Below are 72,089 nucleotides of genomic sequence, written 5' to 3'. Positions count from 1 at the left end.
CATGTTGGCCACACGCTGATTTAATATTTTGTTTCTTCCCTTATTAAGATGTCTTTCACTCGAATATAAATTTATCTTTTTCAAGACCTCCACGAGATCGAGTTTAGAGAGCTCAGAGCTGTTATAGTATTTTTGAGTTAGAAATAAAGGGTATAAGCTTGATGATATTTTTGAGTTGTATTAAGTTTTTATGTTTTATGTTTTAAGTCTTATGAGTTGTGAATACTGGATGTTGGAGATATGTATATATATATATATATATATATATATATATATATATATGTAGATGCAGGTTGATGGATGGATTATCTTGGATGTTATAGTTAGAAACTCTGTTATTTTATTGTTGGAAGATTATATTTATGTTTTCTGCTACTTAAATGATAATAGAATGTCAGGTATCAAGTAAATCAATGGATGACGTGGCACTCGAGTCCCACCAGGTGAGTTCAAGGCGCCACGAAGCACGGTTTATTCAAGTATAACGCACCAGACCAAGTTCATATTCAGATGAGACACATCTCAATAGGGGAAGAAACAATATATTAAAATAGTGTGCGGCCAACATGAGGTTTGTATATAACATATTATTTATCATTTGCAAATCATTAACATAATTTCTGAAATCATTTACTGATCCTATTCAAACACATGCAAGGTATTTTACCAACAAGATTACCTAACGATAGAGGTAATTACCCGCCCATACAAGTAGCATCCCTCTGCTCTGATATAATAGGCAATCCAAAGGTCACAACTGAAGCATACCAGGGCACTCACCTTACTGAATAAGCCCTCAAGTGATAGATTAATATCGTACTCACACAGTTCATACAAAAGTTTACCAGTGAAGGCCCCTGAGAATAGGGAAATCTACCCCCCCATACAAATAGTTTCCCTTTACCCTAGTACGTTATGCAGCCAACTACTACATCTGATACTTACCAGGGTATTTGACTTTCTCAGCAAGCCCTCAGACGAAGATTCTGCCCCGCCCAAACGTAACATATTCTACTAGTATAAATACTGATAATACCATAGTACATTATTATATCTGTCATTTCTCTGTAATTATCATCTGTTCGTGTTCTTAGCTTTGTCATTTCGTAGCGTTTCACTTTATGTGGCTTTTTCCCATTTTACGTTATTCACATTTCATATTTCATTTCTATTTCATTCATTTCCATTTTCATTTCATTTCATAACATACCCAACATCTTTCAGCTGTTTTACCCAACATCTTTTAACTGTTTTACCCAACATCTTTCAGCTGTTCTATATGGTTGCATTAATACTCACATGCAGCATATTTAATATAACATTTTCATACTGAGTTCATTTCCTGTATATCCTGCATCTCATACATATAACATATTTCCACACAAAATTCCTATTTACTCATGCCACACTATTTAGCAGTAGAATTCATATATATATATATATATATATATATATATATAAATTCTACTGCTAAATATATATATATATATATATATATATTATTTTAAAGCTTTTTAGGTATGCTCCCATTAAATCAACCCTAAATAAAATACTATTTTAATATTTCCTAGGCCCATAAATTCCAAATAAATAATTATACCCTCAAATATAACCAATTTACTTAATTCCCAAAATCTTACTCTCACTTTGGAGTGATGCCTAGGAAACCCAAATTGAAAATTTATTCCGACCAAAACATCGATGATCGTGACTAAGACCCCGTGGTGGTGCCCAATCGTCGATTTAACTGAAGATTTAAGGAGAAATTGAGTAAAAAGTGAGGGTTTACCTTTCCCCAGGAGTAGTACCTACGTCGCCCCCACGACAAATCCGTTCCGGTAGAAATGTCGGTGGCGAAGATAGAAACCTAACGGTATCTTCAATTTTACAATCGGCCAAGAACCTTCTAGGAGAGGCGCAGAGGAGCCTCTGATTTTTTTTTTTTTTTTTCATTTGGAAAGCTTTTTAGGTACGCTTGCTTAACTTCCTTTATCTTTTTTTTTTCTTTTACTTTATTCATTAATATAATATCATATTATATTATATACTTATATATATATATATATATATATATATATATATATAACCACCATTTTACTTAACTTAATTAATTCAATTTAATAATGTTTAATTAATTAATTAATTACTAATAAATAATTTTAATTTAATTTAATTTTTTTACTATCCCTTTTATTTGTTTAATTAATTAATTAATTTAATAATATCTAATTAATTAATTGATGAATAACATATATATATATTATATTCTTTTTTTTTTTTTTTTGGGTTACTACATTAAAATGTTGGGTAAAACAACTAAAAGATGTTGAGACTAACACAAAAACAGCTGAAAGATGTTAGGTAGCAGACTAGCGCATTTCTATGTGGACTAGCACAAAAACAACTAAAAGATGTTAGGTATGAAATGAAATGAAAATGAGAATGAAATGTGCAATGTAGATAATGTAAAATGGGAAAAGCCACGTAAAGTGAAACGAAGTGAAATGTAAAAGATGAAAACATGAACAATTGATAAATGCAGAATGATGACAGATAAAATGATGTATTATGGTGGTATCATTATTTATGCTAGTAGAACATGTTACGTTTTGGCAGGGCAAACTCTTCGCCTGAGGGATTGCTAAGAAAGGCGAGTGCCCTGGTTTTATTAGGTGTAGTAATAGGTTGCACAACGTGCTAGGGCAGAGAGAAACTACTTATATGAGCAGGTAGATTTCCCTATTCTTGGAAGCCTTCGCCGGTAAACTTTTGTATGAACTGTGTGAGTACGATATTACTTCTTCACCCGAGGGCTTACTGAGTAAAGTAAGTGCCTTGGTATGCTTAAACTGTGACCTTCGAGTTGCCTAAAGTATAAGAGCAGAGGGCTGCTATTTGTATGGACAGGTAATCACCCCTATCCTTAAGTTTTTCTCGTAGGTAAAATATCTTACATGTGATTGATTAGATTCAGAAAATGATTTAAAAAATTTTGTTAAATATCTGCAAATGTTGAATATTATATTGACTATAATCTTATGTTGGTCACACACTAATTTAATATATTGTTTATTCCCTTACTGAGATGTCTCTCACCCGAATATAAATCTATCTTTTTCAGGACCTCCACGAGATCGATCTTAGAGAGCTCGGAGCTGTTATAATATTTTTGAGTTAGAAATAAAGGGTATAAGCTTGATGATATTTTTGAGTTGTATTAAGTTTTTCTGTTTTATGTTTTAAGTCTTATGAGTTGTGAATACTGGATGTTGGAGATATGTATATATATGTAGATGCAGGTTGAGGGATGGATTATCTAGGATGTTATAGTTAGAAACTCTGGTATTTTGTTGTTGGAGGATTATATTTATGTTTTCCGCTGCGTAAGTGATAATAGAATGTGAGGTATCAGGTAAATGAATGGATAATGTGGCACCCGAGTCCCACCAAGCCGATTCGGGCTGCCATAAAGCATGGTTTATTCATGTATAACGCATCAGACCAGAGACAAACTAAGAGAGATGGAGAGAACCCTCTAGGAGAGGTGCAGAGGAGCCTCTGAATTTTTTTTCATCTAGAAAGCTTCTCAGGTAAGCTTTCTTAACTTCCTTTATCTTTTTTTTTTATTTTACTTTATTCATTAACATAATATCATATTATACTTATATATATATAACCGTCATTTTACTTAACTTAATTAATTCAATTTAATAATGTTTTACTTAACTTAATTAATTCAATTTAATAATGTTTAATTAATTACTAATAAATAATTTTAATTTAATTTTTTTACTATTCCTTTTATTTGTTTATTTAATCATTTTATTTATTATTTTTCCTAATTATTTTAATCATTTTAATTTTTCGGGTCTTTATAGATAGTGCGTGGATTCCGTCTACCATGCCTATGGAGGGGTTATAGTCTCCTCAGATTCCTAGGTTGAGGAGGCCGATTTGACGAGGTAGATACTAGTATTGTGCCTTTGGAGAGATTGCAGTAAATGTCAGACTGAGGATTGGTAGAGTATTTAGGTGACTTATCTTGGTAGGCCAACCAGAGTTAAGTCCAATTATCATGAGAGGTTAAATCATGACATACATATTTTCAAGGATATTACTCAGTTATATATATATATATATATATATATGTATATTTACAAAATAACAACAGATATATATCGTATTCTTAGCAATTTGAATAAATAGAAAACTTAGATAACCCAGTTGTATTTTAAGTCATGTAGGTGTGAGTTACATAGTATTTACATGATATCTCAGTTCAGTTATTTATCGGTAAATTATTTATGTAAACTCAGTTTCCACACACTAGTAATAGCATATTTCTTCTTACTAAGCGTTGTCTTATCCCAAATAAATTAACATTTTTCAGGAGATCCAACTAGACGACCAGATCAGGCTCGCAGGAAGAGAGGTCGTTTACACTAACCTGTCTGTAGGGTAAGTGTTATCAGGGGATTGTATTTTTAAGTAGTATTCAAGAGTGTTTGGGTAGAAGATGTTGAGATGATGTATAATTATGTATGTATGTATGTATGTTTTGGGATAATACTGGATTCTGGTATTGTAAATATGGATATATGACTTTATGTTTTCCGCTGCATAGGTATGTTACTCTATGAACAGGAATTTCCTCAGTGCCCACCTGGGGCCTAAGATGTTATGACAGATATAATCAGGGGTATCAGAGTATTTTATTTTGTAGTATATTTATGAAAAAAAATGGTATGAAATTTCAGGTTGTTACATAATCGATTAGGCACCATGATTAAAATCCATGGTAGGGACACATATTAATCAGATCTTTAAATCGCTCCCAACTTTCATGAAATGTCTAGTCAGCTCTTTGCTTGAATTAACTGATCTGTACCTACAAAATTTGAGTTCTCTGCGAGAGAGAAAATTTATGAAGAAATTCATGTTCCATATCATTCCAATTAGAGACAAAATGAGGTATCAAAGAATTAAACAACATCTTCACTTTATCCTTCAAAGAAGAAGTAAATAAACAAAGTCTAGTAAATTCATCAGTCAGGTTGTAACCCCCCGAACCCTTAAACTCAAGTCTGATGCATTACACCTGATAATCGATAAGTCAACATATACGTAGCAAAAAACATAAACATAATCTACATACAACATAATCCTATAATATCATAATTTCGTAATACCAGAGTTTACTAACCCTATCTAAATTTCACAATATCCATCCAACACTTGCATTTCCATAAATACACAAATCTCCAAAACATTTCAGTATGTTCACAACCATTTCATTCTCAACAGACTTAAAACATAAAGGCATAAAACATAAATATTTACATTCCCCCAAAGTATATAAAAATATACCCTTTCTCTTTATACAATCCTCAAAAGGCTAAAAACCCTCGAGCTCTCTAAGCCCGATCTCGAGGATGTCCTGAAAAAGAAATAATCATATTTGGGTGAGACACATCTCAGTAAGGGAAGAAACAATATATTAAAACAGCGTGTGGCCAACATGAAGTAAATAGATATCATTTTTATTTCATTTGCAAATCATCATATAACATTGAAATCGTTTTCTGAACCTTAACAATCACATGCAAACATTTAACCCACGAGATTACCCAAGGATAGGGGTGATTACCCACCCATACAAGTAGCACCCCTCTACTCTAATACTTAGGTAACTTTAAGGTCACAATTAAAACATACCAGAACACTCACCTTACTCGGTAAGCCCTCAAGTGTTAGATTAATCTTGTACTCACACAGTTCAACAATAGTTTATCGGCAAAGGCCCTAAGGATAAGGAAATCTACCTGCCCATACAAGTAGGTTCCCTCTGCCCTAGTGCGTTATGCGGCTATTGCCACATCAGTAGCTACTAGTGCACTCGCCTTACTCAGTAAACCCTCAGGCGAAAGGTACGCCTCGCCCAATCATAACATGTTCTACGTACATACATATTTCTAATATCATAATACATCATTCTTTCTATCATTATTCAATCATTCACATCATTTCATGTTCATAACTTAACATTTCATTGTGTTTCACTTTAAGTGACTCTTTACCATTTGTATCATTCACGTTTCACATTTCATTTCATTGCATTGTCATTCCATTGTCATTTCATTGCATAACATTTTCATTTCATTCCTTAGTACTACAACTGCTCTTTAGCCATCATTTGTTAGTCCACATAGAAATGCGCTAGAATCTACTAACATGGTTGTCTTTCAGCTGTCTTCCGTTTACATGGTTACATTTAACATACACAGGCAACATTATCCATATCATATTTTATTCATAATGTCTTACTTACTTAGCCTGCATCTCATACATTTAACATATATTTGCATAGAATCTCATGTCACACAATGTAACAGTAAAATTCATACATATTCCTGTAAAATAGGCCAACCCACATTTAGCATTTAATTACTGAAAATATAATTTCCATTTCTTACATAATTATCCAGAAAATTCCTTCCACTTTGTTCAGTTCATGTCCACAAATACATAACTAAAGAAGTGGTCCTAGGCTCAAAAATCATAGTTTCACATGGTTGACATTTTAATAATTCACATCAAAACATACATATGATATAACATAAATTATTACCTTTAATTTCATAAAATCTGATTTAATATATAATTTTCCCTTACCTAGTTTCTTGAACTACGCCAATAGGAACCCCAAAAAATACCTGCGGCGCTCAACCGGACTCTGAATCAAAAATCCTAGTTCCATGTAATTAATCCTGAATAAAATATTATTTTAATACTTCCTAGGCCCTTAAATACCAAATAAATAATTATACCCTTAAATATAGTCAAATTACCAAATTTTCCAAATCTCACTCTCGCTTTGGAGTGGGGCCTAGAAAACCCCAATTGAAACTTTACTTATGTCAAAATGACGACGATCACGACTAGGACCCCATGGTGGTGCCCAATTGTCGATTCAACAGCAGATTTAATAAGAAATTGAGAAATTAGGGGAAAGTTACCTTACCCCGGGAATGATATCTACACCACTCCCACGACAAATCCGTTCCAGTAAAAATGTCGGTGGCGGATCTAGGAATCCAACGGCACCTTCCGTTTCCCGATCAGTCTAATATCCATCGAGAAATGAGGGAAGAGAGAGAGAATACAGAGGAGTGGACAACGAGAGTGACGGCACTGAGAGTCTGTTTCCTAATTCAAATCTTGAATCTCTATTTCCTAATTCAATTCCTAAAGGAATTGTTCCTTCAGGATTAAGTTATGTATATATCATATAATATTCTAAAACATATATATATATATATATAATAATATATTATATTATTTATTTATTTAATAATAATTTAATTATTTAATTTTATTTTTATTTTTATTTTATTTTAATTATTTAATTATTTATTTATTTAGGAATCACTACATCCTCCTGTAATATACACATATATGTGTACTCATATATCCATTATATCATTTATTTATTTACATTAATTTAATAATGGTTAACTAATTAATTGATTAATAATTTTAATTAATTAAATTTTTTAAATTTTTTTTCCGAATTATTACATAGGTGCCGATAAGAACACTCGGATTTCATCCCATAGAACTGAGGTATCAATGACGTCCTCCCGCTCCAAATCATGAAATTAAGTGCGTCATTAGGTAAAATAGTGTAAGATGGTGTAGTGGTGTATGTAGGCTACAAAAAATCTATAAGATTGCATGGTGCAGGTGCAGCCATATTTTTTTACTTTTTATTATTTTTTGCAAAAATATTTTTTTTTTCATGAAGAAAAGCAAAATAAAAGAGAAAAACACTAATTTGAAACTAAATTTGGCATTTCCCGGCAACGGCGCAAAAAACTTGACCCACTTGAAAAATGAGCAGCTCAGAACTATCCCAAGTATAGGAGTTCAGTCATGTAATACTTAGCCTAGATGTCAGATCGTCTCCTCACAGAATGCAAGTTTATTCCAAATTTTACGTAATTCTAATAGAAAATAAGAAACAAAAGGGTTACTGAACACAATTCAGATTCAGGTTTTTTTGGATGTTTGAGATTTTCTTTTGACGAATTAAAAACAACGTGAAATTTAAATTATGAACCCTAATCATGCACTAAATTAACAACGAGAAACGACACTACGTTTAATTAGCCAAGAGAAAATTAAATCCCGCGTTGAACTTAAAAAAAAAAAACTAAAGACAATAACTTCACTCCTTAATTTAAGCTTGCAATTAAAAAAAAAAAACTCAATCAAACACAAATTCAAACAAAAACCAATTTTTAACGCAATCAAGAATGCAAACTTAACTCTTTAACAATTTAAATAATAAACGAAAACACGATAAAAATGTAGATTTTAATTAAACTGAACTTAAATTAAATAGAACCCAACAAAATTTAATTCTTAAAGAAGATTTTTTTTTCTTTTTTTTTTAAGATGCCAAATCAAACTCTAACAATAAAAAAAATAACTCAACCAAAAACTAACTCTAATAATAATACTAAATACGAAGAGAGAGAAAATAAATTGACTTTAGTAATAATACATAAACAAGAATTAAAAGTTTAAAACTTTAACTACCATTCAACTAAATTATAACAATTATTTAATAAACTATTTTAAAAGAAATAATAAAAATAGAGAGAGAGAGAGAGAGAGAGAGAGAGAGAGAGAGAGAGAGAGAGAGGAGTATTGCTGGCTGTGTGAGAAAGAGCAGCAGTAGCCTATAAGGGAAGCAGCAAAGGGAAGGCCTTCTCGGATTCCTTTGGATGGCAGCACAACATGGAGGACACGGGTTCATGGGTTGGCCTTTGATAGCAGCCACACGCAACAATAGTGGAGGATGGAAAGGAGGCAGCAGAGAGGGGAAAAGAAAAGAGAAAGAGAGGGAGAGTGAGGTCGAGAGAAGACAGGGAAAAGGAGAGTTAGAGAGAAGAGAAGAGTTAAGAGAAATTGAAAGAGAAAAGAGAAGAGAGAGAGAGTGAAGAAGGGGCGAGAATGAGAGGAGGCTACCCTGGAGAATGAATAAAAAGAGCCCTCCTTTTTTTGAAGCCTTACCTAGCGCACCAAGGAGGACCCGGCTACATGGCTGGGTCAAATCAAGCCATTAATATATATATATATATATATATATATATATTTTCTTGTCTTGTTTCTTTTTTCTTTTTTTTTTTCTTTTTTTATGTTTCCCATCGCACAAGCTCAATTTTGACCTTCCTAAAGCTCGTAACTCTCAAAGCTTAAAATACGAAAGTTTTAGAGCATTTTCTTCGCTTTCCATAACATTTTGAATCATCTTGATCGGAGCTCAGATGGGATAATTATGCCCATATTACGAAGTATTGTTGACTTTAATATCTATAAATTACCCTGCAATAATAAAATACCAAAAATTCATAAATTATTCAATAAAAACCCAAATATTATAAATAGAGCGCAATGTTAAAATATTGAACATAATTAGGCATTTAATTAAAATTATAATCCTTAATGCATGAATTTAAACGTCTAATTATGCAACTTTGGCGCATAATCACAGTAATCAAATACTTACAATAAGTCCTAGCAAACAACAAGCCTTTCTTTGGACCGACTTATTATTCATATGGATAACCTAATAATTGTAACGTATTTATCACTGCAAGTATGCAAGTTATTTGGCCTAACAATGACCTTCCTTTGGGCCGATCATTACTCGCACAAATAACACACATACGTCCCTAATGTTTCAATATAAATGCATCTACATAAGAGAGGTTACTTTGGCAACTTATTACTTCAATATACTTATACTAAAACAGTAGGCATACACAAATTAGCTTAGAAGGAAAAGAATTTTTTTTTAAAAAAATCATAAAATGATGATGATGAAAATAATTCCAAATTCCAAATCAAACAGGTTTCTTTATAGTCCTTAAGTGTGCCAGAGACATGCAAAATTCAATTCCGATGTACATGTCTATATATATATTTCTTTATATCTGTCAGTTTTTTTTTTTTTGGTCAAGCAAAATTGTGGGTCACACAAAACACACAAATTGTACTGATTCCTATAAGGAGAGTTCCCAATAACCTCATGAGGACAAATAGCCATCACATCCTCATTACTGCTTTGAAAAAAAAAAAATGGGGCATTACATTCAATAAAATAATTCAACACCCGTAATACAGACTTCTTTCCATATCCCCCAAATCAACCAAACAGAAGCAATAAGAATGATCCTCTGCCACTTTTTATCTATTATTTTTTTAGTGTTCAGTGTCTCGTACATTTGTTTCTCTTAATTGGCTGTTTTGTTTTGTTTGATTCCATCCCCACCACATATCAAATCATACCACTACAACAATCATAAAATCCAAAACCCTAACCAAGAAATTTCCTTTTCAAATTGTAGTTTTACTGGACATACCACACTAGATTTCAGAGAAGTGAACCGAAATATTAAAAAAAATTCTGTTGAGTTGAACGAAGGCCGACGATTATGGAATCTGGCAGCAACATAGAGATTTCCAACCGCACTTTTTTTTTATTGAAATTAAACTATATTTATCTTAAACCTTAAACACCCCAAATTAGGGTTGGATCCATAAAATCATGCAACAACACATCAAATATAAGTTTTCTTTAAATTTTATCATTCTTAGATCAGATCATGCACAATTTCTTTGTGACACCCTGTTTTTTTTTTTTTTTCAATCAATTACCTTTGATACCATAATAATATTAATAAAGACAACCAAGTCAACTCGGATCCAAAATGGGGTACCAGGAATACATCTGTCCACACACGTACTTTATTTATGCAGCGGAAAACATAACACGTTTAAACTTTATTTACAACACCAAAGTACTACATATTGTTGACTCTATGAGTCTAATCCGTTTTTGATAATGACAAATCACTCGGTATTTGATCTGTGCATGGAGTTTGTGAACAGAAACTACAGGAACTATATTAAGCATGCATGGAAAGATAATGAGTCATGGAAGCCTTCAAGTAAAGCTAACAAATATTGGCAAGATCCATGGAACTCAAAAAGTACGAGAATCAAGATGCAAGCGGCAAAGTTCAAGAACATCTTGGGAATGGGTATTTAGAACTCATGTACCTATTTTGTCATATGATTTAATTTGAGGCTCAACATAAATTAGAATTTCTTTAGGATTCATGCATTTCATGTATATCATTAGGAAACCTTCATGGACTTAGAAATTTTTTTGAAATCATGGAAAATATGTTTTATAAAAGGCCCAAGAAAAAGAGCAAAATATTTTTTTTAAATTAGAAAAAGGAAATAAAAAAAGGAGACTTCGGTAGCCTACACTCCACCTCAGTAGCCTAAAGAATTTCTTCGGTTGCCTGAAGATTAAGTTCGGTAGCCTGAAGAATTAATGGGAAACACATAACCTGACCGAGGCACTTCGGTCGCTTGAACTGAGGACCTCAGGCACCTGAACTTGCCACTTTAGGAGCCTGAACCGCACTTCGGTTGCCTGAAGTTGCGGAAAAGTTTAAAAAATCAAATTTTTATTAAAAGGACTCGCGAACTATTTCATTGATCCAACGGCTGAGATCAATTCTAAGGGTAAGACACTATATATACTGAATATCTAGACCCTAGAACATAGGTTAGACACACAAGAAAGAGAATAACACACCTTGTTGAAAAAACATTGAAAATTTGATTCTATTGCTATACGATTGCCTACACTTCAATCTCTAATCTTCGAGCTTGGGCAAATCAACTTAGATTCTCAAAGGGAAGTTGTTTATTCAACTGTGTTTCAATCTAGTATTGAGGTTTGATCTTTCAAGTTATTATTCTTAAGAACTTCTCATCTCATCTCATTACGTGTTCTAGAATATCATTAGAAAAGTTTTGATTTTGAGTGTGCGTATACATATAAAAATTGATTTTTTGAAAAGATCATTACTTAAGAAAGCTTGTTTAGCTTGGTTGATTGGTTCTTGATTTAAGAGTATATAAATATACTTATATATTGTTCATAGAGCTTATTATTGAAAAACCTATTTTGATTAAAAGGTTGATCTTGAAAGTTCCTATACATATACATAGTTATTCTAAACAAGATCTTTACTTGGTTTAGGATGTGTGGTTGATTGAAAGGTTTGAGTAAAGTGTGTGTTTTCTAAAGGAACTATAATTTAGTTATATTAACATTTGATTAAATATCCTTCGTACTTTTAACTATATATTTTATTGAGGGATAATTTTTGAAAAACAATATACTCAGTTTGTGATTGAATACTTGAAAGAAAAACTTTGTGATTTTGATTGATTTAATATTCAAGACAAAGTTTTTGTTAACAAGTTCACTTCAAATATATTTGTTTGCAAAGTGAACCAAGAACCCTAGTATACTCCAAAACATTTTAAATATATCTTTACTTGGGAGTTTTGGTTAAATAGGGATTTGTGTGTTGAAGTATATCATACATTAAAATGATTGCATCGTTTTTCATACATTCATGAGCTTCAAGTTATATCATATGTTAATATATTAGGAATTTGATTTGTACTCACACGTTTTTGTTAGAAGCATTTTTGAATGTTATTTTTTAGATTATATTGTATACCCGGTTCGGTGTGTGAATCGGTATGTAAGAAGAGAGTTGTATCTCTTGTAAGCAGCAGAGTAGGAGGGAGCTATACCTTTTGTAAGCAGCGGATTGTAAGGGAAGCTCCGTCTCAATTTAAGGAGCGGGGATTTAGTGAATCCTTGAGTGGTTGCTCAAGGCGAGGACGTAGGCCAAGTCGGCTGAACCTCGTAAAATTGGGTTTGTCTTCTCTCTTCCGTTTACTCTTTATTTTCAGCACTGCATTTAAATTGTGTATCTTGTATGCATAGGTTGGATAGTCTTACATATAAGTAATTGAGTTACAAGAATTCATTGGTAAATATATAAGAAGGGTTTAAGCGATAAATGAGTGTCAAAAAATTTTTAAATACCCAATTCACCCCCCCTCTTGGGATTACATTTGATTCAACACATGTCTTCAATATATACACATAACCCGCAAAATAAGACAACCACTAATTCAAGGTTTATACACCCATAATTGTGTTTTTTCAAATAAACCCACATACCTTGCATGATAGGGCGACGTATCCTTTATCTCGGAGCTCGCTCTACCTAACGTTTTGAATTTCCTGAAATATTTCAGATCTATGGGGTGAGACACCTCTCAGTAAGTAGGAATAAATTATTATCAATGTGTGGCAGTGAGTTTCAGTGTATCATATCATGTTTATAAAAATATTAATTTAACTGAGGTATCATAGGAATCAGTACTCATATCCATAACATTTATATATTTGTAACTATATACTTTTTTTCGAAAATATAATCATGCTCAATAAATATTTCAGTATACAAAGTATCATATATGTCAAAGTACTATCATATGAGCGTATCGCGTCTGTAATGAGGAGACCCATCCATCTCATCGTTATGTAATAACCCCACATGACTGGGTTGTACGGCCCGAAGGCAGGACTTAACCCTGGTTGGCCTACTAAGCTAAGTCGGATACCTCCTTTGTAGTACGATTGACCCATCGCAGCCTAATCCGAACCTAGGGGCAGTCAACATCTTTCCGAAGACCTAATCAACTTCCAATACCTACACGCTCCCTGAGCTGTGTGGTTGCACTAATTTAATCACTAGCAATTATACCATACTTTCATATCATTAATCAATTGGGTTCTCATTTCCATCACTTATTTTACATAGAAATCTATTTTCCCAAAAGCTTTCATTTCTTATAAACATGCCCAAGCACATAAGTATCCATGTGTAACACATCTTGTCTGTAACTCATGGTTGTACATCATATCTATCAGTATAAAACTATCATGACTGTGCATATCACATATTATTATATATCATGTCCGATAAAAACATGTTTGTATAAATCTCATTTCAACATATCTATCTCAAACATATCAGTATATTACTTGCATCATAGTATCTGTTTATATCCCAACATAAACTCCATTCCCTCATATAAAATATTCGCAGATTTATTTGTCAGTAATCAAAATTATTTCTCATGCCACACAAATTTCTAATAATATTTAATCATATCATAATTATCCATTAAAACATTGAATATTTCCAAAACTACCATTTCACATATATATACCTGATAAGTTAGCAAATTCACACATATATTATTTTCATGTCATACTTGGATTCAATCCTATAATTTCCAAAAACTTCTGACATAATTTAATTCCCTTTACCTGCTTACTGAGAAGCCTGCTAACAACCCTAAATCCACGCCCCACAACATTCGAAGTTTAAAATTCTGAAATTCATATTTCCTCAATTCAATCAACTACATCCCAGAATTACTATTATTTTAACATTTCCTAAGCCCACACACTCACAATACTAATTAAACTTTAAAAACAATTAACGGATATAATTCCACTATCATACCCTAGCCTTGGAGTGGTGTTTAGGAAAACCAAATTAAAAATCTGCTCTGACTAAAATGACAATGATCGAAGCTAGGACTCTGTAGTGGCGTCTGATCGTCAATTTGACTGAAAATTTAAGGAGAAATTGAGGAGAGAGTGTGACGCCCCGATTTTTCATACCATTTTTTCCCAATATTTAATAATTAGTCATCATCACATATCGGCCACGTCAACCTCTGATACCACAATACATAACCTGACCTAAAAGTAGGTACCGGGTACACATTCATATTCATATACACAAACCTAACAGCGGAAGTCATTTCATATATATATATATATATATACATACCACAGCGAATACACATACCAGAGTACAACCATCCATAAATATATGTCTAACACAAAAACTCTAGAGGAATTAAACCTCCCTAGCTCAAAACACTCACCTTGCCTACTTAGGGTATCAACTCCCCTCTATCTCGGAGCTCTATCACTAGGTCTATCTCGGTTTCCTGAAATATTTAAATGTTTGGATGAGACACATCTTAGTAAGACGGAATAAATTATCTATAATGTGTGGCAGTATGAGATTCATTATATCATAACATACATTCGTTTCAGTGATAATATCTTCTTAGAAAATATACCATTTTCACTCATAATCATATATATATATATATATATATATATATTTGTGTGTGTGTGTGTGTGACACAAGCTTTCATAAGTTTATACTTTCATTTCCAAAACCATACACATGCAACCCATAATTACCAGCAAAGTTCCCAATAATAGGAAAGTTTACCCGCCCATATAAGTAGCTTCCCTCTGCCCTGATATCATTTGCATCTTAGCCCAATTAACTCGGGTTCAGCTATAACTGATACTTATCAAAGCACTCATCTTACTCAATAAGCCCTCTGGCAGTGTGTTTTACTTCATTTTAATTATTTATATGATTAACTCATGCTATTTTATTTTTCATTTTCTTCCTTATTTCCATTTTCATTTCATTTCCATTTCCATATCTAACACATGAGTGTCCTTAGTTACCAATACATTTGTGTCTGTACTCATGGCTGCCCTGAGGATATTTTTCATGCCATGCTTCACCCCATGGTCGAGGTCTATCTTCATATTCTACACCATGCTTCCCCCCATAGTCGAGGCTGTGCGGCCCGAAGGTTGGATCTAACCGCGGTTGGTCGATCCGGTTAGATCAAAATATCATATCTTATATATTGTGTCTGTAGTATGACTAACCAATCTATAGTCCTTATCCGGACTCAGGGGGCACAACAACTTTACTATACAACTCAATCTACTGTCATGCCACACGCTCCACGAGTCCGTGTGGTTGCATTCTCTCCACTAGCAATGGTACCGTACTCAATATTACTACCCATCATTAGGGTTCCCATATACATCCATCGGGGTTATCATTACCACATACTCACAATCATTATGCGGTATTGATATTTCATCAATCACATTCCAATGATCCTATTGCAACTTTCGCACTTTGCAATATTCACATTTCCTAGTATTTACATTCATTATTCTCAATTTAGTATTCACATTTCAGAAATCACATTTCAATTCCCACATTTCAATATTCATATTGCAGAGTTAACATTGCAATATTCACATTTCTTATAATCATATTTCTCATGTTCACATTTCTTATATTCACATTTCAATATTTGTATTGTAGTATTCACATTACAATACTCACATTCTCATATTCTCATATTCTCATTTCATTATTCACATTTCATTATTTTCATTTCAGTATTCTCAATTCAGCTTTCACAATTCAGTATTCACAACTCATTTCATCTCATTATATTGTATACATATCTCATTTCACTTTATTCAATATTTCTCAATAAAACATTTCCATATTTCACGTTTCATCATTTCTCAAAAGATATAAATATTCCAGTACATTTCACTTCCATCATTTTTCCACATTTCAAATCCCATATATCAATACACATTTCATAAACTCATATTTCTCAAGGTAAATCATTTAACCTAGTTTTAAACATTTCTCAATATAAATCATATGCCACACAAATTTCATTTGATATTTTTATCTTAATAAATTTCAGGTAAAATATCATAATACCATTTTCATATGATAACTCAATTAGTATTTCTCAAATCGACTGTAATAATTTATTCCCCTTACCTGACTTACTAAGAGGTCCACTAACACCTTAAATTTGACACTCCTCGGCATTCACAATTCAAAAGCCTAAAAATCTCATTTTTTACCAAATCAGTCAACTCATTTCTCACAACAATTTTTGTATAATACTTCCCAGATTTTAAATACTTTAAACAATCCATTAAACCTTAAAATTTCTTACTTACCCCGATTTTGGGATGATGCCTCAGAATTCCAAACTGAAAATCTACTCTATCTATGTTGTAGAGAATCTTCCCAAGAATCTTGTGGTAGTTCCCGATTGTCAATCCGAGCTTTAACGAAACTGGAAACGAAGAGAGAAGGAGAGGGACCGTGGGTCTAGAGAGAGTAAGTGAGTGTGTGTGTGTGTGTGTGTGTGAGAGAGAGAGAGAGAGAGAGAGAGAGAGAGAGAGAGAGAGAGAGAGAAAATGCATGCTGAAATGAGGGTTTTCAATATTTATAACCCGGCATTCGTCGACGAATTCAAGTGGTTCGTTGACATACCCATGAAGGAACTTCGTCGACGAGTAGGTTATTTTGTTGATGAACCTGAAATTCCCCAAACTCTCGATAATCTCTCGCCGACGAGACACGTGTACCTTGTCGCCGAAATCAATGGGACATTCGTTGACGAAGACCCTAGGTTTGTCGACAAAGCCCCGTTTCCTCCCTTTTTAAATTTCCTTCCCCCTTTCTCTTTCCTTTATTAATATCTACGAATAAATTTTCCGGGTCTCTATAGAGAGTAAGAAGCTACCTTACCCCAAGAGTAGTGCCTACGATGCTCCTACGACAAATCTACTCTGGTAAGAATGTCGATGGCGATGAATGAAATCCAGTGGTATTTTCTATTTTTCGATCGGTGCTCGTTAGGCCGAGGAAATCGAGAGGAGAGAGAATTAGGGATTTAATTAATTATTTTTTTTTTCATTTCCATGCATATTATTTTTGGGGTCATTACATTCTTAATCAACAACATGATTAGGCTCTGATACCTTTTATTGTAATCAACTTTAATCCATAAATCTAATAATCCAAGATCATTATGTTATTCAATTAAGAAAACTAAATGCGGAATAAATATCTGAATCCATACTAAACGTGAAATAAATACTTGGATTTATAGATGTGTCTGATTTGATTGTCCAATAGCCTTTAGCAGGAAGTTTTGATATTTCACAGTCAAATCCCTAAGTATTTCACTTGTATTATTCTCTTTAGATGTGAAAAGCAAGAACGTGAAAACTATTTCTAATTTGACTCGAAGATCATAATCCTATTATCTTTTCTTTATATACTAGGTTAAGTTTAGAAGCCCATCAGTCCTAAATTAACTTAGTATTGGACTTTTACACATTGTAAAGCTCATACCCAATAAATGTTAAAATAGTCCAGTAAAATAATTGTTCTTAAATATGTAAACCCACAATAGGAAATTAAAATTTCCTGACACAAAGAAACACTATTAATCAGGGATCAAAGCATAAAATGTTAATTAAGTTTCCAACAAACAATAAAACTTGACCAAACTCCAAGAATAAAAAAATACCAAAAAAACCAAAATTTAAGAACTATTTTTATTTTTCAATAATTTTCCCTTTTGTTTCCAAAAAAAATTGTCATCACTATTTCCTTTTTTAGTATTGTTATTTCTTTTCTATCTGAAAAAGTAGACTAAACAAATGATATAATTAGGAATTAATTAACTCTTAAAAAGAACATAAATGAAATTAGCCAAGGGCACACACTCTGTTTGTGCTTCATGACTTTCTATTTTTTTAAAATTTTAAAACTTATAAAAAATAACAAGAAATTAAATAGTATAAAGGCATTTTGGGATAACTGTAAATAATTATAGGGGTATTTTGAAATAATTATGAGTAGTTATAAGAATACATTTGATACAATTATAATGATATTTTGAGATAGTTGTGAGTAGTTAGAAGAGTATTTTAGAATAATCATTGATAGTTATAGAAATAAATTTGATATTTTTGAAAGATAACACCAAAAGGAGAATCCCTTTTATGGTATTAGAGTTTTTAGAAAAATTGCCATTCGTTATTTCCTTGTTTAGTTATTCTTATTCCTTTTCTATCTCGAAAGAAAACTTTACAAATGATGTATTTAGGAATTAATTAACCCTTAAAAAGAACATAAATGAAACTATCATGGGCAGCACAATATTTAATAATAGTTAAATGAATATTTTAAACTAATTATTGGTAGTTATGAGGATAAATTTAATATTTTTAAGTTAAAGGCAGAATTCTTTTTATAGTATTGAAGATTAGGGATTAGAGGTTAGAGATAAAAAAGGGGAAAAATTTAGAAAAAATGGAATAAAAGAAATAAATAAAAGACGAGTTGAGCCGGTCCGCACCGGATGAACAGGTCCATCTCGCTTCCGTTGGTGCGCTAGCAACCTGGGAAGCAACGGGGCAGGGGCTGCTTGGGGTTCCCTGTCATTTTGAAAACTTCATAGGGGTAAAATTGTAAGAAAAAAAAGGAGAATGACCAGCCACCAGATGAATCAATGCTTTTTGCAGGAGCCAGGAGGTAAGCATTTTACTTGTTGCCGCAAGATAGAGCGAGCGCAAGGGAGAAGCAGCGGCTCTCAGGGTTTTCCGGCGACGCGGTGGTGTTACAGTGGCTCAACGCGCGGCTGTTCCGGGTAAGTTTCACCTTTCTCTGTTTTCTTTCACTTTCTTTCATTTCTTTTCTATTTTCTTTTATTTCCTTGAGAAACAAACAGGCCAAAAATTTTCTATTCCGATCTCTCTCTTTCATTTCTTGGGAAAAATACCAAATGTTCGTCTAAACTATTTTTTTATTCTTTTCTTTCTCTTTTCTTTCTAGCCAAACAAGATTTTTTTTTTTAATTTTTATGTTGTATTCTTTGCTCGTTAACCAAACGAAGGCTTTCTTGTTTTCTTATTTTTTCTTCGAGAAATAACACACACCAAAGGGATAAATGATTTTTTTTGTTTATTGTTTTTCTATTTTCCCATGCTTTCCCGATTCTACTCACATTTTCCCGAGCTTTACTAGTCGCTAAACAGGGTGGAACATCACAGATCTAGGTTCTCTTGTATTTTCTTGGGTCGCAGCAGCGGGCTGAGTCCGATCCGGATGCATGAGTCCGGATTTGTTATGATCTGTAGCTCTAGGGCCTTTTCTCTTGGATTTTCTTGGCCATTTTCTCGGCTAGATTCTCAGGAAACAAACTCAAGCTCAAAAATGGGCTAAACCTTCCCGTTTCGGGTCCGGATCTGAGTCCGACGGCACGGACTGGGTCGGTCCTAATTCTGAACACAGCAATTGGGTCGGGTGAATCCGGACTTGAATATTGACTTTGGATTGACCTGGATGCACGAAAGGTGTTGGTTAACCCGGCTCTGAAATTACTATTTGTATTATAAGAGGAAGAAACTAAGCCAAGGGAATAGTTTTATTTAAGAGAACTAGTGTAAATGTGTGAGTTAGAACTCAAGACGTCATCGTTGCATAGACTTCAATGTTGCATTTGGGTGCCGGAATATAATGGAGTGGGAATGAAATAGAATTGAAAAAATTGAAAGAAGAATTTGCAAAAATCAAATGATGATTTCAATTTCATTCCATCCAAGTTGATTATATCCGCATAGCCCAAATATGTAGCAAGTTGCTTTGCCGATCTGTTTAGGACAGAACAAAGGATTCCTTAGCTCATTCTATGGCACTCTATGCCCTTAAAGAAAAGGATTCGTAGACCCATTAATCTTATCCTATTTATAATATTTTAAAAATTAAGATTTAATTAAATTTGCCTTACTTCAATGTTATCATGGGGAATGTATCCTATTTATGATGAAGTTTAAATTATTTTGTAATATGGTAATAGCTGAACTCTTGCATTGAAAACATCTTAAAGTTAATATTCTTACAAGACCCTTGTACTAGAATTTTATTTCGCAAATTATATAAAGGATGCTAAAAATAGTAAGAAGATTTTATAAAGAGTGAAGTCAAGCAAACATTTTAATTGTTCAAAATACAGAATTATACCCAACACAATCTACTGAGATTGCTATTTATTTCTTTTCCATATTCTGGGAATGCTATTGACTTTTTTGTCATGTTACTTGAAATTATAAAACTAAGAAACCTGCATGGTTGCAAAAACTATTATAGTTATGTAAGAGCAAATGAATTGTCATGGATTAATTTTTTAAGGAGATTAAATCTAAATCTACAGTAAGATTTAACATCATTCTATTGTAAAATCATCGCTGTAGAATATTACATTAAAATGATTGGACAAAAGTTTCAACGGTTTGAACTATATATTTAAAGACATAAATCTACAAGTAAATATTTTTAAAAAAATTCAGGGAAACATAAATCATAGAAATTGTACCATTTACCACTGCTAGTTCTCTTATTTGCCTAGTGTATGCAATCCATAACAATGTAGATCAATAAGTAAGTACACATTGTTAAAACTGGGTTGAAACAGAAGTCAACACTTCCTTTTTGATGAGTGAACCAAACAAAAATATTCTCATTGGAGTCTTTGCATATAAAAATAATTTGAGACATTTGGGATGCTAAAGTGGGATTGCAGAGAGAAGTGGCATCTGAATGTCAAAGGTCCAATTAACAATGTGATGCTATGTTGATGTTATATTAAAATGATGCCTCAGGACAAATAGCACAACATTTAATAGTAGATATTCATTAAAAGAAAAATAATTCCTTCTTGATTTAATGAATTTTCTGTTACCAATAAAACTCAAAAAGAAAAAATAAAATTTAAGATGCTTAAAACCATCCTTAAATAATCTTGGATTTTCAGAAATCCAACTTTGTGACAAAAAAATTCCTACCATTTGCTCTTGGACAAAAGTGCTCTGTCGTCTTCTTCTTCTACTACTACTAATAAGGAAAGAAAAATTAATTTCTTGGAAATTCTAATGTGTGAACTGAACAAAAATATTTTTGTCATAATCCTATTTACGGACTTGAGATGTTTATAAAATTGATTCTTGAGAGACATTTAAAATGACCTGAGCCAAACACAGGGTGCTTGTCGTATGGTGCCATTGCATTGCAGAGTGACGTGGCATCTAGCGATTAGTTGGATCCCATTGAATGTCAAGGGTCTAACAAAAAAACACAACTTTTACAAGTAGATAAAGTAGCGTATAATTTTTATTTTTCATTTTCATATTTTTTACAGAAATGCTCAGGGCTCATTTAGTTGTGCAAAACATTTTTTGTTTTTCAATTTTTAGTTTTTCAAATTTTTAGCTTGTTTTTAAATTTTCAAGGTTCATATTAAAGAGGTAAAAAATAAAGATTGTTCAAATTTGCATAACAAATGTTCATTTTTTATTTCTAGATTTGAAAATAATCACAAAAAAAAGATAATTTGTTTTTCAATTCTTGAAAATTTATATAAGGTAATATTTAAGAGGTTCATATTAAAGAGGTAAAAAATAAAGATTGTTCAAATTTGCATAACAAATGTTCATTTTTTATTTCTAGATTTGAAAATAATCACAAAAAAAAGACAATTTGTTTTTCAATTCTTGAAAATTTATGTAAGGTAATATTTAAGATCATGGATTTTGGGTTTTCAATTTGGATTTGTGTGGATTTAGAAGAAATTTTATACATAATCCACATAAATAAAAGTCCAACATCTGAATTCCATGCTCATATAGTCAATGTGAGAGTTAGAAATTTAGAAAAATAATGAAGAGATGTTTTCCAACTTTTTTTTTTTAATAAATTAGAAAATTAGAAAACTAGTTTGAAAAATTCGCAATAGAAAATAAAACTATTTTCACAAGCAAATAGTGTGAAAATTGTTTATTGTTGTTCATTTATTTAATGCAAATGTTGTAAAAATGAAAATTTAGGCGACTCTTTTTTGTAATTTTATGGAAAATTATAATGGAAAATGAAAACTATTTTCCAGAATTAAATGGACCCTTAATTTCCTTAAATAAACATTAACTACATTTATGATAAATAGGAATGCAATCGGATGGTATAGAATTGAATTTATTATTTGATTTTTTCATGCTCATTGTTCAAATTTCAGGCATTCCATTCCTATCCCATTACATTTCATAAGTAGATGTAATTTCATATTTTCACAATTAAAATATAAATTTTTAAACTTCATAAAAATCAATTGCTTTTTTAATGTTTAGGAACTCCATAGCTTGCAACATTTATGGACTCATCAATACTCTCAAAATAAGTTTAGACAATAACTGTAATATTAAATGCAGCCTTATTTTTGTCATATGACATATTTTACCCTCCACGTTTTTCCTTTATAGTTCTGGAGGTCAGTTAAAGAAAATAATTAATGCAAGTGGTGAAACGATAAATTCATATTTTTTGTGATATAATTGTTCCTGTTAAAATTGATAAAAAGTCACTTTGGACTTTGAAGACATTCAATAAAATTACTAAAATAAATAAAAATTAGTTGCCTTTTTTATCAATGCTCTCTTGATGGAACATTAGGCTGTACTTTGCTCTTTTATTTGTGAAATAGGTGGGAGCTCTTTTATTTGTGAAATAGGTGGGAGGAGCAACATGACAACAGCGGCTTCAAGCAAACCTTGTACAGGAGGTCATATGCAATACTAGATTGTGCAATCTACTCGTTCCACTCTGAATCTACACCGCTGGAAGATCCATGAAGCTCTCCATCGACGACTGCTTATGCTTCTTATGATCAGTCAATATCTGCACTCCCTCTGTAATGATCTATCACATTCTTTTGCAATAATCATCAATTTTCCCCTTGAATTTTTGGCTGTAGATATAAATTTATACTTTGGTAGCTAATCTTTGTGGTTGGTTTGGAATTTGGACCGGTTAGTGTTTGTTGCATGCAATGTAGTCCCTTTATTCCTTTATAGTTTTATATTGCTGCCGATGATTTTTTGGTAAAGTTATAGGATGTAGACTGTTGAATGTGAATGACCATGAACTTTTGATTGGTTTTGCTTTGCATGATAAAAAAAAAACAAAAAAAAGGTTGCTGCAAAATATTACTTTTTTAGTTTGAAGAACTTCACTTTTATGCGCTTTAAGCATTCCTTTTTCAGGTTTGTCGCAACTTGCTTTCTCTCTCAGTCTCTCTCTCTCTCTCTCTTAAAATTTAAATACGTATATCTCTTTCTCTTTGATGACTTGATAGAAAATTGGAAACTGAAGAAAGAAAAAAAATAATAAGCGATATTTTGGTGGGCATTATTGTACAATTATTTTTCTTGTTTTCAAATTAATGGGTTTCATTTTTTCAGAATTGTTCCTGTCAGCTGCTTGGTCAGTATCGTTTACTTGGGCAGGCACCCATTACCTAAGGTCTAGAGATTTTTTATTTTTATTTTTTTTGCTTCATTTCTATGGCCCAAATTAAGAAGATATCATAAATCTTTTTCATTTTTAATTGTCCCCTTAAATTAGTTCTTCATGCCATCCTATTATTTTTTTGCTTCCTCTAGTCCTCTTAGTTGTGAGTTACTATAATTTTTATGTAAGCTGTGCTTTCATCAAGATGCTTGCATTCATTGCTTCAGTTTCCCCAATAATATTGAACTGCATGGACAAAAAAGATAACTTTTGTTTAGCTTATTCTTACTTATGGGTGATATTGATGCAGTGAACATATTGAACTTGATGCAAGCATTGGCCTTTTTTTTAGGAGTTAGGAAGTACTTTCATTTCTGAATTTTATGTGTCATTTTACTTAATCAAAAAATTTGTTGCTTTGACTTTTGTGGTTTCTATTGTTTTTTAAGATACATACTTTTTATTCAAATAAAAATTTAAAAATTAAATGCATCTATTTATTATATAATATGTTTCCGTATTTAACACATTGATAAATGTTTACTAGAAAAGTTCATACTCTTGGCATTTGGAGATCTTTGGCTATTGCCTTTCCTAAAACCTTATATTGTCCACATTTATACTTTGCATCTCGAATTTCTTCATCTCTAGCTTTACAAGGCCGAGTGCATGAATGTTTAAAATATATAAGGTTAGATAGAAAAATAAATTTGAGAAAAATTCCATGTGCACTATTTGCGCACTTTCCCCCGCCCGGGGGGGGGGGGGGTAGCATATTGTGTCATAATTATGGGTTTTAGGTGCTGTTGTTGGCAATTTAGACAAGTAAACACTTGGGGAGGGGGGATCTAGGGAGAGATTACATTTACTTAATATGAATCAAACAAAATTAAGGAAGCATTAATGACTAACTAATGTTGCAATTATATGCACAATGATGTATGATGAGATTTAGTAAAGTTGCACCTGATCACTAATATGTTGCCTTGCTTAGTCTATAATTATCGAAGTTGTTGTAAAGTTTAAATTTGAAAGTTAAGATTAAATATTATTGGTGAAATTGTCTAAATGTGATGAATAGATTCTTGTTACTCTGGTAGTTGGAGCCTTGTTCTATTTGTGATTTTCATCTTTTTTTCAAATGGACATTTGGATGGTTGTTAACAATCATTAAAATCCGAACAGTATCGACTCAAAAGCTATCTATCCACACTTCTAATAAAAATATGACGGATATAAGTTGATATTTTTTGATAAGAGTCCTGATTTAGTTTGGTTTTCTTTTAGACACATACACAGATCAATTTTTACTTGTGTTTCTTCTCTAAAATTTTAAATATACATAATTGAACATGCAGGATGTGATGTTACTATGGGTTTACAATTGATTTGATACCTTATTCTCAATTTTGTTACTTTCTTTTGTGTTATTATTTGCTTTTATTATTAAATTTATAGCCATTAGCTGCTTCAATACCTCTTTATTCTAGTTGCACAAAATTTTTTGATGACTAAAACTTTCTATTTGCACTTATTGATGGTTATTTGCCTTCCATGTGTATAGTGTGGCATGTGCTCTTGCTAGCTATGACACCTAGCACAAATCAACCTTTGTGTCCTTCCCTAACAACTTTGCATTGTTGCTTTCTTACCCAGTACACTTCATTTGCTTATTTTTTAAATTCCATAAATTAGCAGTAGCAAATGATTCATTGCGGCAACCAATGATTTAGAAGGCATCTATGAAGCATGTCTTGAGGTGCACCGTGTACCATGAGGCGATGTGCAAGCTAAAAGCCCCAAAGCAGAATTTGAAAGGCGAAATTCCCAAAAGGCGTATGCCTTGTGGTTAAAGGCAAATTTAGTGTTGTTTTCTCCAAGACGTATCCATTTTTGGATTTGTACTATTGTGTATTTTTTTTAATATAATTTTTTAATTCTATAAAACACAGGATTTAAAGGGTGGATGATCCCTTTTAGATGCTTCAACAAATCAAACCTTCATCAGACAAAGACCTCCATAACTTTTGTTGAGTTAGGCTCCTACAATCGCTTTGATTGTGATGAGGCCTATTGGTTCAAAGAAAAAACACATTAGATACGGATGTTGCTTGATTGAGATTTGGTTCTTCAAGCAGTGTTAGTTGCTTGATGGTCTTTGATCTTTTATCTTTGGCCGGTAGAATCAATTGACTCGAAAATGGAGAAAAATGCAATCGAAAGTTGGCTCTTTAGGCAGAATAATTCATTTGTAAGTGTTTGATTTTACAATTGTTGATTTTTGGGAGGTATCAATTGGAGAGTTGAGGGAAATGGGGAAGCTGCAAGGGATAAGCATAGAAAATTCGAGAAAAAGTAGCTCTAGATTAGTATTAATTTTTGTGTTTCATTATGATTGGGTGGGAAAGCAACCGACATACTCAACTTATTTGAGAATAGGCTCTTCACTATAAGGGCATGTGGCAGAGTGACGTTGCAGTCTATGGACACTGATGACGTGAGTTTTGGATTTTTTGAAATTTAATAAGTTTCTTATTATTTTTTGTACATAATTTTTAAAAAAATATTTTTAAATAAAAAATTAAATTCTCAAAAGGCTTAACAACTCGAGGCTTAGGCCTCACCTGCCTCATCAAGGCTAAGTTGCCTCATCTTACGCCTTTGCCTTTTAAATTGTTAGTGCCAACAACCTTGAAGTTGAACAACGTTGTCACCCATTCATTTCCTTCATCCTAGACCTTAATGCAGGCAACATTTCATGGACAATATGTTACGTAGCATAATGCTGTAATGTCAATCATGCAACATACTTCCTCACCTTTCTCTATACTTATTGGGAAAGATACTTATGTTGTTTTATCATTCCTACTGTCATGTACAACTCTTGAGAGCGGATGGAAACAATAAAACTGTCATTAAATTAATAATCAATCTCATAGTTTTAGAGGCTTCCTGTCACTCTAGTTCTTCTTTTAGACGAGGCTTTTGACAATGACTTGATCTCAAGTTACCACTTCGATCTTTTCCTGGGCGTATGTTGAGCCTTAGCATTTAAGAGGAACTAATAAATGCACTTCATTTTGAAAATGACTTGCATATGCACTTTTGTATCTAGCTTGAATGAGGTGGCTCCAATCTAGGATTTAGGACACGCATGAGTAGGATATAACTAGAGAAATCTTTGTGTGAAACATCTCAAATATGATAATATAAGGATTTGGATGCTTGTGAATTATGTGACATGTTTTACATTAATTAATATGCTTTATGCTTTGTGAATGTATTTTGCATATTATATTAGTCTATGACACTCAAAAGTGAGGAATGTTTGCAGTAACTTATCTTGGTAACTTAATATAGGATGTACCATGCTTGTGTTATTTGAAGGAGATTGACAATATGAATTTTGGTTGTCGTGTCCTTAGGAAATTAATGCTTTATGCATTGAGCACAACATTTTAGCTATTTCTATAGTTTCGGTAACTGACATTGCTTGTTTTCTGTTGAAAATTTCTTATGCAGTGATGCACATTTTTTTAAAATATAAAATTGTTATGCTATGTTTTGGAAAGTCTTATTGGCGTGGGGTAATTGATATTTGAAGATCTTTCCTTAACATATATTGATTATAGCATGTATACTTTGACCAACAAGGATGCAATATTGTACTGCAGCTCCATATCTTCGTAGCACTACAAGTTGTCGTGGGATTATTGGTATGTGGTTTTCTTCATATATCTTTCTTGGGTTGCAGGCGTGTGAGATCCACAAATGCGGTCACATCCTCTAAAAATTACCTTCAAGTTGAAAAAGGAAGAAAATGACGTCACGGATTCCACTTTCCCTTGTCACCTGAATAGAAAACCTCAGGAACCCATAAATGTTTCTTCTTCAGAGGAAGAAAATGTTGGCTCACAAGATACGGAGGATGAAGATGATCAAGCTCATGAGAATGTTTCAAATCAATTGGTGGTTTATGATCCTGTGGCCAACGGTATGGGTGAAATTGAACCTGTCCCTAATCCAATTGATTGCCAGCCTCCCCCTTTTTTGAAATACGCAGCCACAAATCCATCTCCCAGAGTTTTGCCATCTGTAGGGGCTTTCACTGTCCAATGTGCTAACTGTTTTAAATGGAGATTAATCCCGACAAAGGAAAAGTATGAAGAAATTCGTGAACATATTCTAGAGCAGCCTTTTGTCTGTGAAACTGCTCGTGAGTGGCGGCCTGAGGTATCATGTGATGATCCACCTGATATATCTCAAGATGGCAGCAGGCTGTGGGCAATTGATAAGCCTAACATTGCTCAGCCTCCTCCTGGATGGCAACGATTGCTACGGATTAGAGGGGAAGGAAGCACGAAGTTTGCGGATGTGTATGTGACCCTTCTCTCTTGTCTATCTTTATCTTGTTATAAAATTCTCTCATAAATTAGCAATCTGCACTCAGTTTTGACATTCTCCCATATAAATTAGAAACTTGCACACATACTACAATTGAATTTTCAAACATTTTTATTTATAGCAATAATCATCCTCCCCCCCCCCCCCCCCCCAAATATTTTATCTGCTTCCATTCTTGTAATTTTGTTTGTGAAATTTGTGAATGTCAATACTTGTTCATTTAGAGGTGTTTTGTCTTGTTAGCTAGGAGATCTTTTTTCAATCAATCTTGTTTGGTATATTTTTTGGAAGTCTTCTCGTCATGAAGCTATAATCTATTAGACTCTTCTCCTTGAAAACAAATTTTGCATCAGTATGCCTGATATTTAGTGCATGTTTATTCAGGCCAAAGTTTGAACCTTTGTCGCGCACAAGCATTTGCTTAAGAAATATATAGGATTATAGGGGCACAGTACCTTTGTGTAGAGATATTATGTCTTATTATTTTTATCGTGGTTTACATTTTTGGTTCTTTTTTCATGCTCACAATTATAGATGTTCTATAGTAAATTATAGGTATAGACATGTTACATATATAGTCATGCTCCTAGACTGCATTTCACTCTATGAGCCCTTTGTTATGGAGCCTAGAAATTTATTCCTATCTAGTGATTGTTTTTTTTTTTTTTAAAATATTTGTGTGCAAGTTGGGTATTTGCCAAAAAAAATAAATGGGGAGTGAGGAAGGAACTCTACATGAGAATTATATTAGAAGTTCTCGCATGGTAGCAAAACTGGTTTCTTTTGCCAAATCAGTTAATCTGAATCAATTGTCATAGATAAGAAGTTGCATATCTGTGCCTTAAATCTATCTTTTTCATTGACAATTATCTCCTCCTTCAAATGGTTCTTGGTTCTTTGATATATTGTGCCTTACGCTTGCAAATGAGATTATTGGAACTTTGTCCAATTCATTACCCAAAAAAAAAAACAAAAGGAAACCCAAAGAATATTTTTTTCTTTTATTTTTTAATTAAAAATGAAGTCACACTCTTTGTGTTAACACTGGCTTCTTCATAGTCATTATTGCTCAATTTACTTGTTAAGTACTTGGTCCTTCTGTGGGCTTCATCTGTGACCAATGGATATGAGAAGTTGGTGGAGAGATTCTAGAAGTTGTGCAATTATTTTAGGATGGGAATGTTGGACCAATTAGGTATCTTAATTTTTTACATTCTCAAAGAGGCTCTTCACCACCTATCACTTTCTCTAGAATAGTCTATTTCTCGTCTATATTGGCTAATTCATTAATACGAGCTTCTATTTAATGATTCTGTTTTTCTGGATTTCATTTTATCATTACTAAATGAGATTAACCATTTTATTTCTCTCGTCCTTCTGAGCTAGAAGTTTGTGAGATCAATTTATTCTATGATGCAATTTCCTCATCATCTTGTAAATTTCTTAATATTATCAAAAGGGAAAAAAGGGGAGAAACATAAGTTGTCCATAGAGTTGCACCGTACAAGCATATCATACGGCATCTGTTTGTAAGGGAGTGCTTTTTTCCCCTTCGCTTCTTTTCTTTCCTAGTGAGTGCCTTTTCCTTTTTTGGTGGGGGACGAGGGCCATGGGGGTGGCGGAGGGGGGGGGGGGGGAACAAAAACTATGCCATAAATGTGTAAACTTGTACAAGCTATGTAGTGGATGAACTCCAAATCTTAGCGGTTTTGATAATTGCACTATCTCAAGTTGTTATGCTAGGCAATTTATTTGTTGTAGTTCTGAGTAACAAAATGTTTTGTTGGCTTGGAAAATCGTCAACGATTAGAATTGCCATTCATTGTACGAGTAAATGATCTAGGTATGTCGGGCCCCTTCCCCCTTCTTTCTATGAGAAAGGAAGAAAAAAGGGACAAATTTGGAATCATAGATGCCATAATAGATAAATCTAAGATGGTGACTGATTTGTTTTAAGGCCGTGAGGCTTCCAAGACGTGATAAATCTGCATTATATGATAGTTATACTTGATCATTTTTGCTGAATGAACACATTCTAGTTGTATCTTTTGATGCGTTATATGGATGTTTGGATATGCTTTGTTTATATACACATACATATACATATATATATATATATATGTATATTACTTACATATATATATTTATATAATATTTGTTCTTTTTCCCCATTTCCTAGTGTTTATTGAGGCTCTTTAGCTGGCTTGTAATTGGAAAATGATGTCTTGCTAGTTCCTACGATTTTGTTCTGCTAATATGAGGTGTTATTATTTGTTATTTAGTGTCTGTTAAGTTGCAATCCTAAGATAGCATTTCCTTCAAGTTGTTTGGTGTATAACACAGGTGCTGTGATTTGGAATTTAGAAATTATTGCCAACTTCGTTATTTTATTCCTCATTATTTGTAGGTACTATGCTGCTCCATCTGGCAAGAGACTTCGCTCAATGGTGGAGGTACAGAAGTATGTTTTAACCACCTTTTCGATTACTTGATATGGTGGTGTTTATATTTTGTTATTTGGTTTCTTTGTTACATTTTCTTGCAAACAAACTAGATGGTATTGTTTAAGAGTCTTGGGAATTTCTAATCACACTTGGTGTACATCAAGGATCTTTTTTGAGCCTTTATTTTTTTTTGCCCTAGAGATTGATGAACTTACCTGGAATATTCAAAATGAGGTTTCATGGTGTATGTTGTTTGTAGATGATATTGTCTTGATTGATGGAACTAGGGGTGGAGTAGAATCTAAGTTAGAATTATGGAGAGAAGTTTTAGAATAAGACAAAAATATGTGAAAATTTAGTTTTAATTATGGTAATAGTATTAGAGAATAGATTATGTTTGAGCTGACAGATTGGTCTTAAAGACTGGAGCCACATGAAAATATGTGAAAATTTTCATGTGGCTCCAGTTTCTAAGCTTTTTCTTCATTAAGACTTCCAAGCTGCGAGCATAGCAACAGACGCAAGGCAAAGACGCACGCCTCACGAAGGTGAAGCGCACAACTATTAAAATGCTGTAAAATGCCTATTTGGATTAATTGATTTTTGAACATATGAATATCTAGTAATGTTAGAATTCAAAATGCCAAAACATTCATTAGCAAAATTGGAAATTTAATGAAATTGCCAAGGCCAAAAGCATCAACAATTCAACATAGTTCAACATCAAAATAAAAGAGTACAATAAAAGATTTCAAAGTCTAAAATCTAAATATGAGCTCAAGTTTAATTCAATACTTGTGAATTTTCAAGTTATGTTGGTCAAACAACCTTCTTTAGTTTAATACTTGTTGATTATTATATTAATTATTACAAATCTTCAACTTGCATTTTTTTCTCATTTTGTAAAATATATTTTTTAGAAGTTTAAGGTTAAAATAAAATTATCAACTAATATTTTAAGAAGCAGCAGCAGGCAGCAGATACATGTAATATTATAAGAAGAAGCAGCAGGCAGCAGCAGCTAAATTCAGTAAAAAGAATATTATGTATTAGTTATAAACTTACATTAAACTACATATTTAATTACATATAATATTATAAGAAGCAGGCAGCCGGCAGCAGAAAGAAGAAGAAGAATAAGCAGCAGCAGGCAGCAGGACGCTGAAAGAAGAAGAAGAAGAACTGAACAAGAATAAAAAGAAGAAGATGACTCACGAAGGTTCAAAGGCTCAAAGACGAGCTCGCAGCTGGTTCGAAATGTCAAAGACGAAGTGACGAACTCACGCTTCTGGTTTGAAGGCTCGTAGACGAACTCGCGAAGGCTCTTGTTGGTTCGAAATGTGGAAGACGAAGTCACGAAGGGCTGTGTTGGTTCGAAATGTTGAAGATGAAGTCTCACAAAGGGTCGTGTTGGTTCAAAATGTCGAAGACGTACTCACGGTTTTGGTTCAAAGGCTCGAAGACGAGCTCGCGAAGGCTTCTGCTGGTTCAAAGGCTCGCAGACGAACTCACGCTGCTGGTTCGAAGGCTCGCGAAGGCGTTTGCTGGTTCGAAATGTGCAAGACGTACTCACGGTTTTGGTTCGAAAGCTCGAAGACAAGCTTGTGAAGGCTTCTGCTAGTTCAAAGGCTCGCAGACGAACTCACCCTGCTGGTTCGAAGGCTCGCGAAGGCGTTTGCTGGTTCAAAATGTGCAAGACGAGCTCACGAAGGGTCGTGGGGTTTCGAAGGGTTGAAGAGGGCTAGGGCTCCTGTTTGTTCGAGTTGAATGAGGGCTAGTGCTTGGGCCTCTGGCTATTTCTTTCATTTAATAGACTCAAAATTTTCAAGGCGTTCCTCACGGCGCCTGGCGCCCCTCTGCTCCTCATCGCGCCTCACTGCGACTCTTGCAGATAGCCTCGCCTTGCATGTTATAAGGTGCTGGCCTCCTTACCTCTTTGCGCCTCACGCCTAAGGGCGGGTTTTTAACTACTATGGCTGTGAGCTGAAAACTTGGTCTCCAAAATTTCGAACACATCAATTTTATTCTTCCTTATGAGGGCGAGAGCCCCATTTTTATTTTAGGGGCTTGTTAAATCCCTTGATATTCCAGGATGCAATCTTCATGAAACACCCTGGGGAGCTGCCCCCCCACCCCCCCCTTCCCTTCTACTTGGCTAGTTTGCCGAATCTCTTTATTCTTTTTCTTACTTTTGATTGACACAAAATCATCACCATAGACCCTACCCTTGAGTTTAAGGTTGTTGAGGGGGGCCTTGTCCCTGTTTTCGTAGTCCCTTTTTTCCCCCTCTAGAGCTTACAGGGACAGCAGCTGGGTCCTTGCCTCTGTCATTTTCTGCACCAACATTCTTGTTATCCTTCTTAGGCTTTATTGAAACCTGGGCCTGAATTTCCTTCTCAGTGTGATCAAAAGGATGCTGCCTTAACTAACTACTGGAGGCAATTACGGGGTCTGTATTAACATCAATTGGGGAACCCAGGCAAACTCCATTCCCTGCAATTCCTTTAGGCAACAAAGTTAAAGGATTTGATTTTTGAACTTGAGTTTCTTTAGGATCCTCATTTGCTTTCTTAGTTCTGCATGTACCTTCAGAGTGCCCAAGGGAAATAAAAAGCTTATAGAATCTTGGTAGCTCTTCATACAACACCTCTTGGTTAATCGACTTCTCATTTGGCAACCAGATCTTTACACTGTGCTTTAAATCCTTAGCAACATCTATTTCCACCAACACCTTTATAGAAGAGAGCCTCTTCCTATTTGTGGTCAACTTATCAGCATAAAGTGGTCTACCCAACACAGAGAAAATTTTCCGAGGGCTTTCGGAGTCTAGAGCTCGAGGGGAAGGTTCTTTTGCTGCACCCACATTGGCAGAGTACTCATCTCCTCCACATCAAATTGGAACATTTTGGGCATCTTTTTTAAAAGCAAAGGCCTTCCATACACCAAGTAATGGCCCCTCTGTAGAACCTAGCACATATCTTCTTCATTGCAGAATTTGAAAATTATCCATCCACTTCCATGATGAATAACCTCTACCTTGACATTTGATGAATTGACTAAAAAGTGAAGGGTAGATTTACCTGGGTGCTTACGTGCAAAGTAGCCCACTAGGCATTTGCTCCACGACCCATCTGGGTTAGCCATGTCTGCTGCACAAACATGAGCCCTTGATCCATTAGAGTCAAAGGCAGGCATTACACCACCGCTTTGACGCTGTCTGTTAGCAAATAGATTCACCCATGGCACTTTTTGGTTCTTCTTCATGGAGACTTTAGCCTCAGAATCCTTTTGTTGGTTCTTCTTACCCGAATCCTCACTTTTTGATTCTTCCACCGACTCATTCGTATCCGTTGAACCTAACATTTTAGACGCTAGAAAGCCTTCTTTTGCCCAAAGCTTAGTTTGTGTAGGTTGGTTCTCACATTCTTCCACCTCCTGAGTCTTGTTGCTTGAGGGATTCACTGCCTCCACAAGAGCAACCTGTGGTGTATTCTCTGTTTGTATTGAGGAAATGGCTTCCTTCGAGACTCTCTTAAACTCTGGAATAACCTCATGGTGTTTCTTCGTGCCCTAGAAGGTTACATTTCCTCCTTTATCACCAATGTACTTCATGGCACACTCCCACTCTTTCTTCTTATTTGCATCTAGCGAGAGGTTCATCATTGCCTTGTGCACCGCTTTGTGCCCCATGGCAGATCCAAAATTCAAAATTTTCAAATTGACAAGTGGGTGTGAAGGGGGAAAATAGTGGAAATGTTGGACGGAGAAGGGGAAAATCGGCGTAGAAGCCCACGACTGACCTGGTGAGAGGGAGAGAGGAAGGAAGGGGACGAAAACGATGGCCAGAGAGGGGGGGGGGGGACAGTGGAGCAACCCACAACCGAGCATCCCTAGAGAGGAACGTGAGCTTCTCTCTCTTACGCAAATGACTGAGAGCTTTTTTTTTTTTTGATATGTAAATGTAAATTATATTAATCGAAAAGATATATACATGATACACTGGGCATACCCAGGAGAGATATCCACAAGACTCCCAAAAAAAATTCCTACACTCTCAAAAGAACATTAGAAAGGAAATGCTCAATACAATTAATTTTGGGCATTCCCAGGGACTAGAGCTTTCCAATTCTATCCCTATACTATAGAAGGTGTGGACATTTTTCATACAAGGTTCTACACATATGCATATGTATAAACTTTATGATTGCTTCAATCGGGGTGTCTTTGTCTTATAACATTCTCTTATTTCTGAAATGCCATAAGCAGTTCACTGTTGGAGCCAAGCAAGCCCTCTTAGCCATTGTTTGAATTCCAGTCCTTCTAGCTTCCTTTTTCAACCATTTAAGGGCAGCTTTTAATGTTGTCATGGCTCTAGACCATCGAAGCCAACCCCTTAAATAATTCCATACCTCTGTAGCAACCCTGCATTTGAAGAATAGATGATCCACTGTCTCATGTTCTGAATTACATAGGGCACAAGGCACTTCTCTTTCTACACTCGAGAGCTTGTCATTTGTCAGCTATTTATCCTTAGCACTCCGCCACAGAATGAATGAGTGCTTTGGTGTACAACCACTCTTCCATACCAGAGAATACTGTGGTCTTTTAATACCCTTCACTCTCCAAAAATGGTAAGCTTTTGAGCAATTCATTTGGTCTCTAGAATTCCATTGTCTAAGTTGTTGTTCTGCATTCTCACTGTTCCTGCATTGTTGCATCATCATATTTTTAATTTCCACAATTTTCTTAAACAAGGGAGAATCCTCATGTTTTGATGTAGCTCCCCATACACTGCCATTTCTAAGGTACACCTGGTTTACCCATTTAGACCACAATGAGTCTTTCCTCTTTTGAATATTCCACAGTGTCTTTGTAAGAAGAGCCCTATTCCATATTTTCAAATCAAACACTCCTAAACCCCCTTCATTCTTTGGAAGACACACATCTCTCCAAGCCACCAGGGGTTTAATTCGCACCCCCCCCCCCCCCCCAACAAATATGAACACTACATAATTTGACCACATGATTCAAAAAAGCCATTGGGATGGGAAATATGGAGAGCCAGAAACATTCCATACCCTGCACCACAACATTAATCAGTTCCAGCTTCCCTGCATAAGACAGAGTTTTCCCAGGCCAAGAACCAATGATATTATCAATTTTAGAAATCAGAGGTGAATAATGTGTAGAATTAAGCCTTGTGGATGCCAATGGGATGCTCAAATACCTAAAAGGAAATTGCCTTCTGGGAATCCAGTAAGGTTTTTGATTGTTTCAAACTCATTGCCACTTATGCCCACAGAGTACATATTTGACTTTGTAGGATTTGCTTTCAATCCAAAGCATTTAGAGAACATTTCTAGACAATCAATCATCTTCTTAACTAAAATGAAATCGCCCTTGGTGAACAGAATAAGGTCATCTGCAAGGGGTAGATGAGTGATTTTCAGTTCCTTACATCAAGGGTGGAAGTTAAAATTTGAGTTCTTCTAGGGCCTTCAGCAATCTTGATAAGTAGTTTAAGCAGATAACAAAAAGGATAGGAGACAGTTGGTCTCCTTGTCTCAACTCCTATTTCCCCTAAAAAATCCATGCAGGTCACCATTCAAGGAAAGTGAATAAGTAGTTGTGGTCACACATTCCATTATCCACCCCATCATTTTATCAGTAAAGTTAAGATTCTCAAGCATTTCTTTCAGAAACTTTCATGACGTGGGGTCATGCTTTTTTCAAGTCAACCTTGAGCATACATATAGGTGAGATCCTTTTTCTAGCATACTTTCGCACCAATTCCTGGACCAAATATATATTCTCTATCATATTCTTTTGCTTCACAAAAGCAGATTGAGCTGAGTTTACAATCTTCTCCAACTCAGGATTAATTTTGTTTACAATAATCTTGGAAATAACTTTTATAAATCACATTGCAATAAGAAATAGGCCTGAAATCATGTACATAATTCTCATGTTGGGATTTGGCTATTACCACAATTGCAGTATGATTCAACTGTTTGAGAAGCTTGCCATTAGCAAAGAATTCTTTTACTGCTGCTATGAAGTCCTTCCCAACATTTCCCCAAGCCATTTTGAAAAAAATTGATTTGTACCCATCAGGTCTAGGGACTTATCATCCCCAATGCTAAAAAGGGCTTCCTTAATTTCTTCATTTGAAGCCTCTTGAACCATCTTAGAAGCTTGTACATCACTCAGTATACCATGAGCAATTACTCCAGGATCAACATAATTGCACGCGGATTCTGTCCCCAATAGACCTTTATTAAAAGCTAGAAATTCTTTAGCTACCTGAAATAGGGAACCAATAAACTCCCCATTATCTTTTCTCCGTTTTAAAATATCATCTTTGGCAGAGTGCCTCTTCATCGAAGCATAAAAGAATTTGGTACTTATATCACAGTTGTTCAAATATCTGGATTTAGCTTGTTGATCTACAAAACATCTATTAGCTTGTTCTAGCTTACCAACAATTTCTCTCTTTATCCCAACCTCCCTCTAAAATTCAACATTCTCAGGATCATTGTGTAAATTTTGCTGAGCTACTCTGAGCTCCTCACTAGCTTTTTCAGCTTTAGCCAATATGTGGGAAAAATGAGTTTCATTGAGATTCTTCAAAGGTCTTTTAAGAGTTTTCAGTTTCATAACAAGCCTGTACAGATTATACCCTTGCACTTCACAGCTCCAGGACTTCTTTACCACTTTCTGAAAATTGCTGTGTCGCCCCCACATATTAAATGACTTAAAAGGTCTCCTTCCCATGTGATCTTCTTCAAGCAAAGTAACCATGCAAGAAGCATGATCTTAATACAATCCAGGTAATTGAAAGAAGGCCTGTGCACCCAAACCAGCCTGATACCATTCCTTGTTAACCACTGCCCTATCCAACTTACACCATGTTCTACCATTTGACCATGTGAGGAAACTTCCAGAAGAATTCAAATCACTTAGCCCACATTCAGTAAAGCATTTTGTAATTTCCCTTGTTTCATAAGTTGTGACAGCATTTCCATTTATTTTCTCATTAGGGCATAACACCCTGTTAAAGTCTCCTAACAATATCCAAGGTCTAGAATAGGAGAGGTCTTCTAGCTACTATTGTATGGAAGCCATACACAAAACTGATATTGAAGCACTTGGATGATTCTAGACAACAGAGAGTGCAATGAATGGCTTGAGGGTTGCTGTTCATCATTTGAATCTTCACCTTCAAGGGGTTCCAAATCACCGCTATTCTACCATTTCCATTGTCCCCAAATTTGGCACCGGTTAGCTAGCTTTTTCTTCATGGATTCTTCCAGTTTATTAACTGTTAATTTTGTTTTCAAGGTACCCAACACATCAATTTTCTTCTTTTTGATGAGGTCCAACACCCCATTATGTTTCAGAGCTTATTAAATCCCCTAATGTTCCAGCTTGCAATCTTCATTTCTCTTTAGAATGGGCCTTTAACCCCTTTCCAAAAACCAGTAGATTAAATTGGGTTCCCTTGCCTCTTCTTTTTCTTAACTGGTAGGAACTCTTCTACCTTCTCCTTTTCTTTAACCTTTTGCTTCAAAGGTACCTCTTAAGGGGTTTTTGCCGTTGACTTTGTCAGCCCCACCTTCATTTTCATTACCCACTGAGCCATCTATCTACAGCAGACTGCCCGCTCTGCTTATTAGTTTGAGTCTTGAAAGCAACATTTCCTTGAGTCTCAACATCAATCGAATCCCCTCTACTTTCAGCATTAGAGTTGTCTTTCAAGACACCCACTGGTTTCTCACCATAATTCTGAGAATGAACCACCTGATTGCTGCATTCATCCTCTTTAACTACATCACCCGCTTCTCCCGCAGGGTCTCCAGAAACCTTCTTTGATCTTACTTCATGAACAGGCTCCTTAGCTTTGTACTTGACTCCTGAGGTCCCTTTATTACCTTCCCTTGGTTTGCAAAAGCCCTCAGAATGTCCAATTGCTTTACATCTATTACAGAATCTCGGTAGACCTTCATACACAACTTCCTGCATAATTGAAACACCATCAGGGAGCCATACCTTGATTCTATGCTTTACTTCCTTTGCCATATCAACTTAACCATGACCCTAGCATAAGAGAGGTTATCCTTATTCGTAGTTAGTTTATCCATATATAATGGCCTACCAATTTTAGAACAGATTCTTCCAATAGCCATAGGGGTCCAAAGCTCCAGTGGTAAGTCTTTCAGCTGTACCCACACGGGGAGAATAGTCCTATGTTCATAGCCATATTGGAAGTACTTAGGCATTTTCTTCAAAATCAAGGTCCTTCCATAAATTGTGTAAGGGCCATTCTAGAGGATCTCAGTAATCTCTATGAATCTCAGTTAACCCCATTTCTTCGAGAATTTTTCAATTCAACATCAAAGGGACCTCCTTCATCTTCATACCCACAACTAGGTGTAACAGATAGTCCCCTCACTTGAACTACTAGAGGAAGGGCTTATGTGTATTCCCATCTGATTCTGGAGCTTTTCAAGCAGCTTCGAAGGCGTTTGCATTTTTTTCGAAACTCCCTGAGCTTTTTGCATCCCCCGTCTCAAAAGTCAAGCAAACCCAGCAAGAATTTCATGATTCTTCCTTTTACTCAACTCTTTCTTTCCCCCTTTAATCTCTATGAATCTCAATGCATCTTCTATCTCTTTCTTCGATTCTGATTCCAACTCAGCTTTTCCTTGTGCCCTAATCCCAGCATTACGACCCATTAGTACACCTGAAATTCAAAATTCAAATATGCTTTTGGGCGGGAAACAGGAAAATGAGAAATATAGCACCCGTACACTCCTGGAGATTAGGGAAAACCTTCGGCCACCTCCAATCTTGCAAATCCAGCAACCAAAACCAAGAAATCAATGAGAGATCCGAAGCAAGAAGAAGAATTAGCCCCAAAACCATGCATCCCTTAGAGAGAGATGATAGCTTCTCTCTCTAACATGGTTGACTGATTGGACTGAGAGCTCTTTCTTGATTCTATGGGTGGTGGTGCATGGTCGTTCTTAGTTGGTGGAACGATTTGCTTGGTTAATTCTATTAACGAACGAGACCTTAGCATGCTAACTAGTTATGTGGAGGTGAGCCTTCATGGTCAGCTTCTTAGAGGGACTATGGCCAATTAGGCCATGAAAGTTTGAGTCAATAACAGGTCTGTGATGCCCTTAGATGTTATGGGTCACATGCGCGCTACACTAGTGTATTCAATGAGTCTATAGCCTTGGCCCACAGGCTCGGGTAAGCTAAATTTCTGGGATGCACGCGCACCCGAGTTATTTTGTGACTCATCGAAATAAGCATGTAGACAAATATGATTTCCCACTCAATAAAAAAATGGGAACACATGCATTGCAATGTTCAAACCGACAAGGGTAAGGTGAGCACGAGACAATCACCACTACGTAAATAACATGTTCGCGGGTCATTTTTTGGAAAATTTTGACAGTAATCCTTCCGCAGGTTCACCTATGGAAATCTTGTTACGACTTCTTCCTCTAAATGATAAGGTTCAGTGTACTTCTTGCTACGTTGCTGGTAGTGAATTGGCCACGTCGCCGCAATCCGAACACTTCATCAGACCATTCAATAGGTAGGAGTGACGGACGGTGTGTACAAAGGGTAGGGACGTTGTCAACGCAAGGTGATGACTCGTGCTTACTATTCCTCATTGAAGACCAACAATTGCAATGATTTATCCCATCACGATGAAATTTCATAGATTAGGGTTTGTCGGCCAAGGCTATAGCCTTGTTGAATACATCAGTGTAGGCGGCCTTGAACATCTAAGGGCATCACATACCTGTTATTGCCTTAGACTTCCGTGGCCTAATTGGCCATAGTCCCTTTAAGAAGCTGGTTGTGAAGGGTCACCTTCACATAACTAGTTAGCAGGCTGAAGTGTTCATTAACGAAATTAACTAGATAATTTGCTCCACCAACTAAGAACGGCTATGCACCACCGCCCATAAAATCAAGAAAGAGCTCTTAGTCAAGTCAGTCAACCGTGTTAGAGAGAGAAACTCTCATCCTTCTCTAAGGGATGCACGGTTTTGGGGTTGATTCTTCTTCTTGCTTCTGATCTCTCATTGATTTCTTGGTTTTGGTTGCTAGATTTGCAAGATTGGAGGTGGCTGAAGGTTTTCCCTAACCTCTAGGAGTGTTCGGGTGCTGTATTTCTCATTTTCCTGTTTCCCTCCCATGAGCAGATTTGAATTTTGAATTTCAAGTGTGCTTATAGGTCGTAAGGCTGGGATTAAGGTATAAGGAAAAGCTGAGTTGGAATCAAAATTGAAGAAAGGGATCAAAGATGCATTGAGGTTCTTAGAGATCAAAGGGGGAAAGAAAGAGTTGTGGAGTAAGATGAAGAATCATGAAATTTTTGCTGAGTTTGCTTGACTTTTGGGAGAGGGGATGCAGAAAGCTCAGGGAGTTTTGAAAGAAATGCAAACACCTTTGGAGCTGCTTGAAAAACTCAAGAATTAGATGGGAATACACATAAGCCCTTCCTTTAGTAGTTAAAGTGAGGGGACTATTTGTTGCAATCAGTTGGGTATGAAGATGAAGGAGGTCCCTTTGATGTTGAATGGAAAAATTCTCGAAGAAATGGAGTAAACTGAGGATGGTAGTTCGCAGAATGAAGGAGATAACAGTGGGAAGAGTGATGGAAAAAGGAAGTCGTGGGATGATGAGGAGCCTACGGAATCAGAAACTTTTGGTACGAAGGATTCGAGTGATGTTGTTGCTTCGGTAGGGTGATGAAGTTTAGAGGCCAAAAGATAAAATCGTAACACCTGTTGAGAGTAAACATTTCCACTAGGAAAATCAAGAAGGGTGAACAATAATGAGGGATAATAAGAGGGTGGCCTGAGTTGAGGAGTTTGCTAACAACAAAAATCCCTTGAGCTGTGGAGCTATCCCAACTTTCACCCCAAATGGAGATGGAAGTCGAATACCAGCTTCTGAATTGATAGGCTTTGTGGGGATTTTCAGCAAACACCTAGTGGGTTATTTCACTAGAAAGTTCCCTGGTAAGGCAGCTTTCAATACTCTGGTTAGTTCTTGGAAAGTGCAGGTGGATTCTATTCAACATGACAAGGGGTGGATCATATTCAAGTTACAGAGAGAAGAGGATCTCAGTAATGTCCTCCATAATGACCCTTATATAATTTATGGAAGGACCCTGATTTTGAAGAAAATCTCTAAGTACTTCCATTATGGCTATGAACATAGGACTATTCTCCCTGTGTGGGTATAACTGAAAGATTTACCACTAGAGCTTTGGATCCTTATAGTTATTGAAGAATCTATTTTGAAATTGGTAGGCCATTATATATGGATAAACTAACTACGAATAAGGATAGACTCTCTTATGCCAGGGTCATGGATGAAGTTGATATAGCAAAGGAAGTAAAGCACAAAATCAAGGTATGACTCCCTGATGATGTTTCAATTATGTAGGAAGTGGTGTATGAAGGTCCACCGAGATTCTATAATATATGTAAAGCAATTAGACATTTTGAGGGCTTTTGCAAATCAAGGGAAGGCAATGAAGGGACCTCGAGAGTCAAGTACAAAGCTAAGGAGCCTGTTCATGAAGTAAGATCAGAGAAGGTTTCTGGAGACCCTGCGGGAGAAGTGGGTGATGTTAAAGAGGATGAATGCAGCAATTAGGTGGTTCATTCTCAGAATTATGGTGAGAAACCGGTGGGTGTCTTGAAAGACAACTCTAATGCTGAAAGTAGAGGCGATTTGGTTGATGTTGAGACTCAAGGAAATGTTGCTTTCAAGACTCAGACCGATTAGCAGAGTGGGCGCTCTGCTAATCTCAATGAAACTCATTTTTCCCATATATTGGCTAGGGCTGAAAAGGCTAGTGAGGACCTCATAGTAGCTTAGCAAATTTTACATGATGATCTTGAGAATGTTGAATTTCAGAGGGAGGTTGGGATAAAGAGAGAAATTGTTGGTAAATTGGAATAGGCTAAGAGATGTTTTGTAGCTCAACAAGCTAAATCTAGATATTTGAACAACAGTGATAGAAGTACCAAATTCTTTTATGCTTTGATGAAGAGGCACTCTGCCAGAGATCATATTTTAAAACTGAAAAAAGATAATGGGGAGTTCCCTGTTTTAGGTAGCTGAAGAATTTCTAGATTTTTATAAGGGTCTATTGGGGACGGAATATGCGTGCAGTTTTGTTGATCCTGGAGTAATTGCTTGTGGCCCTATATTGAGTGATGAACAAGCTTCTCAGATAGTTAGTGAGGTTTCAAATGAAGAAATTAAGGAAGCCTTTTTTAGCATTGGGGATGATAAAGTCCCCTGGACCTGATGGGTACACATCGAATTTTTTCAAAATGGCTTGGGGAACTGTTAGGAAGGATAGCAGCAGTAAAAGAATTCTTTGCTAATGGCAAGCTTCTCAAACAGTTGAATCATACTGCACTTGTGGTAATAGCCAAATCCCAACATGCGAATTATGTACATGATTGTAGGCCTATTTCTTGTTGCAATGTGGTTTATAAAGTTATTTCCAATATTATTGCAAACAAAATTAATCCTGAGTTGGAGAAGATTGTGAACTCAGCTCAATTTGGCTTTTGTGAGGCAAAGGAATATGATAGAGAATATAGATTTGGTCCAGGAATTGGTGCGAAAGTATGCTATAAAAATGGTCTTACCTAGATGTATGCTTAAGGTTGACTTGAAAAAAGCATATGACTCCCTGTCATGGAAGTTTCTGAAAGAAATACTTGGGAATTTGAACTTTGCTGATAAAATAGTGGAGTGGATAATGGAATGGGTGACCACAACTACTTATTCACTTTCTTTGAATTGTGGTCTGCATGGATTTTTTGAGGGGAAATAGGGGTTGAGACAAGGAGACCCAATGTCTCCTATCCTTTTTGTTATCTGCTTAGACTACTTATCAAGATTGCTGAAGACCCTAAAAGAAGACTCAGATTTTAACTTCCACCTTCGATGTAAGGAATTGAAAATCACTCATCTGGCTTTTGCAAATGACCTTATTCAGTTTATCAAGGGTGATTTCATTTTAGTTAAGAAGATGATGGATTGTCTGGAAATGTTCTCTAAATGCTCTGAATTGAAAGCAAATCCTGCAAAGTCAAATATGTACTCTGCAGGCATAACTGGCTATGAGTTTGAAAGCATCAAAAACCTTACTGGATTCCTAGAAGGCTCATTTCCTTTTAGGTATTTGGGCATCCCATTGGCGTCCACAAGGCTTAATGCTATGCATTATTTACCTCTGATTGCTAAAATTGATAACATCGTTGGTTCTTGGCCTTAGAAAACTGTCTTATAGAAGGAAGCTAGAACTAATTAATACTGTGGTGCAGGGTATGGAATGGTTCTAGCTCTCCATATTTCCCATCGCAATGGTTGTTTTGAATCATGTGGTTAGATTATGTAGAGTGTTCCTGTGTTTGGGGGGGGAGGGGGAGGGTAGAGGTAAACCACTGGTGGCTTGGAGAGATGTGTGTCTTCCAAAGAATGAAAGGGGTTTAGGAGTGTTTGATTTGAAAATCTGGAATAGGGCTCTTCTTTCAAAGACACTGTGGAATATTCATAAGAAGAAAGAGGAGTCATGGTCTAAATGGATGAACTAGGTGTACCTTTGAAATGGCAGTGTATGGGGAGCTACATCAAAACATGGAGGATTCTCACTTGTTTAAGAAAATTGTGGAAATTAAAAATATGATGCTGCAGTAGTGCAGGAATAGTGAGAATGCAGAACAACAACTTAGACAGTGGTCTTCTGGGGACCAAATGAATTGCTTAACATGAGGATTCTCCTTTGTTTAAGAAAATTGTGGAAATTAAAATATGATGCTGCAGCAGTGTAGGAATAGTGAAAATGCAGAACAATAGCTTAGATAGTGGTCTTCTGAGGGCCAAATGGATTGCTCAAAAGCTTACCACTTTTGGAGAGTGAAGGGTATTAAAAGGCCTTGGTATCCTCTGGTATGGAAGAGTGGTTGTATACCAAAGTACTCATTCATTTTGTGGCTGAGTGCTAAGGATAAATTACTGACAAATGACAAGCTCTCGGGTGTAGAAAGGGAAGTGCCTTGTGCCCTATGTAATTCAAAACTTGAGACAGTGGATCATCTACTCTTCAAATGCAGGGTTGTTGCAGAGGTATGGAATTATTTAAGGGGTTGGCCTAGATGGTCTAGAACCATGACAACATTAAAAGCTTCCCTTAAATGGTTGAAAAAGGAAGTTAGAGGGATTGGAATCCAAATAGTGGCTGAGAGGGCTTGCTTGGCTCCAATAGTGTACTGCTTGTGGCATTTCAGAAATTAGAGAAAGTTTGAAGACTAAGACACCCCGATTGAAGCAATCATAAAGTTTATACAGTTGCATATGTATAGAACCTTGTATGAAAAATTTCCATACCTTCTACAGTATGGGGATTGAATTGGAAAGCTCTTGTCCCTGGGCATGCCCAAGATTAATTGTATTGAGCATTTACTTTTTGATGTTCTTTTGAGAGAGTGTAGGGAGAGTCTTGTGGACATCTCTCCTGGGTATGCCCAGTTTATTATGTTTATATCCTTTCGAGTAATATAAATTTACATTTACAGATCAAAAAAAAGAAAGAAAGAGCTCTTAGTCAACCGCATTAGAGAGAGAGAGAGGCTCTCGTATCTCTCTAGGGATGCTCGGTTGTGGGCTGCTTCACCGTCCCCCCCTTCTCTGGCCAACGTTTCCCTCCCCCTTCTTCCTCTCTCCCTCTCACTAGGTCAGCTGTAGGCTTCTACGCCCATTTTCCCCTTCTCTGTCCATCATTTTCACTATTTTCCCCCTTCTTGCCCATTTGTCAGTTTGACAAATTTGAATTTTGGATCTGCCATGGGGAGCAAAGTATTTCGTAATGCAGTGATGAACCTCTTGCTGGATGCAAATCAAAAGAAAGAGTTGGAGTGTGCCCTGAAGTACATTGGTGATAAAGGAGGAAATGTAACCTTATGGGCCACAAAGAAACCCCATGAGGTTATTGCAAAGTTTAAGAGAATCTTGGAGGAAGCCATTTCCTTGATGCGAATAAAGAAGACACAGCAGGTTGCTCTTGTGGAGGCAGTGAATCCCTCCAGCAGCAAGACTCAAAAGGTGGAAGAATGTGAGAACCAACTTGCACGAAGTAAGCTCTGAGCAAAAGAAGGCCCTCTGGCGTTTGGAATGTTAGGTTCGGAGGATACGAATGAGTCGCTGGAAGAGTCGGAAAGTGAGGATTTAGTAAGAAGGACTGATGAGGTTAAGAAGGAGCAACAGAAGGATTCTGAGGCTAAAGTATTCAAGAAGAACAACCAAAAAGTGCCCTGGGTGAATCTATTTGCTAACAATAGACAGTGTCGAAGTGGTGGTGCAATGCGTGCCTTTGACTCTGATGGATCAGGGGCTCGTGTTTATGCAGCATACATGGCTGACCCAGATGGGCTGTGGAGCAAGTGCCTAGTGGGCTACTTTGCAAGTAAGCACCCAGATAAATCTGCCCTTCACTTTTTAGTTTGTTCTTGGAATCTCAAGGTAGAGGTTATTCATCATGGAAGTGGGTGGATAATATTCAAATTCTGCAATGAAGAAGATATGTGCCAGGTTTTGTAGAGGGGCCCTTACTTGGTGTATGGAACGCCTTTGTTTTTAAGAAAGATGCCCAAAATGTTTCTGTTTGATGTGGAGGAGATGAGTACTGTGCCAGTGTGGGTGCAACTAAAGAACCTTCCCTTTGAGCTCTGGACTTCGAAAGCCCTTGGAAAAATTTGCTCTAAGTTGGGTAGACCACTTTATGCTTATAATTTTACCACAAGTAGGGAGAGGCTTTCTTTTGCAGGGTTGTTGGTGGAAATAGATGTTGCTAAGGATGTAAAGCACGTTGTAAAGATCTGGCTGCCAAATGAGAAGTCGATTAACTAGGAGGTGTTGTATGAAAAACTGTCAAGATTCTGTAAGTTGTGTAAGTCCCTTGGGCACTCAGAAGGTACATGCAGAATTAAGAAAGCAAATGAGGATCCTAAAGAAACTTAGGTTTCGAAATCTGATCCTTTAACTTTGTTGTCTGAAGGAATTGCAAGAAATGGAGGTTGCTTGGGTTCCCCAGTTGATGTTAATACAAACCTTGCAATTGCCTCCATCAGTCAGTTAAGGCAGCATCCTTTTGATCACACTGAGAAGGAAATTCTGGCCCAGGTTTCAGTAAAGCCTAAGAAGGATAACAAGAATGTTGGTGAAGACAATGACAGAGGCAAGGACCCAGATCCTAAAGAAACTTAGGTTTCGAAATCTGATCCTTTAACTTTGTTGTCTGAAGGAATTGCAAGAAATGGAGGTTGCTTGGGTTCCCCGGTTGATGTTAATACAAACCTTGCAATTGCCTCCATCAGTCAATTAAGGCAGCATCCTTTTGATCACACCGAGAAGGAAATTCTGGCCCAGGTTTCAGTAAAGCCTAAGAAGGATAACAAGAATGTTGGTGAAGACAATGACAGAGGCAAGGACCCAGCTACTGTACCTGCAGGCTCTAAAGGGGAGGGGGCTCCCCAGGGTGTTTCATGAAGATTGCATCTTGGAATATCAGGGGATTTAACAAGCCCCTAAAACAAAATTGGGCTCTCGGCCTCATAAGGAAGAATAAAATTGATGTTTTCGGAATTTTGCAGACCAAAGTTTCAACTCACAACACAGCTTGGAAGTCTTAATGAAGAAAAAGCTTGAAAAGTGGAGCCACGTGAAAATTTAGACGTAAGCTTAAAAACTGGAGTCCCATGAAAAGCTGAAAGTTTGAGCTTAAAAAACTGGAGCCACATGAAAAAAAAGAGGGCAGCCCGGATAATGTTAACTATCCTATCTTGCCCAAGATAATTAAGTAGGTTATTAGTTTGAAATTTGAAATTCGAATTTGTGGTTTTTCACTCCCATGGATGATCTAGAAATATACCAAGTCTAGGGTCATCCTGTACATGCATAGTAGTGGGAATGGTGGTTAAGGACAACTTCTACCTAGAGTAAATACTCAATTGTTGATTTATTCTTTCATCCATCCTTCTATACACATTGCTTCCTTTTCCTTTTTCTCTCATTTCCCATTAATTCTTCCATCCTTTCTTGAGTGTTTTGCATGTTTCTCACTGTACATTTCCATTGAAATTTCAAGTTAGTTTTATCTCCATGCTATTTAAGTTTTATATATTTTCATTTTGAATATGCATATTATGTTTGATTGTTGTGTATAGGTGCACCCTTATGTGTATGGCTAATAAAATGGCTTGTTAGTATGCAAAATATTATAAGTTCCAACATGCATTAGTTTTATTTATGTTGTTTTTTTGTAAAAATGAAGCATGTGTCGCAAAAAGAAATTTGCTTGATTTTCAAGTGTTTTGTGTTTGGATGTCTGTCATTTTTGTTAGTCCCAAGGTTTCATTAACCTGGTTTTGATGAAAACAAACTATTGAGTGCTAATGGCTTGGTGTTTAAGTTGTTCTTCCACAAGATTAGGCCATTGAAGATGAAGAAAAGTTTAAGAATTGAGAGAATAATTTAAAAACTTAATTTGATTTATTTGTATTGTTATTCTCTCATTTGTAATGTACATCAATTTGTAAAACCTTAAGAAAATATGTGACATAGCACTAATGGACTGAAATTGGAGAAAAGAAAAATAAAAAGTAGACCAAACCCCAACCTTGTGCCAAGGGTGGTTGATCAGCCTTGGAGGTGGTCGACTGGTCCAAGCAGAGGCCAAAGGTGGTCGATCGGCTCCTAAAGGCACTCGACGGATCTAGAAAGTTTTTTCTACAATAGTCTTCTTTTTGTCTCTAAGGGCTAGTAAGCGGTCAACTGGTCTAATAGTCAAAATGGCTCTAATGGGTAGAGAACAACTAGTTTTCATCTGAACTCTATATATATGCTCTCCTAAGCCTCAATAAGGTAAGAGAAAAAACCTATACTAAATATCAAAGTGCTTTTTCTTTCATTCTCTCTCAATCTCCCTCTGTGCTCTTTATTGGCAATCTTTGAGAGAACATTATTGATATGTCATTTAATTATTCTTTGAGAATTTATTTTGTGAGCTTTAATTGCATATCTTCCTTGTGAGGAATTTGTGTTTGTAAGATTTCTTATATTGGTTCCTTAGTTTTCGAAAAACAAGGATTGTATTGCAGTTGCCTTGTCTCCATGGAAAATAAGGGGTGTTTTGGTTTCTTTATTTTTGTGAAAAATAAGGGGTGTAATTGGTATCCTTGTCGCCATTAAAGCAAAGGGTGCTAGTGGAACCTCATGGTCGTTTGTCTTGAGTGGACGTAGGCTGGTTACCAAACCATTATAAAAAGAGTTTGCAAATCTCTTTTCCCTACTCTTTGATTTAATTGCTTTCATATTTGTGTGAATTTCTTGATTGTTTTTTATTGTTATAAATTTTGTATCAAGCTCATTTAATTTTTATAAACTTAATTCAACCCCCACTCTTGGGTTGCCACTTTGGCCTTCAATTGGCATTAAAGCGTAACTCTAATTTTTTGACTTGGCTAACAATTTGTATTGAGGCAAGGGCTCTTCTTTTAAATTTTGACTTGATAGTCTTTGAGGATCCATGACACCCAACATTTCATTTGGATTTAAGGGGCTTTCCACTATTAGGCCACCATTTTTTACGGAAAACTAGGATGTGTATATTCCTTCAAACTCTTTATTTCAAAATATAAAATATTATCTAAAATTGATATACTTTTCCAACAATGGTGGAAAATAGTATGACAAATACTAAACCTAAAATTATGTGGGATAAAAATGAAAGGCTTTTGCACTCAATAAATGTCAAGGCAATGAACAACTTGTATATCTACTTGTGATAGGACTATGAAAATTTTGCTTGCTCTTGAAATTTTATACGATGATGAAAATGTTCACTTGTATGCTTATCAAAGTAACATGGTTGAAATGGAAACTCATTGCCTCATAGCTATTGAAGATAAATAAAAGGTAAACGAAAAAGGAGGTAAGTTTAGTCCAAGAGATGCAACAACCTAGAGTAAATTGCACAAGTTTGTCGGGTCTATAGAGTGTAACAATTTGTAGGGGGGAGGCAAAGGTCTAGAGATCATTTGTAGCGAAGCAGTGATCCCCATTATTAGTAGAAGCAAGCAGAAATCGACAATAAGTTTTCTTCGTTGTTTGTCAGATACATGGGAGGATAATGAAGAAGAAGAGTTGTACTTTGACCCAAAAGTAGAAATGGGCAACATTGTGAGTCTAAGAAGGAACTATTGGCTGATTAGATGAGATAGATCTAGAAGCTGCAGAAGAGGAGGGGTTAAACTAGCCTTTGATGAAGACAATAGAGATTTTGAGGGAGAGGAGATCCTTAGCAACAAAGTATAGTTAAGATCCCACAGAAATCGGAGAGATTGTCTTCAACTAGATCCTAAGAACGCACAAGCAAGTATAAATTTTATTAATCATTATTATTATCATTTGTTTAACAAATTATGAGGGGCCTTTGTCTTCCGATCCCAACCTTTGGCCCAATATCTCTCCTATGGTTAAGTCGGTTATTCCTTCTTGTGGTGTTTGGGGGGATGTGTGTAGGAAGGGTGATTTTTCCAGAGAGGATCTTGGTCCATCTAGAATTAGTAAAGGTATCCTCCCTCTTCTTTCTCAACGCTCTCTTTAGATACTTTATGCCTAAGGGAGGTTTCCAACAGAAGGGAAGGCTGTGGGGTTTGCTTTGAGAGCGATGAGTGAGACAACCTAGATCCATAAAAACTCCTTGGGGCATAGGTTTGGAACTATTAGACCATGTTGGAAATCTGGTGAGGGCGGATTTAAGCCCTGGGACTATGAGAGAAGGAAAAATAAAGTTTAGAAAAAGCTAAAAATTTTGTTTCTTTGATTTACTATGAGGGAGGTAAAAGACTAGGGAAGGGGGATAGGAATGTCAAGTTATGAAGATTGTTAGTTGGAATGTTGAGGGTTAGGGAGGATTTGGAAAAGTATTCTGATTAAGGAAGTGTTGGTCAAGTTCTCCTCGGACATTGTCCTCATCCAAGAAACCAAATTGGAAACCATAGACTGGGGGGTGGGAGTCGTTGTTGGGATTGGGAATATCTACCCTTATGTGGTGCCTCTGGTGATATTCTTGTCATCTGGGATTCTTGGAATATATCCAGTGTGGATACATACAAGTTTTTTTTAATTTTAATTTTAATTTTTTTAATTATTTTTTATACCTTTTGGTGTTGTTTGAAGTGAGAGGGAGGGGTTAGTGGTGGGTTTCGTTAGTGTATGGGCCCAGACCAACTCTTAGGAGTGTTTTTTGGGACAATTGCTCTGTTTATGGATTTTGCGCTCCTAGGTGGATAGTGGATAGTGGGAGGGGATTTTAATGTGGTAATATTTCCCATAGAGAAGAGGAGGAAGGGGTGGGGGGGGGGGGAAGGGTTTATAAGTATGCAAAACTTTGATTTGTTAATTAGGGACTCTGGTTTAAGAGACCGCCCATTGGGCAACACTTCCTTTACTTGGTTTGTAGGGGGGGCCTAGAGCAATTGCTAGTCGATTGGATGGATTCTTTTCTTTTTTTCCTTGTTGGGATTGGGAGGAAGAGTTTCAGAATCTCACTCAACATACTCTTCGTAGGACCACATATGATCACTTACCTATCTTGTTAGAATCTAATAGGGTGGTGTGCGGCCCCACTCCCTTAGGTTTGAGAACATACTCTCCGTAGGACTACATATGATCACTTACCTATCTTGTTAGAATCTAACAGGATGGTGTGCGGCCCCACTCCCTTAGGTTTGAGAACATACTCTCCGTAGGACCACATATGATCACTTACCTATCTTGTTAGAATCTAACAGGATGGTGTGCGGCCCCACTCCCTTAGGTTCGAGAACATGTGGTTGGATCATGTGACTTTTAAGCCTTTGGCTAGGGAGTCTTTTTGGGGTGGGGGGGGGGGGGGGGGGGGGGTTGGGGGGAGGATATATGGAAAGGGGTTGGGAAGGTTTTAGATTCATGAAAAAATTGAAACGTTTAAAGGAGAAGCTAAAATTTTGGAATAAGGAGGTCTTTGGGGATGTTAGAATTAGAAAATCTAGACTCTTGGGAGAGTTGGCTTTCTTGGTTAGGAAGGAGGAGGAATCTATTCTCTCCAATAGCGAGGAGATTAGAAGAGTTTCTTTGAAGAATGAGTTGGAAGAGGTGATTTTTCAGGAATTGAGGATTTGGAGGCAGAAGGCTAAATTAAAATGGGTTAAAGAAGGTGATTGTAATTCTTCCTTTTTTTCACATGTTAGCTAATGGCAAGAGGAGTAAAAATTTGATTTAGGGAGTTAGATGTGGGAGGAGGGGTAGTCACTAGTGATCAAGGTCAAATTGCCTCCACTATTACCAACTTCCTTCGGAACTTGTATTTGGACGAGGATAATTGTAGACCGATGGTTGGGGTGGGGTGGATTGGAATCCTATTTTTGTTGATTAGAAGAGTTGGTTAGAGAGACCCTTTGAAGAAGAGGAAGTGAAGGGTATGGTTTTTGTTGTGGAATAGGAATAAGGCCCTAGGCTTGGATGGGTTTAACATAGCCTTTTTCCAAGATTGTTGGGAGGTTGTTAAGGGCAATTTTGTTTAAAATTTTTACTAAATTATTTGGGAATGGGATTTTGGGCAAAAGCATCAACTCTTTTATTTTCCTGGTGCCTAAAAATTTCATATCTATTAAGGTTGAGGATTCTAGACCTATTAGCCTTGTTTCTAGTGTGTATAAAATTATCATTAAAGCCTTAGCTAATAGGATGCGTGAGGTGCTCATTGATACCATTTCTATTGCTCAGAGTGTGGTTTTTTTGGGTGGGGTTTGGGGAGGCAAATAGTGGATGCTATATTTTGGCCAATGAGGTGGAGAATGTTCGTAGGAATAAGAAGGGTTTGTCTTTAAATTAGATTTTGAGAAAGCCTATGATAGAGTGAGTTTGAGCTTCTTGGATAAAATCCTTGAAAGGAAGAGTTTCGGCGAGTGTTGGCATCGGTGGATTAGGGGCTGCTTGTCTAATGTGTGGTTCTCAGTGATCGTTAACGGCGACTCTAAATCTTGCTTTAGAGCGTCTAGGGGGCATTAGACAAGGTGACTCTTTATCCCCCACTTTCTATTTTTCCTTTACAACTAATGTGTTGAGCAGAGTTGTGGAGAGGCAGTTGGTTAAAGGTCTAGAAGTTGGGAGAGAGGGAGTGGTGGTTTCTCATCTTCAGTTTGCTGACGACGCCATTTTCTTCCTTGACAATCATACCCCTTGCTTTGGGAGAATTTTGAGCATCCTTCAAATTTTTGAATGTGTTGGACCTTAAACTTAATATGGGGAAGAGTAGATTTGCAGCTTTGAATGTGCTTGTGGAGTGAGAGAAAGGGCCATTGGAGTGGGACGTGTCCTTCTGGATTGGCCTATGACGTACCTAGGGGTCCTCTTAGGGGGTAAGCCTAGAGTGGTGGATTTTGGTAGTGGAAAGGGTGACTAAGAGGTGAGACGGTTGGAAGGGGGCTTTTTTCTATTTAGGGGCTATAATAACCTTGATCCAGACTTGTTTTTCTAGCATTTCGTTTTTATTTCCTGTCTATTTTTAGGATTTTGATGGGGATTGCTAACAAGCTTGAGAGAGTCATGAGAGAATTTATGTGGTTTGGTAGTGGGGATCATAGGGACTGCTTAGTTAGCTGGGGTGAGGTTCATAGGTCGAAAAATGGGGGAGGGTTGGGTCTAGGAAGTTGGTGTCTGAAAACACGACTTTTTTTTAGCTAAATGGATATGTTAGTTCCCTTTAGAAGAATCGTCCTTTTGGCATAGAGTAATAAGAATTAAGTTTACGTTGGATGAGAATAAGATGTTCTTTGGGTAGTCCATGAAAGTCCATTCTCAGATTTATCTTTCATCCCTGACGGTAAACTTGAGGTGTTGAGGGGCTCTCAGATCTGTTTATGGAAAGACCCTTGGTTGGGTAATGCATCCTTATCCACTTCATTCCCTCATCTTTTTCGGCTTAGCTCCGGGCAAAATGGGTCTATACTTTTCTTTGTTAGGAATTTGAGTAGCCCATTGGTTTCTTAGAATATCTCCATTTTAGGAGACCTCTTAATGATAGGGAGTTGGTGGAGCTGTCTTCTTTGTTATCTTTATTGAATGGGAGTAATCTTTCATCACAGAGGGATGTTCTGTCTTGGTCTTTGGATCAGTCATGAGTGTCTTCTTGTAAATCTTTTTTTGAATTATTCTTTCCCACTTTATCGTTTCATCTAGAAGGCTAAGGCTCCTCCAAAAATTATGGCTTCACTTGGTTGGTTTTGCTCAATAAAATTAATACTAATAACTTTTTTGCAAATTAGGAGACCTTTGAAGGTTATCTCTCCCAATGTATGTGTGCTCTGTTACAAAAATTCTGAGACGGCTTCTCATCTTCTTTTGCACTGTTAATTTTCTTGGAGGATTGGGAATATGCTTTTTGGTATTTCTGGAGAGAGCTGGTTGTCTTTCGTTGGTGAATTGTTACCTATTTATTTCAAAGGCTTTGGTAGGAGAAAGGATAAGGCAGTCCTATGGAAGTGTGGAATAATTGCAGTTTTATTGGGGTTATGGTTGGAGCATAATGCAAGGATATTCAATGGGAAGAAATTAATTTGGGTGCTGGTTTGGGAAAGAATTCAGAATTTGGCCTCACTGTGGTATGCTGGTTTGGGGTTTTTCAGAGGAATTAGTTTTTCATGAGTTACATTGAGATTGGTGGAACATTTTGGAATGCTGATTTTTATTTTTTGGTATTTTTTTGGATTGTTTCAGGCCTTTTTTGGGAGATGTCTTATTTTTCCTCCTGTAAATTCTCTTCTTATTAATGAAATATTCCTTTCTATTAAAAAAATAAGGTATAGTTGAGAACATGTTTTAGGAAGTTTGTTGTTTAGGGAGTTCTATTGAGACAAAAAAGTTAATTTTAGTATATTTTTTAAAAAATTTTAAGGGTTGATTTATAACATAAAACAAATAAAATAGTAACCATATATTTAAAAGCTGAGATGGGTAAAGAAACATGTTGTAAGCTGGGGGCAAGGGGGTTGAATTGAGTTGTTCAGATTATTTAGGCGTAAAATAATTTAAACCATGTCATATGGAAGCAACTGATCCAGGAACCGCACAAAAATAAAAGTGAAAAAGGAAAGAGAGACAACCATTGGGTTTTTACAGTGGTTCGGGAAAGAGAGACAACCATTGGGTTTTTACAGTGGTTCAGTAACATTTTGACTTACCTCCACATCCCAAGAGCTTGCTTGTTTACTATCAAACTCAACCAATACATGTGATCACAAGAACATGGGATGGTATCCCTTATAAGTCTTGCCCAACATCAACAAGTTCTAAACTCACTACAGGAGAGCAACTCTTTCACACAAGCACACTCTTGACCACCACCACTTGAGAAACTCCGTCGCGGACGAACGAGTTCTCGACCCACAGACAATGTAGAACTGGATTAAATAGATAGAATAATTAAATTTCACTCAGCTATACTGCTATGTCTTGATTTGAAACACGAGAACTTATGTACTATGTAGACAGAGAACCTCGAGATGGCTCAAGGTTCATCTCAACTATAAGTTATCAATTGAAATTTGAACTCCTATGTACTGTTTAACTATGTATTGGGATATTCACCCAAAAAAAAAAAAAAAAAAAAAAAATCATGATGTGAGATGTCCAAAGATGATCCCAACAAGATAACTAATAATGAATCAGCTTGGATGAACATTAATCACTCAAATTTCATTCAACAAATTTCCTTTGGTCAGCACATGCTTTTTGTGTTATTTATATACTAAATATGTTTATAACTAAAATGTTGGTTTAAGATGTTCTTAATGCTGCATTTGGAAATTTAGATTCTAGGTATTTGATACTAAGTAGATTTTCTATAAAACTCCATACAATTCTTTACCTGTTCGAGACCACACAATTCCAAATTAAAGGATACATGTTTCCTTACATAACTGTAAAAATATGTATCTTCTAATGTACTTGTTACAGCTTACCATAAGACCTTCTGTTGTGCAGGTACTTGCTGGAACATCCTGAGTATACTAGCCAAGGGGTGACCCTCTCTCAATTTTCATTTCAAATTCCTAAGCCTTTACAGGAAAACTATGTTAGAAAACGCCCTGCTCGTGTGATAGCTTCTTGTGATGGTGGTAACATGGTGATGCCAAGACCTCTTGAACCCAGTGAAGGTATGAGAATATAGTAGTGTATTTTCTGAAGGCATACGTGAATATTATCGGGAGGTCAGTGCAGATTGATTGTAGAGAATTTCTTTAATATTTAATTCAACATTTCGGGGATCATTTTTTTAATGATACTGAAAAATTAAAATTGTTTCTGAAATTAATTGATTTTGTTATTTCTGCTGATAATTAATTTCCTGTAAAAGACATGGACTGATATCATTTCTAATCGTTGTTACCAGAAGCTCCATTTCTATAAGAAGCCTTCTTCTTGGAAAGCTTATTTGCAGAAGATTTACCATGAGCGCATGGAAATTTTTGGGGGAAAACATTTGCCATTTAGTGGAACGGAAACATGATGTTTTCCTTTGGGGAATTTTTTTATAAACGTGTCAAGATGAGGTCTATGGATGGATTATTTTAATTTCATCAAAATGACCCCTGATTATCTTTTTTGTTCCTGGTCATGTTTCCTACTTGATTCTTCACTTCATCATGGGGTTCTAGTCAAGCTCACATTCATTAGTAATTCATTGTGCTGGCCTCGCTGTTGTCTTTGTTTTTTTGGCCTATATGTGCCTATCTGCCTATTGTAGTTGGGGAATTCATGATTGGGCTGATTGGGATGACTTGATTTCAAGCATGTATTGCGCCAATTTTGGTCATGTTTCTAATAATAATTTCATTTTGTTGCAGTGAATCCCCTGGCATGGGCACGCCCAGATGATTGTACAGACTTGCGACTTGGTCAGCCAGGGTTTTCGGCTTCATACTGTGAGTCTCCTGTTGGACGACCAACAAAGAAGCAAGCCAAGAAAGCCCCATCAAAACAGATTTACCCTAGTGATTTAGTGTATAATCAGCACAAGGTCAAGATAGAAAGTCCTTGTCGATCTATAAATGATGAAAATGATCTGTAAAGTTCTGTTTGGGTCTTTCATATTTTGGCAGCTGAAGGCTCGTACGTTTCTACTTTGGTTTTTTTTTTTTTGGTTGCTTTCTAATATGGTATGTATCTAATTGGGGAAGGTGGTTTTTGGTGGGACTCCTATGTGCGAGTTGGGGAGTTGGATGATGTTATAGCTTGTTTTTGATGTGCAAGAAGGTTGTATAAGTGTTGTATATGTTAAAATGAAATGGTGTGGAGCCCTGTTGCGACTTCATGCTCGAGTGAAAATAAAGGGCGAAAAAAAAGCATTTTAAAAATGAGGTGAAAATGTGCAGCTTAAAAAAATTTACTTGTGTGCCTTTTTAAGTGCATGCGAATGAGAATGTGAAGTACAAAGCCTAGGCGCACCATTCTTTGGTTTGACAATCCATCTTTTGGGAATCTGATTTGTAGGGAATGAGATTTTATTTTATTTATTCAAAATGTGATTGATAGAGAAATAGATGAAAATGCTTGAATGATCATTGTCCTAGATTATAAAAGTAATTGAAATTCAATTTTTGTGTACAATTATGTCATTAGTAATTAGGGCAAAAAGTACTTGTATTTTGTAAAAATATAACTTGTTTGAGGGAATATTTGTATTTCTTTGTGTGGTAATTTTCAGAGAATGACATTTTTAAAACCTCTTGAGAAGTCTTTTTGAAATTTCAGGCGGGGTCTGTCTTTTTGTTAAATTCTAGGGAGGTAAGTGTATTTTATTCTAGTAATTATTTTATAGTTGTACTCTTTAAAGAAGTCAAAGTTGTTTGTATTATGCATTGGAGATTGGTCATAGGGATGTGGAATTCCATCAATTTTAGTCTTAAATGTTTGAAAAATCTTGGCTTGAATTAAGGTTTGTTATTTAAATACCTCAGTATTTTTTTGTTAAGGGTAACTTTAAATGTCTTATTATTTTAAGTTGTTCAAGTGCTTGACATGTATCACTTGATACATTGTCATTCAAAGTACATGCAAATGAGGAGAATGCATAAGGCAACAAACGTGAAAAGTCTTGACATCCTCTTCTGTGGTTAGGAGATTATGCAACCTAAATTCAAGTTTTCTAGTTAGCAGCTCCAATTTGTTAAAAAACTTGTGTGTGCATGATAAAAAAGTTTTGATAATTTCCGAAACACCAAAAAGATTTGAAGCTTATTGTTTTGAAATTGAGTTATTTGCTAAATGTTTCTTAAGATGCATTATAGGATGATAGTCGGAAATTAAAAAGCATTTTACTAGCTAAAGATCTTTATTGCTACACAATTCTCAACTGCAACTCTTTTTGGAATTTTATTTGAAAACTCCTTAAAATTAAAATAATCTTCTTGAAAACTAAACTTGTAGAATTTATTTGTGCTCTTTTTGCTATTTTTGTCAATATTCCTCATGCTATATTTATTTGTGCTTAACGAGATGTATGGATCCATGGATCTATGTGTTAATATAGATCTTGTTCATGGATTAACGAAAATATTATAGTTGATAGCTGGTTTTTTTTTTTTAAAAAGAAGGAGGGCACCTCTATTTATTTATTGATAAACTCTCACTTTTGGCGGAGAAGTACCGTGGTTCCAAGACAAGCAATGAGAGATTACAATAGAAAAAAAATTTTAAAGGCCTCCCAAAAACAACACCAACATCCAACCAAAATAGTGCTATAAGTCCAAATAAAACAAAACAAAACAAAGACCTACAAACTACTAAAACACCTTATGCAACAAAACAAACAAAAGAAAAAAACCTCATATAAGCATAAACCAAAACCAACAGGAAATCAGCTAAACATATCTCATATAAGCCGTATCCATCTTCTTCAGTTTATACAAACCATTGATAACTTTGGGAAGTTAACTACTATTTGTAAATAAACTATTCCTCCACATGACACATTGTCGAGTCAAAACATTTGCCACTTTGTTCTCTTCTTTATACCAATGATTTATCGAAATAGTTGATAGCTGGTTGACCAAATGTTCACCGCATTTACGTATATATATAAAAATTGAAGATCTTTAAAAGAACCTACCTCGATATGCTCTTTGTTCATTGTATATTATCTTGTGTCTTTGTATTCTTGCACAATTTGTTCTCACCATATTGTTACTCCCATATTTGTGTAAGAAAAATTATTCTCACCCACTCGTTATTGTGCATCGTAATGCTTCTCATATAGGCTAGGAGTTCTTGAAATTTTCTCTTGATTCAACATTTTTCTGAAAGATATATCTATGATGAACAATAAAAGAGCCTAAGAACATTTCTTTTTTATTTTATTCTTATGAACTTATTTTTGGGTAGTATACTTGAGGAGTGGAAAAGTTGCCCCAAGGTGCTTGGTTACATGATTGTGTGGATTTTTAGCTGAAATAGGGTGTGTTCCCTTGTAGGGATAGGTAGTTCAGTACCCTTATATTTCATCAACAGATTCGTAGTGAAATCTGTTGATGCAAATCAAGGTTGGTTGAACCATTATAAATTTATGGTGCCTTTCTCAATATTGTGTCGTGTATTGTGTGATTTTCTTGGAACATATTGTTAAAGTCTATTAAATTTTAAACACCTACTTCACTCCCCACTTGGGTGCCATAGACTTGGACCAACATGATTTCTTATCAAGACACGTGTCAATGCCAAATTCTGTCTCGAGGGAAGGGGGCAATGAGGACGCCCCGGTGCTCTAAAAAACAAGAACAAATTAAAGAAATGAAAAGATGAAAGTAAAGCAAAACAAAATAAAAATGGAGTCGCCACTATTTTTTTTTTTTAAACGGGGGAAAACAATGAAAAAACACTAGAGCTTACAAGAAAAAGATGATGGGGTTTGGGTGTATATTTGCATATAGAGTGATTTTGAGTAACTATCTTAAGGGAAATTATCTAACAAGCACACCTATCAACACTTGTTGTGAGAATGACAATGACTATTTTTGTGTGTGTGCCTTCATGAACAAGATAGAAGGACAAAAATAGAGAAAAACTCCTTTGTTCATTTAAAAAGGTCTTCACTGTTAAAGAGTACTATGAAATGGTTTCATAAGAGTCGACTAATTGTCTTGATTGTGGATATCGTTGAGAAATAAGAATTTGTGCTATGAAAGGATTTCCCGCTATTATTTTTAGTATGGAATGAGTTAGTCATCCACTTTGACATCTTATAGAACAAAAATGGTGATATTCTTCCTCCATTGATCAAGAATTTTTATTTTTGGGAAGTCTCATAAATATGACCTTTAGAATTGAAGGATTTTAATTTTACTCTTTATAAAAGGGATGCTTTTAGTAACTCAAATTTTTGAAAATCTTGAAAAGAGTATGGAATGAAAAATAATATTGATTGAAAAGTATGACTTTAAAAGATTAAAGCGAATGGGTTTGCATATTGGCTTGAATGAAAACATGCTTGAAAGATTTAAAGTTTCAAAATGAAATCTAGGGCTACATCATTAAGCAATAAAAAAACACTTGAAAACATTTGTTATGAAAATTTTATTGAAAAATGAGCTTGAGAAAAGAAGGAGAACTTTCACATTTGCGTCTCTTGATCTAATCATGTTGATAGGAGAACCTACTTCCCTTGAGCAACAAGTCTAAAGGAAGAGAAACCCAACATAGGGAAGGGAAGAAGAAAGTTACATCCAAAGAATTTTTTCAACCATCTTATCTTTAGTCAAGATGAGACTAGAACAAACAAACTTGGATGAAATACACAAAAACAAGGGACTACATTCAAATGGATATTTAACTAACTAAGAAAGACGTACATCAAGTGTGAATGGAGTAAAACATAAAATTGAATATAATAAATAAAAAGTACACGCAAACAGGAAAAAAAGAGAGTCAAAGCCTTCTCTAACATTCTTGGTGATCTTTTAGGGTTTATATATATATATTGAATTTTTATTTATCTTTTTATTATTTTTGTGATTTTTATGCATTTATTTGAAACTTTCTAGTTTTTTGTCACTTAAGGGAATTAAAAAAAAAACAAAAAAACCTACCTATGGATCTAAATGAATTCCTTTATTACATTGAATAATCTCCCATTAAGTAGTAATAGAAGCGATAGTAGTAACAACAACAATAATAGAGTAATAACCATATATATTAGCTAATTATAATAGTAATAATACACTAATAATGAAATAACGATAAAAATATCTAATTCTTTTCAAATTTTTTTAAAAGGATTTTTATAGAATTTAAAGACATTTCATAACTAAATAACAAACAGAAATAAAATTGAGTCGAGTCAACCCAATTTGCACATGAATAGCATTTTTTTAGGGAGGGGAGGGGGGGGGGGGAGTGTAGGGGGAATGGGCAATCTCCTTAGCTAGTCTAGGGTTGATGTATCCAAATTAGTTTAACAACAACCACGTTTCAAGCCAACCAACCCTATTAGTGTATGGGGAGTGCTGCTATGATGACGTTGATGCTTCCATGACGGTCCCTAACCTTCGACCATGGGGTGTCTACCCTAACTTTCGACCACCTTCGACCATGGGGTGTCTCCCTTTTATCTCCTCTCTCTCTCTCTCTCCCTTATATATATATAGACACACACACACACACACACACACACACACATATATATAAACAAAAGTTTTCTATCATCTCTCTTCTCTATATCTCTCTTGAATGCAATCTCCCTCATCATTTTTTTTTTCTTTGGACATGCTTATTCCTTCTCTAGAAATGTCAATTCTCCCCTTCTACTCACTTTCTCTAAAATATACATACTATCTCTTTCTCTCAACTAGTTTCCCCAAGAGCTCCAATAAGTGCCAAAAAACAAGAAAACAAAGATAATGAAGAAGAAAGGACGATTATTATCTTATTGGTCTTAGCATGGTGGAGACGATGCTTAGCAATGTAAATCCAAGATCATAACATGCAATTTCTATGCTAAACACAAGAATACCCTTATCAACGCTAGTTTCCATTTAGATGTGACTTGGCAAGGATTGGGATGGAATGAAAAAGTGATAAAGTAAAGTCAACACTTCATTTTTTTTTTGGGTAGAATAAATAAAATAAATAAAACCCTAATGATCTACGAAAAAAGCGATGAGTTTGAGAGTTTAGTTACATGTAAGGAAGGTGTTAGACACCTTACGAAATCCATTCTAAGAGCAATTGTCGTCATTGATTGGATATTTGTTCTAAAAAGAAGGAAAATTGAAAGGAAATTGAAGTTGGAGAAAAGATTGAATATTTCTTTTGTGCACCCAAACCAAACACCATTGATGGTGTTATTTTAGGATGGAAGGGAGCCTTTATTGTTAAGCCATATTGCCTTTAGACAGAAAGAATTTGAAAAAAAAAAGAAGGAAAGAGAGAATCTAGGGATTCAAAAAAATAAATAAAAATAAATTAAAAAAAATTAATTAATTAATTAATAATAATAATTAAATAATATAATATAATAATATATTAATATAATATAATGTTGACCCTACGAGTCATATCCTGTTTTGATTATGACAAATACTCAGGTATTTAATGTCTACGGAGTTGTTGTGCAGGTTTTCATTGACAACATCAAATGATGGCACTTGGAGACTTGAAGAAAAGGAAGACCCCAACACATTTATTATTTGTTGTAATGTTATTGTGTTTGTAATAATTTCATGTGAAAAAGGTTTGTAATAATCTACATATCATGCATGTAGAACTTATAAGCTTAAGACCTTAGAGAGACCTTAGGGAACGGTCGACCGACGCTAGGTTTTTAGGCGTACCTAAAAAGATCTTAGAGAGACCCTATGTCCCAGCACTTGCACGTAAGAAAGTCCCCAATATCACTTATTATATCTGAAAAATTAAATAAGGCAAAATTGGACTCTAATTGCAAATCTTGAGAGAGCTCAGGCAACTGAATCTGTGGCGTTTAAAATGCCTTGGGTGACCAAACCCCGGACAAAGTCAAATTGTTGACTTCTTGTTCCATAGACCGAACTAATTTGAACGTATCTTCCTCGGTCACCCAAACTCGTGTCAGAACACTTTTCACCAACTTGGGCGCCCGAACCTTCGCATTCAAATAGACCTTGGGTGACTGAACTTAGCTTCGAGCACTCGAACCGTGGACAAAATGCTTCTGACTTTTGTTCAGTCAGCCGACCCTAACTTCGAGCACCCGAACCTTTAAAAATTGATTTTTTGACTGAGTCTATTCGAGCAACCGAGCCTCAAATCGGGCACCCGAATTTCTCGAGTTAAAAGAAATTTTTACTAAAATTAAAAGGGGTAAACTGAGTTAATTTTTCTAAACTTGTTTTAAACTTTTCTAATTATCCCCATTTAGTCCCCAATGGTCAAAAATTTTCCCTTGCCAATATATACTTGTTCATTTGCAATAATTAGCAAGGATTAGAAAAAATAATTAAGGCAAAATTCTCTCAAATTCAAAAATCCCTTTTTAAGCTATACTACTCCGAAACACTTATACACTTCATTCTTCTTGATCCTTCAAGTGTTGTGAGTATTTATAAAGTGCTTGTGCTTAATCTCACTGGCTCATACTCTTATTTGCCATATTGATTGTTTGATTTTTGTTGAGAGTAAAGCTTTAAGTTCTCCCATCAATTTTATTTGATAAATCTTGTGTGGGAAGACTTAGTTGCTTGTGGTTCTTGCATTATCATTGCAAGTTACCTTAGCCTATATTTTTTTTTTTTGTGCAAAAATCATTTTCAAAACTTACATTCAAACATTCATTGTGCTTAGTACATTAAGAACATCTTATTAAGGTTGTTTGAATCATCTAACAAGCATATTTGAAACCTTGATCTGATACTGTGATATTCAAATATTGTGTTTTAAATCTTGCTTTGATATACACTCTTGCGCTTGATTGGATAAAGTCATTATTCTGACTATTGATTGCACACATAGAGCACCAAGCTTATAGTTCATACATTCTTGAGGTGCATTGATTATATTATGCGTATTGTAATACATATCTGCTTGCGTAAGAAGCGTTTGTTTGTACAAAAAATTTCATATTCGTTGTATCCCAGGTGTGGGCCTAAAGAGGGAGACGAGCCCTGTAGAGTAGTCCCGAATTGGCTTACACCTAGTTAGGAAAGTTAGGTGCACCATCTTGATAAGGTGTAGGTTGAGGTCAGCCCCGTTAATTGACTTGATTGTAATCGGCACCGCTCCACCCGTTAAGTGAGCTTGTAGTGAAATCCTTGTGCTAGTGTAGCCAAGGCGGGGACATAGACAGTATTGGCTGAACCTCGATAACATATTGTGTGTGTACTTTTTATTTTCACAGTTTATATTACGCACTTTCATTTTCAGCACATGTATGTATTTTGTTTAATTCATTATATGTTGTACATGTGTTAACTGGGTTTATGAGTAAATAGAAGACCCTAAGTTCAGTATTACTGTTGTTAGATTAGTTAAACCTAGGAAGAAATTTTAAATACCTAATTCACTCCCTCTCTTAGGAATACACCAAAGCTAATATATAATATAGTAATACTATAATATAATATAATATAAATATATATATACCATCCGAAGGATTCAATTAAATTGAATCCTGAGAAACAGAATGCCCCCCTCTCACGCCAATTCTCTCTCTCTCTCTCTCTCTCTCTCTCTCTCTCTCTAAGATCTCTCCCTACCCGTAAGCCGAATTGAAAAGCGAATACCATCACGAGGTCTCGACCTTGATTCTGAGCAAGTTAATCGGAGCAGATTTGTGATTTGGGGATCTTAGGCACCACTCCAAGGCTAAGGTGAAGAGTACAAATTATGTTTGTTCTTTTAAAAATTTAACCAATTAAATTGTAGTATTTAATTATTAAATTTTAGTATTTGATTATATTAGGTTTTTGGAAATATTCCTGGAATTAAATTAAACTGCATGATTGGATTATATTAGATTTTGAAAATATTCATGGGGATTAAGTTAAATTGTAGAGATTTGATTAAATATAATTGTTGGGGAATATTTTGGAATTAAGTTAAATTGTAGGGATTTGATTAAATTAGATTTCTGAGAATATTTTCGAATTAGATTAAACTGGGGGGATTTGATCATATTGATGTTTTAAAATATGTTATAAATTAAATTTAAATATGGAAAGTTGATCATACCCGCATTTTTTTTTAGAATTTAATTGGTCAATGGGAGCGTGTGAGCCTAGGGATGTCAGGATAGTAATTATTTCGAGGTTGAGCTGATTAAACTAGTGTATGTGAATACAGAGATTTGTGCAAACGCTATAGGCATCGTGATGGGTTCCTCGCAAGTATATTTTCAGTAATCAGGTAAGGAGAATAGATTATGTCAAACATTTTTACAAAGTTAATTGCAAAAATTATAGCATGTGATTTCAGAAATAATATCTAAGTTTTCTTGGGTACACAGACATATGAGATGAGAGTTTTGAAATGATATACACTTTGAGTAAGTTAGGTTGATTGAATAAAACTCTGGAGATAATTATATCAATATTTTCAGTAGTACATTAAAGTACAAATTATTAGAGAAAATGTGTGGCATGAGTTGAATATTATGCAAAAATAACTTTAACAGTTTATGGAAAAGTATATATATAGACAGGGATATGATTTTTTTATACAGTACCATAGTTCCCTAAGTGGAACTAATGCACAAATATTTTATATAAAGATACAACGTTCCTTATGGAACTACTATATGGTATTTTATACAGAGTTACAATATTACAGTGATTTGAAATACAATTTTGCAGTATAACAGTTTTATACAGAAACGTGTATATGAAATCATGTTATGTTATTGTTTTGGAAATCATATTATATGGTTTAAGAACCTTAATGAACCATAACTAGGCACAGTACCGTAGCCCCATAGTTGCCAGTGCAGCCACACTTCTTTGATAGGGTATTGATGGCATGGTCGATTCTGCCATTGAAGTGTAGAGTTACCCCTGGAGTCTGGACAGTTTGGGTAGGCAAATCGTACTCATAGTTACAGATACAGTTACAGATACAGATATAGCTGATCTAGTTTGGTTAGGCCAACCATGGCTAGGTCCAGCCTTTGGGCTGCACAACCCAGATCATGCGGGGTTAGTTCATGATGTTACAATATTATCCATCTAGGGCAGTTCTTCTATTCATATATGTGCATTTACTTGTACAGAGATTCTTATTTTATACAGAATATGAATTGAGATGCTTAGTTTATATACAGAGTATGAATTAAGATACATATTTTTATACATAGTATGATTTGAGATACTAGTTTATACAGAGAATGATTTGAGATACTATTTTACTCATAACATGATTTGAAAGAAAGGTATGTAATATGAAAAATATTTTTATGGACATGTATACGGTTCTATATGAGTTCACAGAGTAAAAAAGGATTGACTATTAAAGTGTATTTGAAACATTAAAACTCATGTTACCACACACTAATAATAATCTATTCTTTCTTACTGAGAGGTGTCTTACTCTTATAATTTCATCATTTTAGAAAACTCAGGTAGACATGCCTAGAGTTCTTCAGAGCAGAGATTAAGAATACTGTTAGTATGTAATGGTGAGACACCATGTTGTATAGGAAAGTATTGTGTATTTTTGAAATGGTTATGGATGAACACACTTTGGGAAAATATGTATAGTTATGGTGATGAGTAGAACTCTGGTATTGCTAATGGATGTGTATGTATACAGATGCTTCTGCTGAGTTTTGTGACTGTTTGAGGATTGTTGTACCTGGTGCCACTTTAGGCAACACAGGACTATAGTGCATTTGTTACAGGAATTAAGTATAGAATTTTACACAGGTAATTATAGTCTGGTATCAGAGTTGTCATGATGACAATATTATTCTTGTATCAGAGCAAGTTTATTTTATAGATATATATACAGATGGAAAAAAAATGGTAGAAATCGAGGCGTTACAGAGAATGTTTCTCTTGTGTGCCCAAATGAAACACCAACAATGGTGTGGCTTGGGATGGAATGTAATGACCCGTAAGGCCTTTATTGTCAAGCCATAGGACCTAGATGGAAAGAATTTGAAAAAAGAGGGAAGGGGGACCTTAGAAGCCTAACTTCAAAATTTGAAATGTGGAGGGGAAAGTCATTAATTTAGTTCTTTTTTTTTTTTTGGAATGAACTTGAATTTTAAAATAGATTTGAAATGGTAAGTTTTTGAAAATATGAATTGAGTAAAAATATGATTTTAAAAGTATGATAAGATTTTTTGAATAGTATATCTAAGGATAAATCAAAGAAGATAATCAAAAGAAAAGGCCTAATTTGCACACAAGACGAGCTTCAAATCCCAAAGAAGGTCCACCAATGCAATATTTCTTTGAATTTCATCATTTTGAATTTTTCAGCATTTTCTACATTTTGTTTTGTATTTTTACTTATTTTTTTAGATTTTATTGTATTTCATTTTAATTTAAGGATTTTTTTTAGTGATTTTATAAAATAAATAAAATGAAATGCATAAAAGGAGCTAAATTACCACTGTTACTGCTACTACTATAACAACAACGACAATAACAATAGCAATAACAACAACAATAATGACTATACCAATTGTAGTAGAAATAACATAAAAATAAAAAGCCTAATAATAATGACATAAGAAGACTATAAAAACCTTTTAAAATTTTTTTATTGATTTTTTGGGTTTTTTTAGCATTTTAATGAATTTTTATTCATTTTTTGCCCATTTTAAACTAACAACAAAATAAGAAAAACAGTAAATAAATAAAAAAACCCTAGCCAGGTTGACTAGTCTAGATGATCGGGAGACCAATTCAACTCTTTCGAAAATGGATGCAGGAGGCATGTGCTCTGTCCTGGCGTGTCATCCTCAACCCCCTATAACCCTAGGGTTCTGCATTTCTTCATGTAGTTATGAGTTCCGACAAGCCCTACCTAGACCCTCCATAGTGCCGGTCTGACCTTAAGGCCGTTGAGGTGTTTGTGGCCCCAAATTTTTTTTTTAATATAATAATGTTAACATTATTTATAATTCTATCTTCCCATACATTGACTTTCCCACTATCAAGTAAATGAAATTGTATTTTAAAATGTAAAGTAAATGCAATTTAATTATTTCCTTTTCAAGTCTCAATGTATTTATAACAAAGATAGATTGTTTTCCAAATGCATTTATTGCTTATAGAATTTTATTAATGATACCAGTGACAATAGTTTTTGAAAAAAGAAGTTTTTCAAAACTTAAACTCATAAAAAATTATTTGCGATCAACTATGTTACAAAAAAGATTAAATGGATTGACTATGTTATCAATAGAAAAAAAAATATTTGAAAATCTTGAATATAAAACTTTAATTAGTGATTTTGAGTCCCAAAAAGTTAAAAAAATTAATTTTAAATAAAAATAAAAATTAAACAAAATATTAAGGGCCCCTTATTAAATTATTCACCTAGGGCCCCATATTGTGAAGAGCCGGCCCTACCCTGACCCTCCACACTTTCGATCACCACCTTTGCTTGTGGCTGTCGCTCCCTACTGATAACTCCCCTAGCTTCTCCCCATTATTGGAAGAGGCCGACATGCATGACCCCTTTGCTCCTCTACATGTGCATGCATGGCCGTGGCTGCCATTGCCGGTACCACCAACCACTATTGCTGGCTACCTTTGACTTTGTCGTACACTACCATGACAATCCCTCCTAAAATCTGCAACGCTACTTCTTTCTCTCTCTTCCATACTCTTTCTCTTACTCTTTCTTTTTCTCTCTATCTTTTATCCTATCTCTTTTTAAGCCATCCCCCCTCCCTCCATTCTCTCTCTATATGCTATTGTGCATGGGGATGTAGCTGTGTGGGGCTGTTGTGCAATAGTAATGGTGCTGCAATGCTTGTCTTTCTCACTTTACACTTCTCTTTTTAATCTCCTTCTCTATTTAACTCTTTCACATTCTCATTGAATTTCTCTAATTTTAATATCCATAAAGGTTGCCATTCAATGAAATAATAAAGGTAAACATTCTTTAAGCCCTAACCCTAATGCCTCCAAACCTTAATAATCAAGCTATTATATATCGTAAATGTTCTTCCATATGTTTTATACATTGAAAACATGGAGCTGTGGCACACGTACACATTGAAAACATATAATTTAATGGGATGAACATGCATGCATAAAAATATAGATGCAATATCCATGGTGATATACCCTAAATATACCCAGTTCAAATAGTCAATCTACAGTATTAAGGCACAACAATAATCAAGGCCATCATCGCTCAAGGATATCTACCTTAAAAGGGTTAACCCTATATAAGCCAGAGCAATCCACGCCCGCGCCACAGACAGCTGGTGTCAGCTCCTTAAAGGTCAGAGTGATTCTCGCCCATGTCATAACTCACCAATAAATGGCCATACACCCCCGGGTCAACTTCTGCCACTATAAATAGGGACTCGGGCGAGAGGCCAAGGTATGTCATTGATGACTACACTTTACTGTTGCATATCACTTCCCTGAAGCGGTCCCTTATTTAGGGATCAGAGAGATCCCCCAGGGTATACCCTGGGTTCTCCAAGCCACGTTTGTTTTTATCCGTTTTAGGTCATTGAAAATTAGAAGGCTCGTTGGAGGTCATCGCATTTTTATCCCGCAACAGTTGGTGCCATATGTGGGAACGCTTCTGATAGGTGCTCATCCCACTTACTACATCTGATTCTTGAATCATGACAACAACCAAGGACTCTAGCTCCAGTCCCGTTGTTAGTAATCAATCACCCCAATTAGTTCACTCCACGCCTAGAGATCGTTCAGGAATTACAAGGGAGGAATTCCTTACATTCCAAAGGAGAATGGAGGCCTTCTAGAAGAAGATGGAGGACATGTTTAACATGCTCTTACAACAAAAGAGTCATGGAGAACTTGCACCCCGCCAATAGCCGAGTAACCCTGACTCACAGGAGAAAGCAAAAAATCCGAAGGAGAGCAACGACAAAACTAACCCCACAAAGAAGGTGGAGGACGTGAATAGCGTAAGAGTCAACAAGCAACGGTTGAATGAGTTAGATGAGAGGATAAAGAAGATAAATCAGATGGAAAAAATGAAGAAAGAGGGATAAACCAATCCCTCACATGGAGAAACTTCGCTAAAGTCTTTAGATCCACCTTTCACCAAATACGTGATGGAGGTCCTGCTGCCCAGCAAGTTCAAGATGCCAACTTTCGAAAGGTATGAAGGCTCAACTGACCCAGCCGATCACCTGGATACCTTCAAGGTATTGATGCAGTTGTAAGGCACACATGATGCCATCATATGCAGTGCATTTGTTGCCACCCTTAAAGAAAATTGCAGGGCTTGGTATTGAACCCTTAAGCCTGGATCGATCAACTATTTCTCTGAGATGGAGCAGCAGTTCACTGACCATTTCATTTGTAGTCGAAGGATCACCAAGACCACAACCCATATAATGAGTCGAGTTCAAGGAAAATGGGAGATGTTGAAGAAGTTTATACATCGCTTTCGTCACAGAAACCCTAGAGATCCACAACCTAGATCACTGGGTGACACTGGCGACCCTAACCACGACCCTCCAACCCGGGGCCTTCCTAAACTCGTTAGGGAAGAAGCCACTAGTCAACATGGAAGAGTTGATGGCTAGGGCACATAAATACATCAACTTGGAGGAAGTGATGGATACGAGAAGAGATCGGATCGAGTTTAAAAGAAAAGGCCACAAAGAGGTCGACGAATCTTCCAGAGTTGGGAAGAGACATGAGAGTAGCAAGCCACAAAACAGCTCTAGGGGGACTGGACATACCAATAAGTTTCAAATTTATACTCCCCTAAATGCACCTCGAACTAATGTACTAATGCATATAAGAGAGAAGGGGTATGCGTCATGGCCTAAACCTATGCGAACACCCTCATATAAATAGAACATGTCAAAGTTCTGTCAGTTCCATAGGGATCACAAGCATGATACTGAAGAGTGCATTCACCTAAAAAATGAAATTGAGGTCTTGATAAAAAGAGGTCATTTGTCAAAGTTTGTGAAGAAAGGAGATTGTTGAGGGGAGTTTCGTGAGCAGAAAAGCCTAATGTAGACGAGAAGGAGGAACAAATCGTTGGAGAAATTGTCATGATCTTTGGCGGACCTGCTAGTGGCGAGGATAGCGGATGAGCTTGAAAAAGACACGCCAAATAGGTGCTCTTAATATAGAGAAGGGAGTCAATTGGAAAAAAACAAAAGCAAGAAGACACTATAATCTTTAGCAGTGAGATGAAGAGGGAGTACAACAGCCTCATGACGATGCCCTAGTAGTGTTGCTACTTGTGGCTAACTATAAAATAAGACGCATGCTGATAGACAACGGGAGCTCGGCCAAAATAATATTCTGGTCGGTGCTTCAAGAAATAAAGATTGGCAAAGAGCACTTAAAATCTATCTCCACCCTGCTAGTCAGGTTTGGAGGAGACCTAGTGCATCCAAAGGGTACGATAACACTCCCGGTGACAATGGGGTCAGCCCCACAGCAAATCACCTTGATGACAAATTTCCTAGTGGTTGATCGATATATAACATCATACTGGGCTGCCCGTCGCTCAATGCAGCCTGAGTGATAACATCCACCTATCACTTGAAGGTAAAGTTCCCTACCCCTCATGGGATTGGGATGATCAAAGGAGACCAGATGGTAGATCGAAATAGCTATGTAATGACATTGAAGGGTAAGAATGAAACACGAGAGACCTTGACTGTTGAAGACTTGGAGGTGAGGGGGGAATACCCACAAATCAGCACGCTTGACGAAGACCTTATGGGTATCCCCATAAATGGTAAACAAGAGAGGTGTGTGTGGATTAGGAGTCACTTATCCGACTATTTAAAAACTGAGCCGAGCTGACTATTGAATGAGTTTGCAGATGTCTTTGCTTGGTCGGCTTATGACATGCCAGGGATTGACCCTGCAATCGTGGAGCATAGGTTACAGGTAGACCC

General features: G+C 35.6%; 1 protein-coding gene across 8 annotated transcripts; it reads left to right on the top strand.

Annotated features, from left to right (window-relative positions):
* The first annotated feature begins 19,182 nt into the window (after positions 1 to 19,182).
* Positions 19,183 to 57,390, top strand: LOC131167955 (methyl-CpG-binding domain-containing protein 2). 8 transcript variants are annotated; one of them, XM_058127045.1, is made up of 7 exons: positions 19,185 to 19,341; positions 23,224 to 23,430; positions 23,981 to 24,041; positions 27,784 to 28,405; positions 30,841 to 30,894; positions 56,018 to 56,190; positions 56,881 to 57,390. In XM_058127045.1, the coding sequence occupies exons 4-7, from the start codon at positions 27,801 to 27,803 to the stop codon at positions 57,102 to 57,104; spliced, it is 1,056 nt and encodes a 351-aa protein (XP_057983028.1). In that variant the 5' UTR covers positions 19,185 to 19,341; positions 23,224 to 23,430; positions 23,981 to 24,041; positions 27,784 to 27,800; the 3' UTR covers positions 57,105 to 57,390. The 8 variants fall into 8 exon arrangements, with proteins under 8 accessions (XP_057983026.1, XP_057983028.1, XP_057983030.1 ...); XM_058127047.1 differs by having other exon boundaries at positions 27,704 to 28,405; XM_058127050.1 differs by having other exon boundaries at positions 19,204 to 19,341; positions 23,251 to 23,430.
* Positions 57,391 to 72,089: the final 14,699 nt, after the last annotated feature.

Source organism: Malania oleifera, chromosome 11 (assembly GCF_029873635.1).
Source record: "Malania oleifera isolate guangnan ecotype guangnan chromosome 11, ASM2987363v1, whole genome shotgun sequence".
In the NCBI taxonomy this organism is placed as follows: Eukaryota; Viridiplantae; Streptophyta; class Magnoliopsida; order Santalales; family Ximeniaceae; genus Malania; species Malania oleifera.
This window is presented reverse-complemented; position numbering and strand designations above follow the sequence as displayed.

Coding starts and splice junctions, on each gene's coding strand:
- LOC131167955 (XM_058127043.1), top strand. CDS start 27,801: ATGCGGTCACATCCTCTAAAAATTACCTTCAAGTTGAAAAAGGAAGAA. Junction 28,406..30,840: donor AGCACGAAGTTTGCGGATGT/GTATGTGACCCT, acceptor CATTATTTGTAG/GTACTATGCTGCTCCATCTG. Junction 30,895..56,017: donor TCAATGGTGGAGGTACAGAA/GTATGTTTTAAC, acceptor TCTGTTGTGCAG/GTACTTGCTGGAACATCCTG.